Source organism: Sceloporus occidentalis, unplaced genomic scaffold (genome assembly GCF_023333645.1).
Source record: "Sceloporus occidentalis isolate IW3139 unplaced genomic scaffold, rSceOcc1.0.p SCAF_43, whole genome shotgun sequence".
In the NCBI taxonomy this organism is placed as follows: domain Eukaryota; kingdom Metazoa; phylum Chordata; class Lepidosauria; order Squamata; family Phrynosomatidae; genus Sceloporus; species Sceloporus occidentalis.
Window position 1 is genome coordinate 4,411,231 of NW_028317023.1, and position 66,588 is coordinate 4,477,818.

Here is a 66,588-nt window from a genome sequence, read left to right on the forward strand (position 1 = left end):
AGACAGAACAGCGGAACGTAATATGGGGCAGAATAATTCTTGTCTCTAAGGAGTAATTACTAAAAGAGGAGAGAAACAGATCTGTGCACTTTTAGGTAGTTTTTCCATACTAAACTCAACACGTCGGGAGCAATTCTGGTGCAAATATTAACAGGGTTATATAGATCCAATCACATTTGTTCTGCTGACTTAAAAATTTAATTCCAAAATAGCTGTATGAACACACATCTTAAGATTCTACGCCCAGCTGGAGAAAAGTAAGTAGCAAGGATACGCAAGCTCCGATGCTCTCACTAAAAACTAAGATTTCTAAATCATGCTCAACAGGCCCATATAAAAAATAAGAGAAAATGTCATTACAAACCAATCACATTGAAGGAAAAAAAATTTAAAAGTTTATATTGAAACACTGATGCAGCAGTAAAAAATAAAAAAAAAATTATTATTTAGGTTTGATTTTGTAGAACCTCTCCTTCATGGAGCAGCAAAACTAATTTTTTTCTGGAAAATCAGTGATAAAACAGTGCTTGCATGAATGAGTATCTAAAAACTGTTCTGAAGGCATGACCAATTGAGCCTTTAATTGCAAACTTTCACAAGCTCGTACACTTTCATTTTTTTTTTTAAAAAACAGGAGATAAGCACAATAGGAAAAGAAAATAAATAGAAAAAATAAATAAAAACCTAAACTGAACATACAAACCTAGCCTGCAGCTTTACAATTTTGTAATACATTTTTGACAGAAACGGATTTCATTGCTTTTTTTTTTCTGGAAAAATTTAATATTACGTTAGCATAAAACAATAGTGTTTCGCAAAATCACAATTGTTAAAAGAAAAAACCAAAATCTTCCCCAAAAAATTGCTATTGTAAAAAACAACAACAAATTTTGCACTTAGGTGCAGCGTTTCATGTGCTCTAAAACATATTCTGGGAAATGTAGACTGCATACTTGTAAGCCGTCCAGCTTGCAAGGCATTCTGGGATATTCGTCCTCTTTCCATTTGTTCTCCTCGGGATCAAATGTTAAGATTGAGTCACTGTAGTGACCATTATAACAAAGGCCACCAAGCACCATGATTTGTTTGTCCAAGACGGCCACTCCGTGACCACTCCTGCCGATCGGCATGGATGCCAGAATCGTCCACTGATCCAAGTCTGGATCGTAAACTTCCGTTGAAGGGCAGCCTTGGGATTCAAAAGATGCCCTTAAAATGACACACACTCCACCAAATACATACAGTTTTCCATTGTAGGAGATCATTTTATGAAAACATCTAGCATAGTTCATCTTGCATTTGTTCTCCCAGCAGTTTGTGAGCACCTGCGTTCTCCTGGTCCTCTGCTCCACAGTACCCTCTTTGCTTGGGTCAAAGACGCACACCTGCTTGGATGTAGACGATGAGGTAATCCCTCCAGTGATAAACAACTTATTGTTTAGAACAGTGCCCTCATGTCCATATTTATTGACAGGGTATGGATCCACAAATTCCCATTTGTTTTCTATTATATCATAACGTTCAGTGGAATAAAAAGTTTCATCTCGCGTCCTCCCAGCCACAGCATATATGTATCTCCCGATGACGCCTACAGCAAACTCTGAGCGTGGCACAGACATGTCTGATAATCGCATCCAGCTGTTTTGCCGGGGATCATATCTAAACACTTTGGAAGAGGCATGGAATTCTCCATCAGGCCCCAACTCCTCACCTCCAAGCAAAAAGACGAAATTGTTGACAATGGCAAGACAGTCAGGTCGGAGAGGTACCAGAGGACCCTCTAGTTCCCACCAAATGCGTGGCTTGTGCAATAGAAGGATCTTACTATTGACCATGCTGTGACCTATCATGCCCCTGAAAACAGCAGTCTGAGGTTTGGCCGAGCGAATACAGTTTGATTTCATCTCCATCAGAGGCTGCTCGCTGACATTATGGAAGTAGTTTAGGGCTTGCTCTACCTCATGTCGCAGTTGGCGTGAGTACCGATAAAATTCAGATGTCTTCACCTGTGAAAATAATGAAGAAACACAAATAGGTAAATCTGAATTATCTGACACAAAGAAACCAAAGTTCAGCGGAATAATGTACTAACATAAGGAAGTACCGTATTTGCTCGATTATAAGACGACCCTGATTATAAGACGACCCCCCAAAATCTGAATATTAACTTAGGAAAAAAAGAAAAAGCCTGAATATAAGACGACCCTAAAGGAAAAAAGTTTTACCAGTAAATGTTAATTCATGTAAACTATTTTTTTTAATAAAAGCTATGATTGAGAAAAATATTTTTTTTGTTTTTATTTCTTGTATTTTCCAGCCTGTCCCCCAGTTACGCACATCTGCCCCCAGGCTTGCCACACCAATATGGCACTGTGGCCCATGATATGCCTTTTAACCCTCTATATGCCACTGTGCCCCATGGTATGCCTTTTGACCCCCTATGTGCCACTCTGCCTCCAGAAATGCCTTATACCCCTATATGCCACTCTGCCTCCAGAAATGCCTTATACCCCTATATCCCATTCTGGCATTTAGGGGGTTAAAATGCATATTATGGGGCAGAGTGGCATATAGGGAGGTATAAGGCATTTCAGGAGGCAGAGTGGCATTAAGGGAGTTAAAAGGCATTGTATAGAGCACTCTGCCTCCAGAAATGCCTTATACCCCTATATGCCACTCTGGCATTTAGGGGGTTAAAATGCATATTATGGGGCAGAGTGGCATATAGGTGTATAAGGCATTTCAGGAGGCAGAGTGCTCTATTAAACACACACACACACACACACACACACACACACACACCCTATACCCCCATTTAACTAACACACACACACACTCTCCCCTCCCCTCTCAGCCCTCTCTTACCGGTGCTTCCAGCCGGGGCAGCGGGTTGACGTCGCCTTCTGCTGCAGCCGGAAGGAGGTGGAGTTGGCAGCGGGGGTTTGTATCCGTCCGTCGCGTATACTTTCCCCGGCTGTCAGAGATCAGAGTTCCCCGCACCGGTGCGGGGAACTCTGATCTCTGACAGTCGGGGAAGGTTTGCGCGACGGACGCAGACAACCCCCGCTGCTAGCCACACCTCCTTCCGGCTGCAGCGGACGTTGTCTACGCGGATCGCGTAGACGTCAACCCGCTGCCCCGGCAATACAGCAGGAAGCACCGGTAAGTGTGTGTATGATGGGGGGGGGGGTGAGACAGGAGGATCCAGGTCCCCTGCAGCGGTGCGGGGGATCTGGATCTTAGTCTCCTAATCAGACTCTATTTGAGGTCTGATTAGAAGACGACCCCGATTAGAAGACGAGGGGTATTTTTCAGAGCATTTGCTCTGAAAAAAACCTCGTCTTATAATCGAGCAAATACGGTATTAGAAAGAAAAAAGAAAAAAAAAAAGGCACAAATGTATCGAATGTGAAAGTTTTATATTCCAGACACAAAAAAAAACAATTAAACTGGTTTAATAATGATTTGATTTTTTATTTTTTTTTAGCTACACCTGGCTAGTTTCACCGAACCACAGGGGAAGAGTGTATAAAAGCAATATGTTTCCAATCCTGTATCAAGACCCGAGGTAAACTTCTGAAATATACACCAGCCATGCCTCATAGAGGCCTATTTGAACTGATTTACCCTGCCAGTTTACTCAACACAGCCTTTCCTGTTTGCCCAGAACTTCAGTGTTAATCTATACAAATGTAATTATAAATGAAGTTACCCAACAGTGACACAGTACCCCAAGTGCTCCAGAACTGGACATACATGGTTTGTTTAGAAGGCTAATCAAAAAGTAGATAGCTGTATGTAATGTAGATGTGAAGGCGTAATCAGATCGCTGATTACTGCAAGGTTTGATAAACCCCATAATGCTAGGTCATCATGGCATTTAGGAATTGCTTCCCGGTATCAAAGGATTAACCTATTAACACAACCAGCTCTAAAGAGAAAAAAGAAAGAAAAAAAAATAAATAAAAAGTCTCACACTCCCAAAAACTGACTTTCCCGCTGCCTGGAGACGGGCACGTTACGTAACCACGCAGTAGAAACACGTATCAAGCCCTTATTTAATGCGTGTATTAAAAACTTACCTTCCGAAAATGGACAACCAGAAAGCACAAAGGGTCAGCGTAAGCTGTGAAAAAACTGAATTCTTAAAAGTGTAGAGGCTTTAATGTAATGCAAAATGGGGATGAACAGTATATTAATTCTATAAGGTTGCCCAAAGAGGGTGTAGGGACTAGGAACTTGCCTAGATTTTATCTTTCTTCTAATTTAACACGTCTGCTTGGACACATTTTACTGACAGCGATTTAAAAGTTCAGTTGCATTGTTCATTTTCTTTTTTACCCACTTCGTTGGGTACCTCTTCATCTAGGTGAGGAGGGCAAGAACACTCCCCAGTCAACTGTTGCTAAATTGTGTTTTTCATTAGCACATAGATTTAGGAAAACATGGACCAACTATCTCACACATTATGTAATTTATCATACAGAAGCTGTATTCTGTAGAACTGAAGATGGATCTATCCTACCGCTCTCAAACAGCAGCCCAAGACGTACCAAAAACCCCCCCAAAAAACTAGACTTAAAAGAACAGCAGACGTGTATATATATATATATATATATAATCTAGAAAAATGTATAGCATAAGTTTCTGTAACTCAAATTGTTATGTTATGCACTACTCGTTATGTGCCGTTTACCCATTGTACAGTATATGACAGCGCTATATAACACAAATAAGGTGAAATTGTGGTACAAAGTAAAAAAGGTATTGCAATCACCATTTCAATCAGTGGAACTTGCTTAATCTTCACACTCCGTCTTGATCTAGTACCTTATTATAACCCCCTCTCTTACCATCGCTCCATAACTTTTATCATTTATCAAATAAAATAGAAAATATCACACAATATCAGTTATTAGCCACATTGCATCATTCAAATGCATTCTCTTTTTTATCTCATGATTATGTTTAAATGCTAAATGCTCCCTTAGACACTTACATCACTATAGATCGATGTTCATACAAATGACCCAATGCAGTGATATTACACAAAGTCATAATCCCACTCATACAGAGAATGCAAACAAGACCATATGGAGGTGCTTAAAACACATTTAAAAAAATAATGATCAGATGAATTAAATTCTTATTTATATTTCATTACCTTTTTGCAGCAGCAGTTGTAGTTTTAAATACTGTTGTGCAGTGCTGAGCACAGTGAGGGCAGTGTGTGTGTGTGGGGGGGGGGGCAGGCACAACCCATCGACAAGCATACCCTTACTCAGTATTCAGTCGCCGACCATGAGCCTCATATTATTTTACTGCGAGCCCGCGCTTGTATGCTGTAACTGTTACACCAGACTATAGTATGGTCAGCAAACGTCTCACATGACAGTCAAGGCTAGATTCCATTAGAAGAAACCAACTTGGGTCCGACAGATGACTGTCTCCATACCATTGCATAAAGCATAGATCAAATTATCCGCTAAGCACCCATACATTTGACAGTTTTATTAAATTACTTTGTCTTGGAGGAGATACCTGTGATTGAAATGCTAAATGCCATGAGTGCCACTCCTCTTGGAACGCTTAAAAGGACAGACAAAATATATTTTGATCTGATTCACAAAAACAAAACCCCCAAAAGAACCACATTTTATTAAATTTAAACAGGAGCATACATTAAAACGTGAGACTAAACGCAAAATCCAGATCCTTCACCCCACAGGTCGTTTTAGAACCTTCAGGCTAAACGATTTATTTCCACAACATAGCACACATGAATCCAACTTGTGGTTCTCTTTCTCATTAGGAGAAATAAAGAATTGTCTAAAGCAATCAGAAGTGTTGTCTTGGAGGGGGAGCATCATCATTAATTAACCATCAGTGTCCGAGCTTACCATAGACATCATAAGCCTTGATGTAAAACCCCACGCCAGTACATTCAAGAACTCAATAGAAGATGATCCTAGTTGGGTTGTTGGTCTCAGTAGAAGACCTCTGACCTTGGCTAGGACTGACATATTGGCTGTTTCCAAACGCACATATATATATTTCAAATGCATTGACAGCTTCTCTAAGTTGCTGAACTGGGAAAAGAATTGGGGGACACTGACAACTTGGAGGAGGACTCAAAGCAAGACACCCGAGCTACACAGACAATACCAGGCATGCCGAGCACACCTCGGGGTACACTCAAAATCCCCAAATCATAGCTACCTGGAATAGCAGCTAAAGATGTCGTAACATAGGAAGTTTTATTTTTGAAACTGTATTTTTAATGATACTGTGGTGTGTAGAATAGGCTCAGGCGCGACGGACTGCGAGACCCACAGAATAGATGCCTTGACAAAGCTTTAGCAGCCAATCTACATCAGTAAAATCGCATGAAAGTACGCAAAGGGACATTTCAAATAAGTCTCGGACCATCAACTTTTTGCATATACCGTAAAAAGCGCTACCTGTGTTAATCAACCTCTGTCCTCCATTCAAAGAGGAGCCCTGCATAAAAGAACTAAGAGGTTAGGTGACGGGGAACGTACTGAGTAAATCAAAGTTTCAGACGCATATTACAATGACCACTGAGGAGCTTAAGTAAATATTAATGGAAAACCACAAATATCACATTAGCTGAGAAAATCTCAATATTAAGAGATCAGACTGCTTTTAATAACAGCAACAAGAATATTTACAATAAGGCATGTGTTTATTTAGTCACAAATAGATGGTTCTTCTTAGCTCCTGAGTTCTATCCTACCAAGTCTAAGAATCTTACCTATTGAGGTAGTGATGCCCTAGCTAAATGTTGAGTCCTGTCTAGTGCTTTCAAACTCACCAACCTTCTCATAGACATTGGATGGAGTCATCAAACAAAACCTGACGTTCTGAATGATGGAATCAGTGTGCCTCCAGCGCCTCCTATCATGCCGCAGCCAGGCCTGAACAGCTTCGTATAGCTCTATCTCAGGGAATCGACTCAGGCGGTCACTGTCCAAGTAGCTCTTGAGCTTCTCAAAGCTAAGGTACGCTAGAAATTCAGGCCTGGCCATGAGTGGCACAAAATTCTCCAGCAAGAAGGCATCTAGCTTTTCTCTCACTCCTTCTACATCCACACTGAAATCATCCAGCAGTCTCATGATCTCCGCACAGTTTTCCAAACAAATTTTAGCCATGAGGAAGGAGCAGCAGAATTTGACTACCTCTGTGAGCTGTACGTACATGGCTGCTTGCAAAATCTCATGGACAGTTGCCATGCTCAGATCAATGTTCCCATAGTACATGAATTGCAGAACATGACTGAAGCCCGTTGCGGTCAATCCCTTCAGGTAGATCTTATCCTGATCACGTTCTCGCATGTCAGCTGTAAACATGATGCGGAAGTAGTCGCTCTGAGTAGCCAGCAGAGCCTTGTGTGCTTGGAACTGGTGATCCTCTATCACAAGGGTAACATCGACCAAGAGGCCCTCTTCGTACAGTGCCCTGAACCCAGCAGAGACACTGCTATCATGGGTTGAAGAAGAATACCCTTCCACGTCCCCAGCCATGAATTACCTAAGAGAAAAACAGGGGCAATTGTCTGTCAAGACGCAGATAACATGGTTCCATGTTTTATCCATAAACTGCATTAATATGAAACATGAACCCAGTTGATTTTCAGCTTCCATGTTCATACACACATACAATACATTGCACACATAGCAAAAGGCCTTGGTAGATATACACTGTATTTATATAGCATCGGCAGATTCCCCAGCCCTTATACAACAGGGAAAATATAAGGGACAGTAACGTTAAAATATACTGATGGAGAATTACAAGAGGGCCCTGATCTTGTGAGCTTACAATCTAATAACACCTTTAGTACAACAGGGCTTTTTAATCAGAGAGTCCTGTGTTTTAAATGACACATTATGTACAGTAACTGACACGTACCACAATTACTTTTTTCCCTTTGGTTACATCATATGAATATGTTTTGTGGACCCTTTAGGTCATCACGATAAAAAATTACAAGAAGCTTAACCAATAGCCCTAAAACGATATTTTTAATGCCAACTTGGATTATTTTAATTGGGGGAGATGCTCAGTTTAATAAGAGCCAAGGTTTCTATCACAGTGATGATTGGCATGGAGTGAGGTGGGTACACGGCCTGCAGGGATGTAGATATGAGTAATGGCTAAGAGGAGAGCGCACACTACCTACCTCGCAGCAAATGCACAGAGGCGGCACCAGCAGGTCCTGCAGACAGCCGTGGATGAAACATCCGGCCTTATCTAAACCGACTTCCCAGCTCTCTGTGTACAATCACCGTGACCAAGCCCGTATCTATTCTTCCCCTCCTCCTCCTTCACATCACAGCCCGATCCCGTTATCTATCCGCCCATTTAGCACAACAGCAACACACACACCTTACTACCTGCAGCGATTACTCTAACTACCGGCCACACCCCCATACGCTCCCCGATACGTCACGGCGCTGGTTGTTTTCATTGGTTGCAGACATTCACACAAACACCTGATTCGTTGTTTTCTTAAATCACACCCCACCTTTTCCGTTGCGGCCCAGCGTTTGCCACGCCTAAACGTAGGCTTCAATTCCCTTAAGTAAGATGTCCGACTCGGTTATTTTGTTTGGTCGCGTGCTCACATGGCTTAGAACTCTGCAATGATTGGTCGGTGGGGAAATACATTTCTTAGTTGTCAGAGGGCCTCATGGCTATGTGTATGCGGAATTGGGAGGTTTCGTTTTCTTCTCTTCCTAATTATGAGAATTTTATCATATGCAGTCATTAAATCAATAGAGAACAGATAGCAGTTATAATATTAAAATAATTATATATTAATAATTACTGATTACAGTAGTTATACCACAATTAACCCCTTAAGGCCCGGTGGGTTTTTATAACTTAAGGACCATTGTAATTTTTAACCGTATGTTTGTTGAACCATGATTCCCTTTTTGCATATTTGATGAACCCGTGCAAATTTTACATAATTTTGTTTAGGAGAAGTAGGGCCTCTATTAAAATTGAAAGGGACCATGCAGCTATCATATGATTTGAAGCACATACGATCGGCGTGGTCAAGGCTGCCAAATGCATGCCAAATGTGGCATTTTAGCCCCAAATGCATGCTAAATGCGGCACTTTAGCACAGACGCCTGATCAGCAGCTGCAGCCCGCAGACTAATTGGGAGATCATGATCTCCCTCTAGTCGGCTCAACATGAGGGAGCGCGAGGTCTGTCACTTCAGCTTTACTGCTCCCTAATACCGGTAATTACCCGGTAATAACAGCTGAGCTGGCAGTTATTTTTCATTCTTTAATATTAGCCCCTGCTGCCTATATATATATATAAATATTAGACCCTGCTGCCGATATATAGAAATATTACACCCTGCTTCCGATATATATTAATATTAGCCCTTGCTGCGGATATATACTTATATTATACCCTGCTGCCGATATATATTAATATTAGACCCTGCTGCCAGTATATATAAATATTAAACCCTGCTGCCAATATATAAATATTAGCCCCTGCTGCCAAAACATATATAAATATTTGCCCCTGCTGCCAATATATATATAAATATTTGCCCCTGCTGCTAATATATATATAAATATTAGACCCTGTTGCCAATATATTTTATGGTGAAAAAATTGGACCCTACCCAAGCATTTCCTTGGGCCACGCTCAAGGCTCCCTTGCCTGCAATCACTCCCTACTACACCAAAAAATATATATTTGCCACACTGACTGCAGATCAGGGGAAGACAGTGAGAGTCAGTTCTTCTGACTGCACCGTGACATTGAGAGGTCCTCTCCCCTGTAATCATCCCTGTCCCCTCATTCACTAAATCATACCGCCCTTTTACTTACACCCTGTAGTTCAGGTATAGATCAAATAAACAACACATGGAAACAGCACATGCAACTGAATAAGACAGAAAAAAACCCTTGTATTTGCAGGTATACATAAATAATGTATGGAAACATAGCATTGCAGGTATAAACCAACAGAACACACAAACCCAGCATTGCAGGTATAGATCAACTGGAAATCACATATAAACTTAGCACTGAAGGTATAGATCAAATAAACAACACATGGAAACAGAACTCCAGGTATTGATCAATTGAATAAGACATACAAATCCTATATTTGCAGGTAAACATAAATAATGTATGGAAACATAGCAGATACAGATCCACAGAATGACACAAAACCCAGCTTTGCAGGTATATATGAATTGGAATTCACATAGAAACTCTGCATTAAAGGTATAGATAAAACCCCCTAAATTACAGGCATAGATCACAGGTCGCACACCCCAAAGCAAACCCTGGCGTCCACATTGCACACATAGAACCCGACCAGCACCCAAATTACACACACATAGGATGTACTGGAATACTGTGTACAGCACTGGGCACCAGTGTACAAGAAAGATATAGTGGAGCTGGAGAGGGTTCAAAGACGGGCAACCAGAGTAATAAGGGCTACAGTAAACAGAAAGATTATCAGAATTAGGCTTATTTAGTTTGGAAAAAAGACGGTTTAGGGGGAACTTAATAACTATGTATAAATATATAAGGAGGCAGTACAGAGATCACTCCCAGGACCTATTTATACCCAGGGCTGTATCTATAACAAGGGGACATCCTCTACGGCTGGAGGAAAGAAGGTTTCTACACCAGCACAGACTGGGGTTCTTTACAGTAAGAGCGGTGAGATTATGGAACTCTTTGCCAAAGGAAGTGGTAATGGTAAACTCAATAAAAGAGTTCAAAAGGAGCCTGGACGTGTTTCTTGAAAGCAATAATATTATATAAAGTTATGGATATTAGATTAATAGGAACAGAACGTTGATCCAGGGATTTATTCTGATGTCCCCATCTTTGTCCCCTAAACACGCTACCTGTACCATCTTTGCTTTTTTGACAAATACAATAATACACCTATGATTCACACAAACACTTTTACAGTCACTCACTTTCATTCACACAATCGTTTATTCTTTCAGACAAATGATTTACACATATTCATTAATGCATCCACACATTAATCCATTCATTCTCTCTCTCTGACTCTTTATTTCAATATTCTTGCCACCCTTCTTTCTTCCTATATACCTTCTCCCCCTATCTACCCTGTCTCATTCCCTTCCCCCTCTCCCTCGCTATCTACCCCCTCTCCCCCCTATCTACCCACTCTCCCTCCCTATCTACCGTATCTACCCCCTCCCCTTTGAAGTTCACTTACCTTGTCCTTGTTGAAGTCCAGCGGTGGGATCGCGAGGCCTCTGCCTCCCTGTTCTGCCGCGGTGTGCACGGCTTCACTGTTGAGTGCCGGTATATGACGTCAGCATGAAATGCCGGCACCGCGACCAAGGCAGAGGCCTCGCGGAGAAGAGTGAGAGGCGCCGAACGGTTTCTGAAAACTTATTCCTCAGCGACCGTTCACCGCCTCTCTCCTCCGCGTCTATTAAAAAAAAAAAAAAAGACGGCGTTTCAATTGGTGGGGCACAGCATGCTGTAGGGGGGCCATGGGCCCCTCTGCCAACGCCACTGCAGTGTACATGTATATGTGTGTGTAAAGGCAGTGTACATGTGTGTGTGAGGGCGGTGTACGTGTATATGTATATGTGTGTGTAAGGGCAGTGTATGTGTAAATGTGTGTTTATGGGCAGGTGTGTGTAAAGATAGTGTGTTGGGCTCCTGGGAGGGAGGCTAACATTAGCCTTTTTTAATAAAAAATAAAAAAAATCTCTGCTGCTGTGGACTAATCTCCCAAGGATTCTCAGCCAGCATTATGGTGGACACCTGGCTGGCTGAGAATCATGGGAATTTTAGTTCACAGCTAGCATCTGCAGCTTTACTGTTGCTGCACTTCCCATGATGCTCAGCCAGCATCATGGAAGTAGTATGTCTGGCTGAGCATCATGGGAATTCAATTCAATGCGTCGGTTATTTTTTAACATGCACTGTAGAAGCATTAAAACGAAGGGTACAAAAAATAAAAAACAGCTCTGTCCTTAGAGGGTTAAAGTAGTAAGGAACATGTTTGTCTATATGTACATTGTATTACTGAGCATATATTTGTTCAGCGTTAGAAAATGGCAATGAATACAGGCTCATAGCAGAACTTTAAGTGGTAGAACAACTTATTCCTTCAGGCCCTGCTCCTTCCTCTTCATAATCTTAGTCACGATAGTAAGATTGTTTTTAACTCCCCTACTTCATCATTTTATTATTATTATTATACTTTATTTATAAAGTGCCGACAGATTCCGCAGCACTGTACAAAGAAGATAATGTTGGACAACGACAAGTACAATGCAGCAATTGACATACAGATACAAGAGGAATCATATGTTATGAAGGGCCAAGCGATTAGAGGCTGTGCTGCTGGCTCTGTGTAACAGATATTTAAATCAGTTTCCATTCCCATTAAATTTTGCTTTATGTAGGCCTAGCTGGAGAAACCTGCCGTTGTTGGCCCTTCATGATGAATAGTGAAGCGAGGGAGCTGAAACCACAGCTCTCCTGCAAAGAGTTGTGTGGGGGTATGTGTATTATATTATGTCATATTACATCATAAGTATCGGGTGAATGTGTTTGACAGAGCAGGACGTCACATTAGGATGACATCCTTTCTTAAAATTGTTGTGTCACTGGACTCACTTTTGCCCCCCCTCCTAGGGTAGGACTTTCTACTGGTCCATGTTGTGAGAAGCATAACCTGAACACACTCAAGAAACTCCCTCACAAGCGTGACTCGTACAATGAAGTCCTAAACAGGAGGACTACTAGGGCCTGCTATTAAGTTTGATTGACTGCCCCAAGACACTACAAAGGTTAATAGCCATCAGGGCCGGACTGGCCCACCGGGATACCGGGAAATTTCCCGGTGGGCCGGCAGATTCATAGGCCGGGCGGCTGCCCGAAATCTAATCTAAACGGCCGGCGCTACTTCAATTCTTTTTTTATTAAAGTATTAAAGCAGCGCCGGCCGGCGGCATCAGCACTCAGCGGCCGTGTGCGATGGCCGCCTACTGATGGGATCAGCGTGAGGGGTGAAAGCCCCGCCCCCTCACACTGACCTTTCACCCCTCATGTTGCTCCCATCACTATGCGGCCATCAGATTAATGGAAATTTAATCGAAACGGCCGATGCGTGCTGACACCGCCGGCCGGAGCTACTGTAATACTTTTTTTATTTTACTTTATATGGCAAGCCGATCCGGCATATTCAATAAAAAAAAAAATAATTAAAGTAGCTCTGGCCGGCGGTGTCAGCACGCATCGGCCGTTTCGATTAAATTTCCATTAATCTGATGGCCGCATAGTGATGGGAGGAGCGTGAGGGGTGAAAGCGCCGCCCCCTCACGCTCAGACTGCTGGAGCACCGGATGTCCTGTCACTGACATCCTGTCAACATAGAAAACGGCGGCCTGCAGCTACCAGAGGACGGAGGCCAGGATGAAAAAGCCCCAAAGTGGAAGAAGTAGAAGGTAAATAAACAATTTTTTTTTTTTTAACAAACTGTATAATATTTTTATATATAAAAGCCTTATGCCCTCCATATGCCACTCTGCCTCCCTGATATGCCTTATATGCCACTCTCCTTCCAGAAATGCCTTATACCCCTATATGCCACTCTGTTCCATGATATGCCTTTTAACCCCCTAAATGCCAGAGTGGCATATAGGGGTACAAGGCATTTCTGGAGACAAAGTGGCATATAGGAGGTTAAAATGCATATCATGGGGCAGAGTGGCATATAGGAGGGTATAAGGCTTTTCTGGAGTGCCCCATGGTATGCCTTTTAACCCCCTATATGCCACTCTGCCTCTATAAATGCCTTTTAACCCCCTATATGCCACTCTGCCTCTATAAATGCCTTTTAACCCCCTATATGGCAGAGTGGCATATAGGGGGTATAAGGCATTTCTGGAGGCAGAGGGCCATATAGGGAGTTAAAAGGGGCAGAGTGGCAAGCCTGGGGCAGATGTCTGGCACTCCACCAGAATTGATCTGTGTTTGTTTTCTGGATGTACCCTGCAATACGAAAAGACATCAGATTCTACTAACTTAATCAGGTTCTATTAACTTAAGTAATTGAAAGCTCCTTGACATGGGGCTTCGTGCAAAAGATAATAAAAAGGGGGTAGAAGGGGCTGTTGGCAAATACAAGGAAATAAAAACAAAAACAAAAAATGTCTCAATCTAAAAATGTTTGCAGTAGTAAATGTTTTGATTCCATTATGTGTAATATATTTCATTTATTAGGGCCTTTTAACAGTTTTGCTTTCTGGTATTTTAATACAAATAATATGATAAAAAGAATGTTTTATAGTTATTTGTACGGCAAATAGTGTGACTCGGGTATGTATAAGGGGTGCGTGTGGGTATAAGAGCTCAATCGCGAGATAAACTGTATGGGGCTGCTCTCCAAATGTTTCCAGGGCTGCTTTTCAGTACCAGTCCGGCCCTGATAGCCATCATATAAGTTTTGATGGGAACAGTGGCTATGTAAATACGTTTATGGCTATTTAATATGATAGAAATTATATTGACAGTGGCGGCATGCCGCAATAAATCATACATATGAATGCTTTCACAGGTTCACCAGGGAACAGATTATTAGTTGAAAGGGTTAAGTTGTCATATTTGCCTCTCCCTGCCAGCGGCTCCTCCCCTCCCACCAGTAGCTGGTTCCTCTCCCCTCACTCTCCTGATAGTTACAGAGGCCGCTAGCTGCGTGTCCCCCGAGCTGCTGCAGATGATGGAGGCCCAGACCCGCTTTCTGTCCTCGGCTCTTTGCCTTCTCTTACTCCAGGCTGCCTTCATTCCATCCCGGGCTTCTGAGGAGAAGGAGCAGTCTCAGTCCCGGCCTAGCCGATCAAACCAAGACGGGGAATGTCACTTTTACGCGGGAGGACAGGTTTACCCCGGGGAAGCGACCCGTGTGCCGGTGTCCGACCATTCTCTGCACCTCAGCAAGGCTAAAAGTGGGTGACCCTACCATATAGCAGCCGTTTGCCATCATTCTCTATTATCCATAGACGTTCGGCTTCTACAGCGCCGAGCTCATCGCACTGCAACCCTTATCACGCACAGCCAGCCTGTACTGGGCTGAGGGTGCTGGGAGGTGAACTCCTCTGATCACAGCTTTAGGAAAGAACCAGGAGTTGGCTATCGGTGTCCTCTGTGCCTTCTCATTTTATCCTGCGTGGTCAAGCTGCTGGGATTCTAGTGTTTCTGGCTGCAACTCCCATCACATCTATCCAGCCGTTGATGGGAGTCGTAGTTCATGTAATTTGGAGTAGCAGAGTTTCCCTTCTTTCTGCCTTCCCACCGTTGCTGGGTTATGCTGTGCTGTCCTTAGCTCATTGGTGCAGTTGATAAGGTTCAACTTCATGTACAAAAGCATTGGAACATCTGCCACAGACTCTGTCAGACTGTACTTATACTATGTGTGTGTGTATATATATATATATATATATATAATTTAACCCCACTCAAATGTAATATATTAGGTATTTTTTCTGCATTTCAGGTCTTTTCTCCAAACTTTTAGCCTTCCTTTGGTCTTCAATGTATAAAAGGCTGTTGACAGAGAAACGGTATTTTCATTAACCCCTTTTAGTATAATTTCCTGGATCAGAGGGTGAAACTGCATGATTTTAGGCACCCAAATTCCCAAAGAGCTATTCACAGGCAAATTGTAGCTCAACCGCCATGCGATCCTGCTGGTTTCTGAATTTCCCACATGTGGGGTTTTGCCCCATGACAGTCGACTTATTTATTTTCCCCTGATCGGGTCTTGTCTTAGATTCAGGGTGGCTTTACACCAATCCCATGCATGTTTAATTTCCCATCGCTGTATTACATCATGTGTCATGTGATCTATTTTATAGCTTTACGCATATCACAGGATAATCTGACGATTACTTGGAGTAGCAATCATGCTCTGACTTTGCGATCTCCAAGACACATTAACATCCCAAGAAGTTGGACAGCGTAGTGACCCTGAATTGCTTTATAAAGTTTGCTGCACCCAATTAAGAGTTTCCCACTTAGCCACGTGTCTTATGATAAGATGTATATTGCCACCGCTTTATAGCGATGGAGAAGAATCCAGCCCCAGATACCGCCCTTCTTTCTGATTGCCCCATCTGTATTATTTTCTTCTGTCTAATTATAAAGCTGTTGCTTTACATGAACGATGTGGTTCATTTCGAAATGACCGCTTTCTTAACGCAGAGCTGCGGTGCACCAGAAAGCAATTACCGCTTTGGCCTTAGATGCGGTTCCTCATGCGGTGTTGTGTTCTGATTTTTTTTTTCTCTCTCAATCAGAAATACCTTATCAGACCTTTCACCTGAAATTAAAGCTTAATGGTTGGAGCGTTAATATGATTAAATGTTAACGAGGCTCTGTGGTCATTGTTATGCTTGGTGCACATACCCAATCATTGTATTTTTTGGGTGCCAATTAAACGACTTGATGCAGTGATTTGAAGGCATAGAAAATGCAGGGTGCTGGGCGGGAGGTCAGATGCCTGCTGGCGAATGTATGGATTTTTAGCTGAATCAGCTGTTTGTGGCTGCCCAGGGCCACGGTGGGGCCGTTAGGTGGAAAATCAAACCAACCTTTGCTTTATGAAGGGCTGATCCCAGTGAGCTTCTGAGCCAAGTATAGCTTGGGTGTCCCTGTATAAAGCATATTGAAACTAGTGGGATTTCTTGCTACTCGCCTCACTGATTGAATTATCCATTATTCAGGGGCCAACTCTGTACATATTGCAGAGTAATCTGTCAGGGGTTGTCCCTTACAGTGCATAGTGAATTTAGGGAGTTGTAGCTCCAGCTTTAGTCCATCTGCATTACGGATACACCTTTGGCAAACCTGGGAATGTGTATCCACCACGGCACTTCTGTGACTGCCAATACATCTGGGTGTATTTCGCGTATTTTAATTATATTCTCTTACCTGTGCAAATACACGGCAAAGGGACTTAACTGATAAACGGGCAGAATGCTTCAAGTGAACTTCCTTTGCAAGGGTTAATGTGGGGAGATGTCTCCAAAAGTGCTTCAGTGATTTAACAATGCCTTATACAGGGCCAGGTCAGCCCCTCTTGCAGGAGATTCTTGCGGTGGTTGGCCCTTCATAAAGAATAATGAAGTTGGCACGTTGAACTCCTCCACAAGCCTCTTATTTGCAGAGCTTAGCATCTGTGTGCACGTAACGTTCAACGTAGCCGTAGCGAAACTATATAGGGTTTGATGCATTTAAAAAAAAAAAAAAAAGCAAAAAAACCAACTTTTTTCTACCCTTAACACTTCTGACCAATATATTCTTAATTGGTGAATGCCTGATCATGACACAAAATTGTTGCTCCGTAACCATTTTCACTTTTTTCCTTCCTTAGTTTCCAAACCAGCTCCATATTGGGAAGGAACAGCAGTGATCAATGGAGAGTTCAAAGAACTGAAACTTACGGATTACAAAGGAAAATACTTAGTTTTCTTCTTCTATCCTCTTGACTTGTAAGTAGAGTTTGAGCTGCGTTTTCTAGCCGAAAATGTTACAGGTTAAAATATATTTGCTATCCAAGTATGGAAGTCCATGCTTTGTTAGATAATAGTAATAATAAAAATGAATTGTGGCCACAAGTGTATAGATCAATGGATACTATCAGTCTTCATGTGTAAACGGAGAAACCTCAGTACTATTTACTGACCTAATATCATTTTTAAACAAATAAAAAAAAAAATAAAAAAAAATAAAGAAATCCCCCACTTCCACACAAGAACTGTGATTAACCCCTTGATGACAATTGCCGGTCCGGGCACGTCACGGAAAAACAAGTCGTTTACGGCAAATGACGTGCCAGGACCGTCATTTGTTAAAACGGGTGAAAAAAATCGGTCCGTGAGATTTTTTTTCACCCAAACGGCGTTGCTGTAATGCCTCGACCTCGAGGCATTCACGATCGGCACCAGGGGCCATGTCTGGCCCCTCCCCGGGGCGTCAACATCCGCCATACATTGTATGGTGGCGGACGCCCGTTTTAAAAGCGTTTAGGAGGCGATCAGCGATCACTTAAATGGTGTCGCTGGAATGCCTCGATCAGGAGGCATTCAGCGACACCAAATACTTACCTCTGGATGGACTGTGACCGCTACTGGTGATCTTCACCATCAGCAATATGGTGGCGGCGGCCCGGGAAAAAAAATAATAAAGATGAAAAAGTTCGCTAGACGGTCTCCAGGTACTGCATTCAACCATGCAAGTCAATTGAGCCCAGCTTTCTAATCACAGTGTGATTAGTAAAAATAAAATTAATAATAATTAGAAAAAATAGTAAAAAAACCAGTAAATAATTTCCCACTGATGTCACTATCAGGGGAACCTTCAAGTTGAAATTTTTTTTTAATAAATATATTTTTGTGAGCAAGTCCTAAAATTAGCACATTAGCTTAAAACAATTCTCCTGAACCTGAAGTAAAATGTGTGTGAAAAAACAAATGCAAAAAAAATTACTACCATAAAGTTTGACAAAGGCTGATGGTAGAATTAGTGCTTAGAAAGGGTTAAAATACTAGCATTTGGAATACCCTGGGCTGTCTAGTTTTCAAAAATACATGACTTGATGGGGTAAATTGCATTGGCCGGCTTCAAAGATACCCGAAATGGCACATGGGGGAGGAATTACCAGATTTGGAAAAAATGGCTTTGAAATAGCAAAACGCTACCTGTACTTATTGCCCCATAATGTGTAGAAAAAAGCAAAAAAACATAAAAACATTGGGTATTTCTAAATTCAGGACAAATAGTAGAATCTATTTAGCAGGTTTTTTCATTACGTTTTATAGATGAGTAAAAGATTTTTCAACTAAAAGTTAGAAACAGTAATTCTTTTTCTAAATTTTTCACCATATTTTATACTTTTGTTAATAGTAAATAATATGATACAATCAAAACAATGTCATCTAAAGAAAGCCCTTCTTGTCCTGAAAAAAACAATATCTAATGTGTGTGGGTTCAGTAAACGGGAAAGAAGAAAATTACAGCTAAACACAAGCAGCGCAGAAATGTTAAAACGGCCATTGTCACGAAGGGTACAAAAAGTAAAATCAGCCTTTGTCACGAAGGGGTTAAACTTGTCTGCTTAAAAACACAGGCTGCTTTGGCCTTTAAAGAGAGACCCTAGCCATGATTTAGACTTTATTGTTCCCCTTTTTAGTTTTTTTTTTTCTTGGAAATATATGGAGGAATTTATCAAGAAACCCCCATGAATTTTTTCTTTTCCCATCCCCAGCTCTATGGCTTGCAGGAGGTGCGTCTGGCTGAACTTGGCTCCTGCTTGCCAGCGCGCATGTCTGGAATACTCTGTCGGCCAGTGCTGGCTTGTGCAGGAGTTTCCGGGAGGTCTAATGAGACTCGACAAACGCATGCTTAAACCTATATAAATGGCAGGGTAATACAGGCGATTTCTAACCCATTTGCTACAATCCTTATGTAACAATGCCCGGGTGATGCGTCATTACTAATAGCAACGGCTCCTTTCTATATAAAATGTGCATTCTAAACTTTTTTTATTTGTAAAAGAAAGAAAGAAAAGCATTGATGTTAATATCCAATTCCATTTTTTCATTAAGATACCTACATGAGCGTTTTCCTAACTTGAACTACAACATGAAATATTTATAGTGCATTGAGAGTTCTAGATTACTTTTGTTCTCTACTACTAATTTTTTTTTTCTTTTTTTATTCCCAGCACATTTGTGTGCCCAACTGAAATAATTGCCTTTGGAGACCGAATCGAAGAATTTAGAGCGATAAACACAGAAGTTGTTGCCTGCTCTGTGGACTCGCAGTTTACACACTTGGCATGGTTTGTACATTTTTCTTCTATAACATTGTAGGAGCACATCGGAAATATCTAAAACATGACCTTATTGTTTACAAGGCATTGTGATGAAGACCTGTTTGCCTCTGAAACAGGCACAGCAATAACATGGACGCTTTATTATTATGTGTGTACATATACATTTCATTAATGGAATATTTTCCTAATTCTTAATGATTCTGTGACATTTTATTTTCTCTCACAGGATCAATACCCCACGTAAGCAAGGTGGGCTTGGTCCAATGAAGATTCCCTTGCTTTCCGATTTGACACACCAGATTTCAAAGGATTACGGTGTTTATTTGGAGGACCAAGGTCACACTCTCAGGTGACACAATGCCTAAACTTTCTCACAAAAGATATGACTTTGTGTGTGTGTGTGTATGTGTATATATATATATATATATATATATGTGTGTGTGTGTATAGGTCGCACCCCCCCCCCACTTTAAGTCTTTAAAGTGGGGGTGCGGCCTATATTCGGGGTCTAGTGCCCAACGCCCGGGACATGCAGTTCCGGGCGCCGGGCAGGCAGCGGGGATAGGATACAGATCCCCCGCAACGGTGCAGGGGACCCGTATCCTACTCTCCGATACGCTCAGACAGCCTCCCCTGCCGGCCCTTTCCACGGGGGGGGGGGTGCAGGCACGGGAGATTGTCTAAGCGCATCGCGCAGCGGCGATGAGCGTGAACGACCTCCGCTGCCGGCACATCTGCACGATGTGATTTAACAATCTCCCTTGCCGGGAATTCCCACGGGGGGAGTCCCGGCAAGGGATATTTGAAAGCACATCTTGCAGACGTGCCGGCAGCGGAGGTTGTTTATGCTCGCATCACCGCTGCCGGTGAACGTCTGCGCAAACAATCTTCCTTGCCGGTACTTCCCACGGCGGAAGTACCGGCACCGGAAGTTGAATACGCGTTATGCGTAGGTGTCCCCCGCTGGCCCCGCAAGACCCCGTGGAGTCTGCACCGGTAAGTCTGGTGGGGGGGGGACATCTTGGGGACAGAGTGGTAGCATATCTCGGAGGGGGGGTAGAGTGGCAGCATATCTCGGAGGGGGGATAGAGTGGCAGCATATCTCGGGGGGGGGTTTAGAAACTTTTTTTTCTTTAAAAAAGCACCTAACTTTTAGGGTGCGGCCTATATTCGGGTGTGGCCTATATCCGAGCCATTACAGTGTGTGTATATATATATATATATAGATATATATAATGTGTGTGTATGTATGACCAAAGGGCAGCAAAGATTGTTGCTATCTGTGATTCATAATTACGGTACGGAACATGCAATTACGGTGGGTCATGGTAAATACACAGGATTTATACACTAAAGATGGGGTTCTGGATACAGAATGAAGGGCAAACCACAGTAAACTTTTCCTGCAAGAAGAAGTTGGATGGTCCTGTATGGTTACGCTTGCTCAGTCACTTCAACTCAATTTTAGTGAATTTCTGCCAGCATTTAATATTGAGTTTATGTCTATTTTCAATGTAAAGTGAATACGACGCTTTACCCAAATGCTCTATAGCAAGTCTATTAAACTGTATACACATTAAAGTAATATGTATAATAATGGCAGCTTATGTGTAAACCTGGGGCCTGTCATCTCAACATTTTTTTGTTTTTACTCAGGACCACCATGATTATTCTTTCCCATGTAGTTCACTGAATCAGATTGTGCAGGCACAATCTGAAGGCAGTTTCAGCTTCCCTGGTTTAAACTAAATATCTCAAACAGATTGTCAAACAAAAAGCATATGCTATATAGGTAGTGTTACTACATGAATTTGGTTATGTATTGAGATTGAGCGCCCTTCATTATTCTATATTATGTAATGTGTATTTATTTAAGACTACTGAACGCTTGATTTCAATCGCCTCCACAGAGGTGTAACTATGTCATAGAGACTGCCCTAGTTCTTGACGATTTACAAATGTCATTGTCTACAGAGGACTCTTCATTATTGATGACAAGGGAGTTCTTCGTCAAATTACAATGAATGACCTTCCTGTTGGGCGATCGGTAGATGAGACTCTTCGTCTTGTTCAAGCGTTCCAGTACACAGATAAACATGGGGAAGGTAACGAAGCTTTTTTTCATTACACAATCTGGTCTAGTAAACTCTGTTGCTCGTTACCTTTTTTGTGATTAGAAAAGCTCTATTTCACAAAGAACTTTATAGGCGGGACACTAAGCAGTGGAAAAATATGTGTGTGTCTGTATGACTGACACTAGTTCGTAGCAAAAGCTGTTATAGTGGAGGATACCCTACTTCTCTGCATCTCCTCCGTGTACCAAAGTTTTATGCTACTGCTCTAAAAGCAGTGTTATCTATGATCTTGCAATAAATTATATATAATACAAGATGTTAGCGTTTTTAAATCTTACATTTTTTTTTCTTTCTTTCTTAGTTTGTCCTGCTGGATGGAAACCTGGAAGTGAAACTGTGAGTAATTCTGTAAATAACAAACATAATAACATAAAATATGGTTGAGTATGGTAAGTTGTTACTGCTTACCTTGTGGGTTCAATGTGTTATGCTCTGGGACCCAGATGTGATGCTGTGTTAGAGTATACACTCACGTGGGGTAGCGTCGGCTTGAGTAGTAGAAAGAGGTGGCAAATTTCAAGCTCATTGCAGTTAGTAGTTACTAGTTCACCCTCTGGTTGTAAGTGTCTTTAACCCCTTCAGGTCCGGGACGTACCTGGTACGTCTTCCTCAAAAACCGCCCCCCACATCGCCACAATCGTGGTGATCGCGGGGGCTCTGCTGCTGCTGTCTGCCCAGGAGTCTGGGCAGACCAGCACAGCCTCTCTAAGCCCGCCCCCAAGCCTACGATCACTCCCACGGAGTGATTCTGTAGGCTGAAACAGGGAAGGGGGTGGTGTGTTGAATGGGTCCCCACACAAGTGTGGGGACCTGACCCAACACCCCCCTGCTGCCTGATCGCTCCATGAGAGCATCAGTGCAGCGTTAACCCCTTCAATGCCGCAATCGTGGCATTGAAGGGGTTAATTCCCGGTTTTTATGGGGCTCTGCTGCTGGTGGTCTGCCTGGAAGCACATGGGGGAAAAAGGGAGAAACCACGTACTCACCGTTGGGTCTTTTCACAGGATAAGTTCCTCTGGTACTACGAGACTGCCAAGGTTGTCCTCTGGACGGGAAGAAAGGAGTAGTCTTGGGTTCGCCAGTTGTAGCTCTACCGGTGAAGGAGCCTCGACTTTGGCGGAAAGATCCGTGATATTCGCGGCCGGACAGACGGCCCCTAACTCTGCCGGCCCCTCCAAAAACCTTGGGAGCGAAGACGCGCTTCATAGAACTCTGAGCTTTATCTAAAGCAGTAAACGTCTTGACAAAGGACCCTAAGTTCTTAAGAGTCGCCAAATAATAGGCCTTTGGCTGAGGGGTCCGGGTTCGCTATCGGCCATATTAACCAATTTCGGTTCAATTTTTAGGATGGCTTTCCTCCGTTCGATAGCCATTTCCCAACATGCATACTGAACCCACCCCAAGGCGGTATCAAAATCAAAGGGTTGAGTGCCACCTTTGGCGGCCTCCAACATTTCATACAATTTAGTCACCGGACCTAGGGAATCTAACACTCTGTCCTGGCAGTTCTTTAGGGAAAACTCCAAGCCCTTTCTGGGCTTCCAGCCGGTTTTACCTAGAAACTGAACAATTTGAGGATCTACCTCGGGGGTTTTGCAAACCCCATCAGGAACAATCGGCCGAGGACACTCAGCTCTCAACTTGTTCCTAGTCTCCTTGGATAAAGGAGTTCGAATACGTGATGCCAGGTATTTGGCGATATGCGTAGGGGGTTCCCACTCCACGGACTGAGGGTGGCGGAGATCGTCTGGGTCGAAGAGCGGAAGCCCTTGAGGATCTAAGATAGGGCTACTAGAGGCCACACAATGGGCACCTGGAGCCGGATTCTCTGAAATAAGAGGATGAGGGACCCAAGGGTTGCATGGGAACATCAGGCTCGTCCAAGACTGCGTCCTCAATAGGATCCCTGTAGGAATCCATCGAACATGCATCCTCCCCGTCACTGGCCTCTGACTCAGAGGACTCAACTAGGGCACGTGCCCTTTTCCAAGTTCTGACCGATTTAGCCCAGCCAAGGGCACTATTGCGCGGTGCATATGCGCCATCTGTGACAGTGTGGGAGCTGTCCATCATAACAGGGGGAACCCCACCATCATGGAATGAGGACAAATGTTTGGTCTTGGCAGAAGCTTTACGCCCTGCCGGACGAGACCCAGAGGGTCCCGCATCACCGACTGTAGTTGGTTGGTCAGGACTGCGAGCGTGGGCAAAGGCTTTAGCAATTGATTGTGAGATGGAGGAGGACATAGCCCCATAGCCCGCATGAAAGCTTGATCAATAGATCTGGACATGGTAGTGTCCATCATAAGTTGGAACTCCTCTGAGGAGACCCAATGTTCATCCCTAACTAGGTGAGCATTGGGGTCAGCAGTAGGAACATCAGCCCCAGAAAGGGCAGAATCTCTAGTATTCTGCATAATAAGCAGAAAAGAACACGAAACAATACTGCAAAAACTCACTATAAAAGTACCAAGGGTTAAATAACCCTAAAATACCAAGAACAAGAAAGAACAGGGCAGGCACACAAGGTAAGGGAGCTGAACCTACGAAAAATATGGCCACCGCACTGAAACAGGAACCAGACGCTATACAGGGCAAGAAAACGCGCCAAACCCACAACAAAGATGGCCGCCGAGAGCACAATAAACTGCCATAGAAGATCCCAAAGGACCCCAACAGGCAGAAGTGAAGCCACCTAAACGGTCCGCGAAGGACCCCAGACAGATACAAATAGCTCTCACTGAGGTGACCGCTGCAACGCTACCACGCATGCGCGGATGCCACAGCGGATCACCGAAAAACGAGCGCGGCAACGCAAAAAGTCGGCAGAAACAAAAGGAAAGGCCAGAAGCAAAGAAAACCCAAAGAGAAGAGGGTGAACACGGTAGGAGAAAACTCCTAGCCCCCTGAAGACAGGAGAGGGAAGGCTGTCAGTGGAAAAAATCTAAACAAATACCATACAAATTACAATATGAATACAGCAATATAAATAAAATATGTATTTCTGAAATCGGTGAATAAATGTTGAATTAAATGCATTAAATAGAGAGCAAAATTGAGATACTTAGCTGTCTGAGGGAGCAGCAAAAAAAGAGGAGGATTATGGGAAGGGACGTTATTTGATATGCTACCTCCTTATTGGTTGTTGTTTTTTGTTTTTTTCCTTAACTCTTTGCTGCTGAGGGAAATAAAGGAAGAGAATAGCATAATACGAAGCCTCCGTGTCTTAATAAAATCAGTATCTGTGACAACTATTGCAGTTATTAGACTACCATGCCAAATTTGAAAAAAATTACATTTCAAAAACGTGATGCATGCCTTGCAATATTTGCCCTATACTGGTCAAAATAGATGAAAATCCTGGCTATGTTGGGTGGTTTCCAAATCAGGACAACTTAATGAATATATTTGGGATAATTTTTTCCCATTGGTTCAATGTGTGTACAATTTGTATGTATACAAAACTATAAATGTTTTTTTCCCCCACTTTTTCCAGTTTATTTCAAACAAAACAATGTACTACCCAGCTTAATATGGTTTCAAATGAAAGCCCTATTTGTGCTGAAAAAAACAATATATGATCATAGCGACACCTTAGTATCAAAATCCCGGTCCTGAAGGGGTTAAATAAGGGTTTTTGTTGCCATTGAAAGCGATCACTCAGGCCTTGTTATTGTAGTTTAGATGGAAGTCTACTTTTGATAATGTATCTTTCATGTATATGGAAAGCATAGCTGGTGCTTTGGAATGATATAACTCCTATCTCTAATGAGTCTAATTTAACCAAATCTATTTGGTTAAATTAGATCAGCCCTGAGGAAGCCATGAAAGCCTGGTGGCCGAGAGAGGATTTGTAAGTAAAATGTGGCTTATCATAACATTAACGAATCACTGGAAATTATTCTGACTGTCACTCTGGTGTTTGTCTTATTTGCTAGTTTGTCCTAGTAAGTGCTTTTGGTGGTGGCAGGTTTGTTTGTGCATATAGCTGTAGAATGTAGTTTGCTGTTTTTCTTGCTTTATTAGGTACAGGGGAAAAATGTGTGTGTATATATTAGGGATTCACCGATATATCTGTGCCCGAAAAAAAGCCTTATCGGCAAGAAAAAAAAAATAATAATAAAAAAAAAATACAGCCAAACGTAATCGTGTGCAGGGGCCCTGTGCGAGCAGCGTCTCTTGTACCGGCCAGGGGAAGCATGAACCCAGAAGGCACGCAAAGTCACCCAGATGTTACGTCAGATGACTCTGCTCGGTTCCTGCTTCCCCTTGGGGGGGCGCAAGAGAAGTTGTTCGCACAGAGAGGGAAGCAGCGGAGGCTGTGATCTGCAGACCCCATACTGCTGGCAGCATAGAGACACAAGGGGGCAGCTAGCCAGGTTTCAGCATGTACTGGTTGCCTGGGCATGATAGGAGTGTGATTGCTGTTGATTATATATATATATATATATATATATATATATATATATATATATATATATATATAATTATATACACACACATATGCTGGCACCTGGGCATGACAGGAGTGCGATTGCTGTTAATTATATATATATTTTTTGTAAAATTTTTGGTGTGTTACTTTTAATAAAAGTGTGGTTTTTAAATATAAAGGGGGGGGGCATTTCCTTTTTAGGCCAAGTGAATCCTGATTTTTCAGTTTCGGTCCAGAATTCTCATTTCGGTGCATCCCTACACTACATATGTGTTTATTCTCATAAGTGAGAACATTCAGAGTTTGTCTGCCAATTTACTTAATTTAAAAAATAGAGCTTGATTACACAGCTCTTAGAAGTATCAAATCAGAGCATAACCTTGCATCGGGACACGGTTCTGAAAACACGCTAGAAGGTTGTAAGAAAATTCAAGAAAGCTAAGGTTGTGCATAAAGCTACCCTAGAGTATTTAAAGGGGCAAACATGAGGGGGCAATTGGTCCTTCTTTGCGGTTACTGCAGTCAGACCTGCTCTGAGTTGAGTAACACATGTTGCCTCCAGCCAGCTCCATGTGTGGCTTGTGCAAAAGTTTCAGGGGGTCTGAGACTCCATAAGATTCCTTTCATGGCAGTGATTGGCTGCTTCAGGCAGAACAAACAGAATAAACATTCTGCTGGAGCAAGGGACAGGACATATTTTATGTCTTGTCTTTGAAAAAGCAACAAAAAGTACTCTAATGTGTTATTTTTTAATTGGTCTGCAACTGGCTGGTAGCATAAGAATTAAACTTGTTGTTAAAATGGCTTTTCCCCCCTTTTTTTCTTTTAGATAATTCCTGACCCAGCTGGAAAACTGAAGTATTTTGATAAGCAACACTGACATTTGTATTGATTTACTCTGCATGGATCAGTACAAGTTTAACCTGGTTGTTATTAAAATTCTATGAATTTTGTTACTAAATTGTGTGTTTTTTTTGGTTTTTTTTTTTTTCTTTCTGCCATACAGGGTTGTAACTTTCATCACATACCCGTTTCCATTAATGGAGATGATAAAAACCAACATTTTTGTATACATCTGCTGGACATAGTTCTCAGTCTTTATATATGCATTATTTAAATTACAGGGGTGAGGAGGCCTAGTATGTATATAGCGAGCTAGGTTTCTTAAAGAAATTTGACGTTTCCAACACGCCTTCCTTACCCGAGTGAGACAGGCTTGTTATTTGCTAACACAAATAATCCTCAAAAAGAAAACTATTAAAGGGACATAAGAACGTTAATGCATATAAAAGCTTAGAGGTCCCTTTAGATTTTTTGTTGCTCCCCTTACAAATACATGGCAGGATTCCGCAGTTTCCCTGCAGGAGATGTGTTCACCTGAATCTCATTATCACCCCCCCCCCCTCTATGTGGTTGCAATAGGAGTGCTTTCTGCCACTGTCTGGATGCTTTGGGTGGTGCCAGTGGTGGTTGAAACCATCCGACCACAGAGGAGACAGGCAGTTGCAGCTTTTTAAGGTAAGACCGTCCTATTTTTTATGTATGCATGTTTTTTTTTTTTCTTTAAACAATACATATAAATGTACGTTTTAATATGCATTTGTTAGGCTGTCCAGGACATTTAACCCCTTCAGTCCCCTATGGACTAGTACGTCCATAAAATGCATCTCAAGAAACCCCTATGGAGGTACCAGTACGTCCTGACCCTCTTGCAGCGGCAGGGGAGTTGTTTGAGAGCCTGGACTTCCCCCTATCAGCAGAAGCTGCTGCCCGATCTCCTGTAACAGCTGCTGGCGGGAACGCCGGAAAACGTAGTTTTAAATGCGCGATCGGGCATCCCCTGCAGGGTCTGTCTAGACCCTGCTGGGATAGCTGATCGCTCTGATGAGGCACTGATCAGACACTGTGATCTCTATGCAAGAGATCAGTTTGATTGGTGCAGGGGGATCGCAGGGATCTCACATGCTGAAACACAAATCAATTTTTTTATTTTTTTTTAAAGCAATAAAGATCACAAATATAATAAAAAAAAAAAAGTGACCTAAGTGATGTCATTGTGACATCACTGGTGTTAATAACATGTTCAAGAGGTCCCCAAGATAAAAACAAGAAAAAAAACCCTTACATCCTATTGCCCTAACACAACATCTAAAAGGTATAACCCTCCTGCCCCCATTCACAAACCCGTTAAGCCGTAAGTATAAAAATTACTACCCCATAGGGTACTATATGTAAGGGATGAATATGGCCCTCAAAAAAGGATGTGGGGTATTTCTGTTATCAGGAGATGCAGCTAAACACATTTTGGCTGGGTTTCTCTGCCGTAACACATATCCTGTGCAAAAAAATCTAAGCAACACAGAAGTGTTGGTGGGGGAAAAAAAGCGCAGGAAATAACTTCTGTGGCCACCTTTGACAGTGATTGGTGGCTAAATAGCTGCATGAAGAATGCCCAAATATCCCTGATATGATAGTCTGGGTTGTCTGCTTTACAGAAACATATAATTTTGGGGATATTTTTTGTTTATTTAAAATTAGAGTTCAACAAACCAAAGATGTATGGGGCGCAAGTATATATGTAGGGAAGAAAAAATAACAATATAGTGTAGATGGTATGTGCAAAATAAATAAAAAGTGATGTGTTGCACTTACAAAAGCAAAAGGTGATTCTGACCCATCAGCATGGAGTAAGATAAATTCTTGAATTCTCTTTGTATAAAATCTAAAGACAAACTAAAATAGTGCAATATCTTCAAGTAAAATACAAATTTTCCAGAAAAATGCACTCACAATTTTTCATGCACAAAAGTGCATATGCAGGCGTTTTGTATAAAAATCCACCAAAGGTAGAATACACTGAAGTCCAATTTTGATCCTTCTCGATGCGTTTCGCCCCTTGGGCTTCTTCAGGAGATCAAACGGTAAATCAATCGGTATTCTTAATCCATGCTGATGGGTCAGAATCACCTTTTGCTTTTGTGAGTGCAACACATCACTTTTTATTTATTTTGCACATACCATCTACACTATATTGTTATTTTTTCTTCCCTACATATATACCTGCGCCCCATACATCTTTGGTTTGTTGATATTTTTACACTTTGAGGAAGAGTGTCGTTTTGGGCAGCTGCGGTCTATTTGGGAAGTATTATTTTACTTATTGTATTTTCCTTTTCACGTCATCACGGTAGCACGTATTTTTTAGGTTCAGTCACAGTGGTATATATTAAAATTAGAGTTGCAATCCCATCATACCTTATGTAAAAATTCTACGACTTTGTAAAGAATAATGTACTCCTTATAGTATGTTCCCTATAAGTGCTGGGACAGTATGAAAATTCTATATGTATTTCTGAAATCGGTACCAAAAACCCCTGGGACTGAAGGGGTTAAAGATGCCTTTTAAAAAGTAAAATGAATCAAGCACATTATAAATATAATCCATAAAATGCAATTTTTCAGTACCATAGTGCCTTGAAAGTGTGAGGCAAAGAGGTTGATTCATTTAATAGTTAATTGTGACTGTATTCAAAAAGGGGGGGGGGGGTCAATAGCCTGACCTTGGGTGGGGCACTCGCACAAATGCACACCCAGACACTTCACTAACACACATCCACACATGTACCGATGTTTGTGCACATACTAACATGCTTTCACTAACATACCCAAAGACGTGTTCAAACATACCCACCCCGACACACTATAAGATACCCAGACAGACTCACATATATAACCACCCATCTGTAAACTAATATACCCAGCCACTAACATATATATATACTGAGACACTAATATACATACCCAGGCGTGTGAAAAAGAAAGGTATACCCTCTTCTATGGTTTTGCTTACCAGGACATAAGTCATCTGTTCCACAGCAGGTGTAAAATTAGTTAAATACCTCAGATGAACACATGATCTATTGGTCTTATTTATTCAACAAAAATAAAGCCAAAATGGAGAAGGATCTGTTGCATGACCCCATTGCGACAGCCTCACATTTGACTGTAGAATACTTTCCTCCTTGGCTGTGTCTCAACCCGCACGAATGCTGCAGACCAACAAACTGCTACAACTTTGGTTTTTTATAGAGATGGTCACACTTGCTAATGGTTGATTAATCAAGTGCATTCGATTAGCAGCACCTGTCTGCTACTTAACATCTTAATTCCTATGGAAGGTGTAAGGGTGTACGTGGACTCGATCTCCAAAACGATACTGACATTACGGACAGCATTTGGAATTTGGAAGAGGGCTATCGAAAGGCCATGGTGAACGGTTTGCTGGATGAAAATTATCAGGAAAACTACGGGAACCGAATGTGTAAAGCTTGGGGGAAAGAAGAGAGAGGAAGTTTATTTCAAAGGAAGATAAATGTTAGAATAAAAGGCCATAAATTAGGTTTAGATGTAATGTAAAAACGTTTTGCTTAATTGAGAGGGTGGTAGAAAGAATGGAGCAGTATCCTATCAGAAGTGGAAAAGGCTGGAGCAGTTAGGGAATCTAAACAAGATAAAGGACTAAAGGCTGAGTCTTAGATCATGAAAACGACCAGACTAGATTGGCCCAAATGGTTCTTATCTGCCGTCCGGTTCTATGTTTCTATGAGCCAGACTATGCATACGGCCACGGATGGATAAGGTTTATATGACCAATGATTTAAAATAGAATGCTCACTACACTGTCACTAATACCTTTCTTAATACAGTCTACCATCAAGCTTTCCAGCTTCTTTTATTAGGATGTTTGCTTTTATGGAGATGAACCATTGTTTTCCACGTTTTTTGAATTTTACAAAGTTTAGGAATATCATAACATAAGTTATGGTGGGTAAAAGGTGATGGAAACCCTTCCACTAAAATTTAAGGGGTAGTAGAAGTATTATTAAACACTCATCTACAGACACCAGACAAGCCAGAAGGCTTGCTTTTCCCTCAGAAATCTCATGGTGCTTTCACAACCACAAGGGATTCTGGGTAGGCACATACAAATAAGGTTAACAATTATCACCTTTGCCTCTATATCCACTTTATACATGGATCCCTAGATCCTTTCTGTAGATGAGTGTTTAATAATACTTCTACAAAGTTTAGGTAAATTTTAATAATTTCCAACTACCACCGCTAGAGGTCAGTATGCCCTAAGTGGTTCCCTATAGAATAACACGATACTATGAGGTTTGCATACCAAGATGTTTCTGTTCCTTTACGCAATGAAAGGTAAGGCTCAAAAGGTGCGATTTTGGACACCATTCCTGATCTTGTCTTTAAAAGGCACTTTTGTTTTGTCCCTACATGGTTCTTTTAAACTATGGATTAAAGGGACCCTGCCATTTTGCCAATATTTGGGGCAGCTCTGTATTATCATAGCTGGCTGCCTTAAGGGTACATTCATATACCCTTAAAGAAGTTTACATTAGAGCTGGATAACTGGCTGCTATACATTATGTAGGACCAACCCCAGTGAGCTTCTAGTGTAAGAAGTGTTATGCTGGCCCTAAATAATGCGTAGTTAATGTGGGAAGATTTCTCAACCAATTTAATGAATGGTTTTAATGAAATCCCAAATGTGTGAATATGCTACCTTATGTAGACAGATCATTTTTTTTTAATAGCTGACTCTTCATGAAATTACATTGATCTGGCACAAAAATGAAGTAAATGAAAAGCAAGGGGGTAACTAGAAACCACAGTGCCCTGGTGTGAAAATTGCCCCCGGGGCCCCAAACTTGAACAGCTGGTCTGTGCTATCATTACCCCTTGCTCCCCCCATCCAACATACGCTCTGGCACACATATGTAAATACTTACACAAATTACACACTCTCATACTTACTAACACACACGTACACATTCATTCTAACTCTCCATCTCACCCCATATTACACATACCTGCTGACACACACAATTACACATTCATGCTCACACACCCACCCGCCCAGCTACACATCCATGCTCACATACATACTTATACGCAGTGGTGGAACTACTGGGGTCGTGACTGCGACCGGGCCCTGGAGTTCTGCCAGTCAGGGGGGCCCAGGGGGTGGCAAGCGGTTGTTTTCAGCAACCGCTCGGCGCCCTTCTGTCTCCTCTGCTCCCTGCTGCTGCCTGCCTCAGCTCTGCCCCGACTGCAGTGGTGGGAGCATGAGGCGTCTGTCTCAGATGCCGGCGCTCAGCAGTGAAGCTGTGCATACCGCGGCAGACCAGCGAGATAGGAGCCTCGTGCTGCCACCACAGGACTGCACGGTAAGTGACATACCAAGGGGGGGGGGTAGGGAGAGGGTAGATAGTCAGAAGGGAGGGAGATGGGCTAGATGGGCCTGAGAAGGAGGAGAGAGGGGGTAGATAGTGTGAGAAGGGGGGAGAGGGGGTAGATTGTTGTGTAAAAATCATGTTTTTTTGGGGGGGGCCCTTAACAGATTAACCGGGGCCCTGAGGCTTCTAGTTATGCCCCTGCTTATACGCAAACACATATACATAATACATTCCACCCCCGCTTACCTCTCACATCACCAGCAGCTTCCTTTCCAGCTCCTCGCACACAGTCTTGCTTTCAACGTGGGGCACGTGATGTAACAATATCTTCCTGTCTCTCTGTTTCGGTTTAAAATAGTTGAGAAACTATTTTGAACCAGTACGAGGAGACAGGAACAAGGGGTGCGACCCCTGTAGTTACTCCACTGAAGGAAAGTAATCTGCATATAGGTGATGCCCATACCCATGGCCGGAGTCTCCTGATGAAGCTCCAATTCTCTGTGTTACCATGCTCCCTTTCTGGGTTATGGGAGCCATCCCTACCCCCTGTCCTATTCCCCTTCTAACCCAAATACATGGGGCTTGCCTTGCTCATGTATGTGTCTAGCCCCCACCCTCGCTTTGGAACACTTACTTTTCTAGAACTATTTATTTGCATTCAGTCATGTTTGTAGACCTATAGATATTTTTTTCCTCTGAATACCGCAGAGCCTTTTACCCAACACATATTTCATAAGCATTATAATCAAAAACTGATTTAAACCATAGTGCCAGCAAACACATTCTTATGTTTTGGCAAGGATTATGAAATTGACCACACTGGGAAAAGAAGTGTTAAATGATGTAATTGATCAATCAAAGTGGTTCATTTGGAATATTAAGTGTCACTTCCCATTAGGTAAACCAGATGAAACAATGGCCTGTAAGATAATCGAGAAATGCAGTTAGTGTTTCCATGGCAACACCAACTATGCACCAGATTTTCCCATTCTCAAAATCTCTGCATCAGAATCAGGCTTTCTGTTGAATTCCTTAGGGACACACAACAAAGCTGAATTTCATGATAGCCTCACCGAATCGAGAATGTGTTCCATGGAATATATATATATATATATATATATATATATATATATAAAATTTAACCCTATAGTGGGCCATGTCTGTATGATGATGTCCTAATGTTTAGAAAAGCTCCTGTATGGAAAGTAGTTGTATGTGCAGAATCCCCCATATGCATTTGCCTCTATACAAGCCCCCCCAACTGCTTTCCATACAGGAGCTTTTCTAAATATTAGGACATCCTCATACAGACATGGTTCACTATAGGGTTAAGGTATATATATATATATTCCATGTACAGCTATCATATACATTAGATGACTGGATCATGGGGAAATAAAAAAAAGCCCCACAAGATGTTCCACGTTATGTATTTTCTCCCGTGGTTATTTTCTCATGCTTCTGTTGCTTAAAAGTAGAGCTGTCGCCATTTTTTTCCCCAAACAGTACTGGCCACATTATTGCCTATCCATGGCTCCCAACATTTCATATGGCCAGAATGAAACAAGTTTGTTTTGAGGTGTGGCTAGGGATCAGGATTTTACTTTGCCTTTTATGTGACATGTTGATGCAATAATAGCTATATATCTGCATGTTATTTTAAAGAAGGAAAAAAGTCGTTTATTTACACAATTTAAAGAGACAACAATATACTGTACTTTAATATGCCTTCATTACCTTTAGACAAAGCTGAAGCGCCAGAGCTGCAGAGCTCTGCCCTCTCCGTGGTCCAGGTTTTGTGCCAGTTTTGCCTGCTTGAAGCCAATCGCTGGCAGGAAACCACCAGGCGTGCATGGTGTGTCTTCTTAGACCCCTGGTCTGGAGGTCACGAGTGCTGGATCTGGCTGAGGTTGATTATAGGGTGTGTGAGTGTGTGTGGAGTGGAAAAATATGTGTTTGGCCAAACATATAGCCTGCAAGCCAAGGAGCTGTGTGACTGGGAAAAGGGCAAATGCATAGCAATTACTTCCTAAATCCTTCCATGTATTTGCAAGGAGACTAAAATAATTTAAAAGATATACACATCTATCATATGCATTAAATCCCATATTATGGTTGGACTTCCTTTAATATATAAATGTATTTTTTGAGGTTGTATATACATAATATAATTATATATATACATAATTCAGGATTGTGTATACACTCATATTGAGCAAACAATCTGAGCCGCTAGAAAAGGGAAACATCTGAGGAGGATGGAGAGACAGAGGGATTTGGGTCCATTAATCACCAGGTAAAGGATGGATGTCAGAAAACCTTAAAGTCATGCAAAAGTCATACTTAATTTATTGCTGTATATTACAGTAAATATCAGATTGCTGTAAATGGTAATTAAGCTTTACAATGACATCAAGAGTGGCTGTCTGAGCTCCAGATGGCAGCAAATCTCCACTATATTTGCTGAGCGCTTGCTGGACAACATACTGTGTGTGTTTTGGAGCAAAAGAGAAGACTAAAATAAAAAGCACCTGTTTTGTCACATATATATATACTGCAACAGACTAATTAATACATACTACCATTTTAATTAAGAGGAAAGATTGGCAACTACTGTATTATTATATACTTAGAGACGATCTGTGTTTTTCTTTCTAAAACCTGCAAAAATTAACATCAGTGGTCAGTGGATTCTCCTTACGGAGTTAACTTTTCTTGTGTTTTGCGGTGATATTAGTCACATGCAGTTTTTTGACAATTGTAGGCAATCCCCCTAAAGGCCTTTTGCTCGGGATCCATATAAAAATATAAACTTCCCTTCAATTGGTAGAAATGTATGTTTGGGTTTGTTGCTGCTCATACAGAAGAGATTTTCCAGGGACTCTTAGTTTCGAGGTGGAGCACTGTGACATAAGACACTTGTCAGCATTTAGCTTAGGGTATGCTATTAAAACAATATATATGTGTGTGTGGGGGGTGATTAGCACATTCTATGATTTTATATAATATTAAAATCTATTTTTGCCCGGCAAATTGCTAAAAACCAAGCTTTTAATTTTCTTTGGATGATCAACAAGAATAAGAAAACAGAATTTTTAGAGAATCTGAAAATGATGTTCTTCCCACTACAAAAGACATGGTTAGATGAGATGTGACAAGAACATGGCCATGTTGGAGGATAACTCACACACCTATATCTCTTGTAAGACCATACTTGGCCATTTGCAGTCACTCTGAAAATGGGTTGAACCACTGGAATTGTGAAGTAAAAGGCTACATGGTCTGATCACCTGCATAGGGCAATTACCTCTGATGGAGGCTTTTTATGTCCATAATGTAGAGGCTGATTCTGTGTGGGTGCCAAGACAATATTGTCCCCCAAAAAAGCCACTTTTTTACTCGTCAACATATCTTTTATGAAGGTCAGTAATACTGTGTTCTGCAATAAAGGAAACTGGCTACTATGGAGACCTTGACCCATTAAGAAAGAGGAGTTTAGATTCAAATGGAGAGGCAATAAAGCTCTTTAAGTATATAAGAGGGTTAATTGTCCTCCTCAACGTAGAAGAATCTCCATCTCCTGTGAGTTCCTTAGGGTTGAAGAGAAGGCTGAGATTTATGAGGCATCATAGTTGAGCGTGAAATTCATTTACCTATTAATATATGTTGCATATAGATACAAGAATAAGCGTCAAAGATCTGGAAGGTGACAATTGCTCTTTAAGCTCCGTGATTAAAGATTTGAAGAAAAAAAATAGGACTGTAGCTTGAATAGACACCACAGTTATTTTTGGAATGAAATCGTTTTTTTGGCTTATGACAATCAAATGGTATGTAGGCCTAGGCCTGGTGCAATACTAGGAGGGGGCTTGCTTAACCCTTATGCCAAATAAACATTTTGTATAACTATCTGTCCCTCTCTCTTCTTGCATTGTAGCTATTGTCTATGCAAACTTTTCTTCTTTAGATATTGTACTATTCTCGACAGTAAATTTCATTTGAACTAAAACCTAGCTTTTAGAAAGCAATGTTCACCAGCATGAGGTCAGCATAGGCAAAACGGGGCTACAGGTTTTAATACATCAACCTCAAGTTCAATATGCAATTGAGCTACATACATTATATTAAAAGAGCTTCTTAAATGCTATGCCAAAAGTATGACACAAGCATTCGGACTAGATTGGCCAATGTATTATCTGCCATAAGAATGATATGTTTTCCTACATGTTTAAAGGTTATCCAGAAACGCAACTTTTACTATGTTCTTTAAAGGCCTTACGGGTTGTCATATTGCGTGCTCCTTAACCCGTCTTTTCGATTACCCTTTATTTTAGAATTTAATTAATGTGACATTTTCTCAAGAATGTGCATGTGGATAGAAATTGAAGTGATTGAAGCAAATATTGTCTATTATCCTTATATTTTTATAGGTATACAATATTTATTATTCCATTAGATTTAATATATTAAGATATTATCATTATACCATATAGCTTGTATATTATCATCATATTTGTTAAAAAAAACAAACTCAAAGTTGATATCCACATAAAAGCAAGTAGCTTGTAAGACCTAACCACATACCATCTCAATGCCATTCTATTGGCAGAAAAAAAGTTTGTGCCTTTCTCAGACCAAGCCTTTGTGAATTATGGAAAAGAATTCCATCTTTTAGATAACGTATAATACCAAGAATCTGAACACACACCCTTAAATATATTCTTACACTGGATTCAGTTCAGTATGCTGATGTAGTTTTTACTTTTAGCATGTTAAATGAATAAGTTTTATATATATTTGTTACGGTTTTAGATGTTGGATTAGGTGAGAATTCAGGTGCAAGGGCAGATTTATGCACAAAACCCTACACAGGGCAATAGCTCTCCCCCAGGTTGAGTCCCTAGCTTTGACTGGCCACATACAAACCGGGTCTTCAGCAAGGAATCCACAATAAAGGTTGGGTCAGCAACCAAGAATCCCCACGACAAGCAAGCCTGTTGAGTAACAGGGAATGCACAATATATATAAACTCAGGTTACAATGAAAACAGGCTATAATGCTCCAACACTAAATGCAGGGAGCAGCAGGTTTATTTAGCCAGCCATGTAGTCAGAAATTGGAAACAGGGCACAGGTGAAATGACAGGTGTGTCTAGAGAGCAGGGGATTGAGTGGGTAAAGGCTACTTTGTACATCTGTAACATAAATGCTCCAGAGGCTACAGATGTAAGAGCAACATTGCAGATAACAGGTACACCTCAGGTTCAAGCCCTGTGATTATGACAATATTGATCATTGTATTGTATATGCTGTGCATATTGTGAGAGTGTGTGTTAGTGTAAATATGTGTGTAGCGCGAGTGTGTGTTAGTGAGAGTGTATGTGAAAATACTTGTGCCAGAGCATATGTTAGTTACTGCAGGGGGGTCAAGTGGTTGACTTAGCTTTACCTATACCCTTTGAATTAAATCGAATGTTATCAGCTCTTCCAAGGTTTTGTTATCTTCTATTCCAAATCTGCTCCTAGTTATCATTTTATTCCCTTCAATGGTATTTAAAAAACAAACAAAAAAAAATGTATGAATCTATTATTTTAAAAAAATCCAGTTTTCAGATGCATTATATTCATCATACCCTAAATATTTGTAAATGTCTTAGCATGCATACCACAAATGGTTAAGCAATTTCCTTTGTTAATTTGTAATGTGCCTTCTTATGTTTACCAGCCCTAAGTGAAAAATGTGTGGTCCTAGCATAATAATAAAAAAAAAAAAAAAAGATTTAGTAATACATCACATATCATATTCATGCATTGCAAAACTTATCTTATAGGGAATATTGTAAGTAACCTACATCAGGCATATGTATGTTTCATTGGAAACATTCTCCAGGAGGTAATGTGTAACAAGTCATGATAATAAGTTGCATGCATCACTCTTCTGTTATGAAATATTAGAGTTAATGAGATATAAGCGACAAGCTTTAATTAATTCTTATTTTCATACAACGCTATTAAGGTTAATTGAGGGCAGTAATTTAACATTTCAGAAGTCTGTGTTAAGCTTGCCATTACAAAGACCATAATAGGATTTACTGGCATATATTTTCTGTTTTTATATCTCTTTAACTAATGAACAGAAAAAGAAATCTTAATAAATTATAAAATAATTCAATTGAGCATTTGTTTCCCCAAAAAACACCATACAAGCAGACTATCCAAATATCATAGGGCAAAGCTTCGAAATTAGTCCTGGGACTGTTGCTTAGACATACACCAACAAAAGGACTATGTTAAAACCAATTCCCTACAAACATGAGCTATTTCTGGGGGCACTCAAATACATAAAAACAATAGTGTAGGTACTCAGCATTCCCCATATAAACAACTACAAGCTCAACTTTGCGTTATTTGAAGTCACTCAGTGTTACCAACATAACCACTGTTTTCCCATGTTAAAAGCCCTCTATCTCACTGTGCTAGATTACTTCCTTCCAATTCCAGTGGATCAAAATGAGCTCATATAAAAATCTTAGCCAGATGAGGAGACCAAAAGGTGAGATCATTACCCTCCTTTTTATTCTTGTAGAAAAGTCTAGTTATAACCATGTACTTTGTCATTTGTATCAGCCAAAATCTGTGTCTCAGGAGAAACTGCTCATCCCTGCATGCCTTTCAAGCAGAAGGTCTTAGGCTTGAGTCGGTGGAACAATTCCCCTTTAGAGGTTTTGATGTAAAGTAAAGAAGGGTTACTTTACAGAGGGGGTGGTAGATAAATGGAGCAGTCTCCTATCAGAAGCAGTAGAGGCTAATACAGTGAGGAAATGTAAACATACGTGGGATACACATAAAGCTATCCTGAATCTACGACAAGACCAAGGACTGATTTAGATCTGACTCTCTACATCAGTAAAAATATACAGACTAGATGTGTTCTAGTTGGCCGTCAAAAAAAACATTGGAATATCTTACTGCACATCAAAACCTCTCTGATGTCCACATCCATTCCATTACCCTGAGGTCACCCGTTGGTCTTTTATTGAGAAGTCAAATACACCTATGTGGCTACCTGCAAAAGTAAAAGGCATGTATCAATGTATACATTTTAAAGTATGTCGATACATCTGCCCTACCAAAACATTTCAGGTGTAATTTTTTAAATAAAGGCTATGAATTGCTCTGCCTACGTAAGTAGAAGAGTCCTGGAACACATAACGTCAGTGATTAATAAAACTGATACACCAAGGAACTGCTTTACCAATGTGATGTGGCCCTGTTTAGTAAAGTCCAACCTTTAAAAAAAAATCACACAAATCTATAATTCCCAATACTGGAACGATACATCAAGTTACACATCAATAATGGTGAAATTGTATAAAGACCTTATGGCTTCAGGGTTTACTGTGACTTATATCAGCAAACATGAAATAAAAAAAAAGCCACACAGGGTACTTCAAGGAAATTATGACAGATTAAAAAATATATAGCCTTGTAAGCAATCATCTAATAACGAAAAGGCAATTCTACTAATTTGCCCTAATTGGAAATTTTAGTTTCTACTTTCTTATCTCAAGTTTAAGCATATATTAGTCCTAATGTATTCAATCTTTCATTAAGTGTTAGGACAGTGTAGGTCATAAGTTTAACCCCTTCGTGACAAAGGCTGATTTTACTTTTTGTACCCTTCGTGACAATGGCTGTTTTATCGTTTCTGCGGTGTTTGTGTTTAGCTGTAATTTTCTCTTAACCCATTTACTAAACCCACACAAGTTATATATTGTTTTTTTCAGGACAAGAAGGGCTTTCTTCAGACACCAAATTTTTTCATATGATGTAATTTCCTATAATAAAAATAATAAAATATGACGAAAAATTGAAAAAAAACACATTTTCTCACTTTTATTTGAAAAATCTTTTATTCATCATAAAAAACTACTGAAAAAACCTGCTAAATAGATTCTACTATTTGTCCCGAGTTTAGAAATACCCAATGTTTTTATGTTTTTTTGCTTTCTTCTACACGTTATGGGGCAATAAGTACAAGTAGCGTTTTGCTAATTCAAAACCATTTTTCTCTGAATCTGGTAATTCTGTCTCTATGTGGTATTTGGGGCATCTTTGAAGCCAGCAAATTAAATTTACCCCACCAAACCATATATTTTTGAAAACTAGACACCCCAGGGTATTTTAGATGCTGATAGTTTAACCCTTTCCATGCACTAATCCTACCACCAACCCTTGTCAAAGTTTGGGATAGTAATTGTTTTTGGTGTTTTTTTCACATACTTTGTACTTCAGGTGTGAAATTACAGCTCCTGGTATATGTTGCTGTCACACAACACCCAGATATGTGTCCAGCAACATCTCCTGAGTACATTGATACCCCACATGCATGGGTTTGTCAGATTGTTTGGGGGCAAAAGGGCCACATTTGGAACATGAGCAATTCAAATTCAGTAGGAATTTTACATCTGGGTAAAGAAAAATGCTTGTACCCAACTATCAGTAGGGACAGGTTACAAGAAAGCCTGGCCTATCTCCAAGAAGGGATTTGATCTAGCACCTTAAGTGGTCCCTCATGCCACGGAATGGACACAGGGGTCACTTGACAGTGCAAATAAAAACGCTTAAAAATGGTGGAGCAAATAAAAGCTAAAAAACAGTAAATGTAACAAAAAATTAAAAAAAAATACAAAAATGGAGCAGGAACAAAAAAAAAATAAAAAATGGGAAACTGTGTGATACAGCTTGAAGCAGTCACCGACACAGAGTGCAGGTTTTCCAGGGCAATCTGGACAGTAAAATGTGGTGTCCTTTCTTTGCCCCCTGCTGTAGCATACCCTGCATCTCTTTTGGGGATTCTGCTTCTTTGCTGTAGGGGGGATTTTAAAAATAAAATGGGTAGCCCCAATTCTGTTGGTTCCCATCACTACTTCGGGACCAGGTGCATCACGGTACAAGATACCTGAAATTACTTCGAGCTGAAACTGCAAAAAAGACAGCTTCAGCCCAGTGTCTGCTTTTTTGTGCAGCAAAAAAGCGTTATAGGTTGCAATTTGCATTAGATAAATTGCAACCTTCTTGTACCAGGCCTTTGTCTTCCTCATAATGAGGTAGGGCTGTAGGAGTTGATCTGACAGATCAACTCCACCCATGTGCTTGTTATAGGCCCTGATGCACACTGGCTTTGTAGTGACCCCAGCTCTGCCACGGACAGAAACCTCCACGGTTCTCTCATCGTGGATGGTGCTCAGCATGCACACCTCTTTTCTGTCCTTGAACTTCAATGCCAAAAGCTCCTCTTGGCGTAGAGCTGAGGTCTCCCCCTTTCCTAGCCGGGTTCGTACCAGGCGTTGTGGGAAACCCAAGCGGTTCTTTTTTATAGAACCGCAAGCTACCGTATCGAAACAATACAGCAGCTTGAACAAAGGGACGCTTGTATAGAAGTTATCTACATACAAGTGGTAGCCTTTGTTCATAAGGGGGAATATTAGGTCCCAAACAATCTTGGCACTGGTGCCCAGATGATCTGGGCAACCTGGAGGGTCAAGGTAGCTATCCTTGCCCTCGTATACCCGGAAGGCATGAGTATATCCTGTCTCGCTCTCGCAGAGCTTATACACCTTCACTCCATACCTGGAGCGCTTGGAAGGAATATACTGCTTGAATCCCAACCTTCCTTTATATTTCATTAGGGATTCATCCACGCAGATATTTTTTCCAGGTGTATAAACCTCTGGAAACCTGGCAGCGAGATGGGTAATCAGGGGGCGGATTTTGTACAGCCTATCAAACTGGGGGTCCTCCTTAGGGGGGCACAGGCTGTTGTCGCTAAAATGCATGAAACGAAGAATCATTTCATACCTTTGCCTAGTTATAGTTTGGGCAAAAATGGGGGTACTAAAGATGGGGCTGGTGCTCCAGTAGGAGCGGATGGAGGGCTTTTTTATAATGCCCATTAACATTGTGAGTGCCCAGAATTTAAGAAATTCTGGCACGTCAATGGGAGTCCATGGCTGTTTTGCCCAAAAAGAATTAGGGCTAGCAGCACGGTGCTGCTGGGCATAAATGTTTGTTTGTGTGACAATGTCTCCCAAGACATCGTCTCCCAAAAAAACCTGCACAAATTGCAGTGGAGTGAATCCTGTAACATCAATATTGATGCCAGGAATTCCAGAAAAAGGAGGGATAGCTGGCTTGTACCTATTAGGCGCTACCCATGCCTCTGGTGCACTGCCACGACTACGTGTGGTAGGCGTCCTAACAGCCACAGATACATCACTAGATGTATCTGTGAACTGACCAACGTCAAAATCTGACGCTGTATCAGTGGCCTCAGAATCTGTGGCCAAAAAGGCATACGCCTCCTCAGCCGTATACCGCTGCATGGTAAGAATTGCAGCAAAAATAGTGGGGAAGGAAAGGGTTAATGGCTATAATAAAAAATAAAAAAAAAACCTAAAAAAAGTAAAAAAAACTAAAAAAAGTAAAAAAACATGTAAAAAAAAAAAACCCAAAAACAATTGCCACTATGCAAGATCACTGTTTATGCAGTGATCAATGGCAATGAAGGGGTTAATATTATATGGGTGGCTCTTATAAGAGCCTTTGGATCAATATATATATATTTTTATTAGGGAATACCTGAAATACCAGAACACACTGATCTGTCTCTCTCCCTCACTAGAAGCAAGTGAAGGAGGGGGGCAGATCCAATACTGATCAAAGGCAATGTTTAGAAAACATTGCCTTTGATTTATCAAATCATGATCACTCTTATGAGTGATCTGACCACTAGGGGTGTTATTCACTGGATGTCCATGACATCCAGCAACACCCCCCCGATGATGTCAGCAGGCTCCGCCCCCCGGCTTGATGGGCGCCGCCATCTTGAAACACCGCGTGTGTTTCGAAGACACCGGCACCGGGAAGGTAAGTTGAGCATTTAGGAAGCGATCGCGAGTCGCTTCCTTTGCTAAACAGGTGTTGCAAAGATGCCTCGATACTGGGGCATCTTAGCAACACCAGCTAAGCAAAGGAAGCGACTCGCGATCGCTTCCTAAACCCGTTTTTCGGCGGCGGGCGCCGCCATGTTTGAAAGACGTGCAGTCTTTCAAACATGTTTTTTTTTTGCTCCTAGGAGCGATCGGGGGGGGCGGGAATGTTTTTTTTGGTGTTGCTCAATGCCTCGATGTCGAGGCATTAGAGCAACACCGTTTGAGTGAAAAAATCGATCACGGATCGATTTTTTCACCCGTTTAAAGACGTGCCGGTCCTGGCACGTCAATTGTCATAATCGTCACGATTTTCAGTGACGTGCCCGGACCGGCAATTGTCACGAAGGGGTTAATAGAAATATACAGAACTTGGAGACCCACTAAGTATAGACTATGCGTAGTAATACGAAGAAGATAATTAATGACTAAAATAGTATATAAATCAATTAAACATCATGCATAGATATGAATGCTTTAATGTAAGAAATTTAAATAGATACCGGACCGTAAATTGTTACAGAACATTATAATACTGAATGTCTGGAAAGGCAAAATTTAAGTTGTTGCAAAGACCATCTGTTCGTTAAGAGGAACATGCAAACAGTCGTACAACACAAAATGCCCCCTCCTTCTGTCATGGATCTATAGATCTGTGTTTTGGAACATGTCACCGTGCACTCACTTACGTGTGGTCGCATTATCAACACAAGCTGTCAGTGTAATACACAAATAACCCAGTGAAGACAAATCATGTTGGCTGGTAATAAATAATTGCAAAGATAATTAGTAACAGATGCCATCATCAAAGATCCCACTTCTGCATCAGGAAGCTTTGCGGGAGGCTTTAAGATCTGGGGTCCTCCTTCAAGCCAAGGGCATATGTTATAACCTTGCATACAACTTGTGATTTGGCAGACTCCTTCTCTACATTTTCATTTCATTTGCTTCGACTTTTTCATAGTAGGGCAGGATTGTTCCTTTTGAATGAGGAAGCCAAACTTTATGCCTAGAATACATTTTTTAAGCTAAATAAAGTAAAAAGACTTGTTGATAGCCCCACCGAGAGCTCCAATTAATTACCACTGATGTTCATGTTGCACTTACAAAACTAATTGTGGCTTATTGTAAATTGTTGGAAGATGAGGGCTCTTCATCTATAAAATTCAACCCTGGGTATTGGCATGTCAAATAATCATTTAACACATAAAAACAGAACATCCTAGGAACATACATTTCGACAGAAACATACTGGGTAATGCAGGGGAGGCGTTTATAGAGGCAGTCTCCCATAGACGATACAAGTTTATGCACATTTATTCTGACATATTGCATTTCTTCTGCTTAGGCATGCACAACTGAAAGTATTATTTTCATGCTTCCTCATTCCTCCCTTCGGTTGTTAGGTAGAAGCAACTTTATAATAACCTTGGTCTGCCGCTCCAAAGTGGGGAAAAATCAGGGAGCGGTGGGGTCAGGTTCAGACAAAGGGGATAAAAAAAGCTGAATATGAAGGCAAGAGAGAGAAAGAGAAAAAAAAGTGCATGTGTATGTGCATATGTATATGAGTATAGGAGCAGACTATCTATTCCCTCTCCCAGAAAGGAGGCCGAGTTAGGTAGGTCTCCCTCGCAACCCATCCTTGTCGTTGGAAGACAGCAGGCAGGGAAAGCATACACTTTGTTGAAGTTCCAGCCAATAAAATCATGTGGTTCTATGCTGCTCCATCTGGTCGTTAGGACTTTGTGAGAGCTCCTCAACAGAGAGGATCTCTTAAACCATTTTCTAGCCAGTCCTTTAACAACCAGGGGACTTCCAACAAGAGGGAACCAGGAGTTTGGCAGCATTTAGTGACTAATTTTTTGCAAGGCGAGACTGGTTTGTTAGTATGATGCAACAGGATGCAACAGAGAGAGGCACTCGCCTCGGGCGCAGCTGTGAGGAGGCGCACAGCTGCCTGATCAGCAGCTGCAGGACCGGTTGGGGAGATCACAATCTCCCTCCAACCAGCCCAACATTAGGGAGAGCGAGAGCTGTCACTTCAGACTGCGGCTTCTGTGCTCCCTAATCACTACGCACTGGCAAATGATGCCGAGCACCGGCATATGACGTCACCCCCACGCTCTGCATCAATAGCCGGCACATAGTGATGAGGGAGCACGGAAGCTGCGGTCTGAAGTGACAGACCTCACATTTCCAAAATTGAATGTTAGGTGGAGGATGGAAGATAAGAAAGGAAAGATATTGGGAGAAAGGGGTGTAAAGACAGTGTATGTGTATATATATGTGTGTGTTTGTAAGCTTGTGTGTGTGTATGGGCAGGTGTATGTGTATGGGCAGGTGTGTGTAAGAGCAGTGTAGGTATTTGTGTGTATATGTGCATATGTGTGTGTAAGGGCAGGGGTGAGTAATGGCAGTTTATGTGCATATGTGTGTAAAGGCAGGTGTGTGTATATGTGCGTATAGGGAGGTGTATGTAAAGGCAGTGTATGTGTATATGTGTGTTAATGGGCAGGTGTGTGTGAGGGCAGTGTATGTGTATATGTGTGTTAATGGGCAGGTGTGTGTAGGGGCAGTGTATGTGTATATGCATGTTAATGGGCAGGTACGTGTGAGGGCAGTGTATGTGTATATGTGTGTTTATGGGCAGGTGTGTGTAAAGGCAGGGCTGTGAAAGGGGAGTGTATGTGTATATGTGTGTTAATGGGCAGGTGTGTGTGTGTGTAAAGGCAGTGTGTGTTGGCAGTCATGTGTAAGGGTAGTGTATGTGTATATGTGTGTTTATGGACAGTTGTGTGTAAGGGCAGTGTATGTGTATATGTGTGTTTATGGGCATGTGTGGGCAGTCGTGTGTAAGGGCAGTGTATGTGTATATGTGTGTTTATAGGCAGGTGTGTGTGTAAAGGCAGCATGTGTGGGCAGTCGTGTGTAAGGACAGTGTAAATAAAATAGCCTCTGTAAAAATAGCTGGGGGGCACAATTTTCCATTCTTGCCTTGGGTGCAAAAGTAGCTAGCTACGGCTCTGGCTTGCTGGGCTACATCGTGGCGGGTTATCTGTCAATTTCCCAATGGCGTCTCTTATTCCTTCTCAATATGGCCTGATTAGCCTGCAGCTCCCTCATATATAAAGTAAGCTTCCCTGTTTTTCTCACCTTCGCCAGCATTGGACCGAGCGCTCCGAACTGATCCTATGTAGTAGCGCAGGAGTTTTATACCAAAAAGTAAGGAGTTTATATGCATTTTCTTGTATAGGCGTACATGTGGTGTATTGGGTCAATTACACTCCCTGAGCTACTTCCCATTTGGTAACAAACTTTAAAGGGGTTGCATATGCAAGTACTATAAGCATGCTATAGATTGTGGCGATACCCATGGCTGGCAACAAGTCCAGTTGGCAGAGGTTTTCGGAGCAGGCGAGGTCTCTTGTATTGGAGTTTTTTCATCCTTTATGCGGCACGGAGCCTCCACTTGTGATTCGCTCTTCAATCACCTTTAAAATAGACCCAGGAAGTGGAGTCAAAAGGGGTAGAAATATAAAGCTCCACCCCCTTGCAATGTGAATTTTTTCAGCTCCATCAACTTCGCTTTTATATGGACTGTGTGACAGAGCAAAATGGACATTACAGTAAGTAATACTGTTGTGTAACTAATACTATAATATCACACTATAATGTAGTGTTATTCACCATGAGCAAACTGTACCAAAAATATAGAATAACAATTTAAATGTAACATTTGTAGAAGCATATTGTGCTCACAAAATTTTGGCTCTGGGAAAATTTTTGCACAAGAGAAATTTTCTGCGCACACCACCTAAGAAAAATTGGAGGGAAAATTGCGTGGGACCATACATCAGGGAATCTATCCGCATTATCAATGGGGCATTATCACTCCATGTGATATGTGTTGTAGCTAACCTCTTTATTCACATGGGAATAAAAAGAGTACTTCCTGGCGTCCATGTGCAGGGCTTTCCAGGTCTCTGCCAGAAATACATTTGTTAAGTTATCTTTTCATATTATTGAGCGTTCCTGCAGGCACTCTAGTAGATCAAGAGTAGGTATTCAGCTTTCAGTTGATCGAGGCATTAAACCCCCCCCCCCCCGATTAGAGTTTTCATGTGATCGTGTGGTCTGGTGTTAGGGAGGTATACGCCTGCAAATGTATATTTCGCTTTCCAGCTAAAGAAGACAGTGGGGTATGGAATAGTTTGTCACTTTAGGTACCTTCCCCACTTGGAAGTGTGTCTCTTGGATAAACATCACAACTGCTCTATTTGCCCAGAAATCTCATAGGTGCCTCTCTGTTTTCCCTGAGGAGTTCAATCCCTTGGTGTTAATTGCCATAAGGGAGAGTGGTTTCCTACGTGGTCATTTTATGTGTTATGAGTGTGGGAGTGAGAAAGGAAAGAAGAAGAAAAAATGGACTAAAAAGGGAGGTGAAAAAACTGATTTGACAAAATAATCATATTCAAGATTCTGGAGAATAGAATCTACATCTCTACCAGGATGTTTTTTTTGTCATTTGAGCTGGGGAGATTCCCCCCCCCAAAAAATCACTTTGGAAAAGCCACAAAGGTAGTTTGTCTGTGTGATATGTTTTAGTCCTGCCAAGAGTGATTGGACACGGTAATGTGCACAATGTATCTCTCCTGCATAGGATGATAAATAGTACTGCCAAATGTCTATGCAGATGCTGAGACAAGGAATAGTAAACATCAGGGGCCTTCGTTGATATTTTATTGTGGTTTTCAGTGTGATTTCCACAAAGTACATAACAACTGCACAACAATAGTCAGAAAGATGACATTAGAAAACTCAAAGGTATTTGACTGTCTCAGAAAAATTACGATTCAAGTACACAAGTTATACAAATAGGGTTATTTTATTACTAGTAATAAAGAGCTAATTATGGGGATGAGATGTAGTGTAGGAAGTTATAGGAACTGTAGTAATTTGTGGTGAATCAGTTTGGGAGATTATGATCTTGGAAAGAAGTGGGTAGTTGCTGTATCAGAAGGATGAAACAGAGGTAACAGCACAAGTTTTCAGTGGAGAAAACTGAATGTCTTTGGTGTTGCATGGGCTGATGGAAATGTGGACTAGAAGTGTAAATACATAGGACATGTGGGGGCACCGGATTTGAATGGGATACAAGTCTGGATAGTGAAATAATCACTTTGAGTCCCTCAAAAGCTGACATGCCACCTTGTCATTCCCACATGGAAATATTTTTCCTATACGATTGTACAATTTTATGCAATAATAGTAACTGTTGTTAGTATTCTTTAGTCCTCATGTGAATACATTGCAGAGTTCACATACCGACCTTCACTATGTGAACAGTGATCTAACTACTAAGCAATCTATATCTTTGGACTGGCAAGTTTCTAGAGGTTCAGCCAATAACTACACATTTTCATCTGGCTCTTTTACTATGCTGTAATTCTCTATTAGATTATGGACTATAATATCCATTGCATTCTGTGTTCTATTCCAAAAATTGCTAAATTATTGTTAGTTCACCATTTCTACTTTAAGTAGTATGGAGAAGAATAAGTCTAAGAAAAATATTTATAATAAAGAGACATGTATAGGCAAGGGAAGACTGCAACTTCAAGACCAGAGGAGTGCCAAAACGTTTGACTCGGTAATACTGAGGCCCAGCAACTCTTACCAATCAACAAAAAATTATGCCATCAGAACTGAATGCAAAGGACATAGAGTCAGCGTAAAAATTAGTAAGTTTAGAAAAGCTGTTAAAATACCTGGATATATATTATTAGAGGTCCTCCTCTATGGCCTTGGTTATTCAAATTATTGTATCCCCCTGCCAGCCCGATACTGTTTTAGCTCATGTATTGTAGAATTCTTCACAAAATGTATAACTAAGCCTAAGTTTCTATTTTTTTCATATGTATATAGTCTGCATCATTTTCTTCTGTCTTTTGAATTATAGTTTTCCACGAACATAAAAATGTCTGTGGAGCTGTAGAATCTCAAAGAGCCTTCTGTTTGTCAGAACTGTGCTATATGTGAATTATCTGGAAGCCCTTCATCCCATCTGTGCTTCTCACGGGCACTTGTTTTATGCAAGCAAAATAGCATTCCGAACACCCTACATTAATTTTTATTTAATGCTAACTGCTGGAAAAATGCCAAGTACCAAAGATAAGATGCAGCTGCTGTGAATTGTGAGCGCACTTTAAAGGTGCAGTAGGGGCTATAAAAATAATTTGATCGGTGTTGTTGCATACTAAAATCGCCTACTGTTAAAATAAATGAAATGGCTTAGGAGGTAACTCAGTTGGTTTAATCATGTGCATACCTTGAAATTCCCTGAGTAGGCTCCTCAGAGCTCTCGTCTGGGGAAGTGGCATCTAGAAGGGGCAAAGTTAGTCACACATAGCCATGAAAAGGAAGTGTGTGGGGAGTAGGTAGGAGAAAGAAGAAGAATCTGTCCCAGAGGCCTGGGGGGGGGGGCAGGGCTTCACCAGGTGACTCCAGTTCAAACCTGGGGGTTCCCAGGTATGTTCATATGTGGCATCACTACAATCTTAGTGGCTATACCTTTCAGCAGTGATTTCACATGAGACCCCCTGGCATTCTCACATGTGCTAGAGCTGGCTGCTGTATACATACTGGAAGTTGCCAACATAAAAAAAAAAATCCAGGAACACTTTACAGCAGAGCTATCAATTACTTACTTGAAGATTTTCCACACCCATTGCCCTAAAGCTCCGCCCACTCTTCTCAACCCACATAATTAGCATAATTTAGCTCCGACTAGTTATTATGGTGCAGATAATCACCCACCAACACTAGCATACATCCCTGATGTGCAGTAGATACATTTGCAGCACCGCATCTCAAAAGACAGTATCAATATTTTAAATTTAAAATACTAAATAGTGCCCCTGGGTTAATTATGTGTTAGAGTAAATCATTCTAGTCCCTTTAGATCCAAAACAGTAATAATATGGATAGAATGTCAAAATATACAGAAATACTGCCCTTACAAATGCCTGCCCATACACATAGTCATGCGCATTCATGCTTGCACTTACCCACAAACATTCTACCATACACTTGCCCTTGCAGCCACAGACATACTGGCCCTGAGACACACTTGCCCTAACATACACACACACTTTCTCATTACCACTTCCCTTTTTCATTGAATCTCATATTCTTTATCTATCCCTATCTCTCTTATTATCTCAACATCTCTTTTCTTTCTCACTATCTCTTCCCTTTCTCAAAGTCTCTCTCCTTTATCTCTCCCCATTCTCACTATAATCTACCCCCCCTCCCTCTCCTTTTGTCCTTCTTGAGAGCGCAAGGTCTGTTTCTTCAAACCTCTGCTTCAGTGCTCCCTTGTGGTGCTCGTGGGTTCAGTGCTGAGCGTAGGGATATGGCCTCATATCCTGGTGCTTGGCATAAATCCCTGGCACACAGTTATAGAAGCAGAGGTCTAAAGGGACAAACCTCGTTCTCTCTTTATTTTTGGGTTGGTTAGAAGGGGATCTGTGATCTCCACAACTGGCCCTGCTCCTCAGCATGTGAGTCCTTTGGTTAGGTCACCCCAGACTGCTGCCTGGCCACCTGGTATTAAAACCCACCTTAGGGAGGCCCTGCCGTCAACCACAACTGACGATTTCCCTGAACATTTGGCAACTATGGTACTGGTGTCAAAGATAGCTGTTTGAGCATATGCATCTCATGCAAGGAACTATGGGAGAATTAGACCGATATTGTAAAGGTGTAGGAAACCATTATCTAACACTAACAAACCCACTTTAGTAAATAAACCACACTAACCTGTCTGTACAGACACTAGTGACTCTGACAAGGTCTGTGGAAGTTGTTATATGTTAGCATTTACAAATATGAATAATTAATATATTAATTATAAAACTTATAAAAATATATCCTATTCTATATCCCCCAAAAACGTTTTATTATTTCTGAAAATATAAAGATATGCTTGTGAGAGTAAATGGGTAACACATCATATTACAGTTCTCTAGAATTCCTTTACAAAAGATATTCACAGAATCTGGAAGCCATACTTTTCTGGGAGCTTCATGAAATAGGTTTCCATGGCCGAGCATCTGTACACAAGCCAAAGACCACTATGCAGAATGCCAAGCCTCAGCTGGAGCGGTGCAAAGCACACAACCACTTGACTCTGGAGCAGCATAAATGTGTTCTTTGGAGCGATGAATCACAGATCACTATCTGGAAGTCTGATGAACGAATCTGGTTTTGGTTGATGCCAGGAGAGCGCTATCAACCACAATGCACAGTGCCTACTTGTCATGATCCCGGCCGGAGTACGGTCCGGGGGGATTCCCCGCGTCGCGCTCCCGTGCGGAGTGCTTCGCCCGAGTACCCGCGGCATCACAGCCCTGTCCGGGACGCGTCGCCCGGGTGCTCGTGGCGTCGCGCTCCGGTGCGGAGTGCATCTCCCGAGTACCCCCGAGTGGCGGGTACTCGGTACTTACCCCTCCCGGGACGATCCAGCCACACAGCGTCCTCATACGCGGCGGTTCACAAGAATGAACCGCCGCACAGTGATAGACACCTACGGTGTCATAAGACACGCCCCCCTGCCGAACTCTTACCCCTCTGGAGGAGAAGCAACGTCCATTGGACGTCATCAGGGTTGGGGGCGGGATCTAGAAGGGCGGCAGGTTTAAAACCAGAGCACTGATGCCGGTTCAGTGCTCAGTTGTTTTTACAACTAGCTGTAGTACTTACCTGGCGTATATCTGTTTCTTCATGTTGATTCCTGTTACTGACCTTGGCTTGATTCCTGACCACCTTAACCTCTCAGCTCCTGACCCGGATTGTTTGACCATTCTCTGCCTGCTGCCTGTTACCGACCTTGGCTTGATTCCTGACTACGTTAACCTCTCAGCTCCTGACCCGGATTGTTTGACCATTCTCTGCCTGCTGCCTGTTACCGACCTTGGCTTGATTCCTGACTACGTTAACCTCTCAGTTCCTGACCCGACTTGCTTGACCATTCTCTGCCTGCTACCTGGTACCGACCTCGGCTTGATTCCTGACCACGTTACCTTCTCTGCTCCTGACCTGGATTATCTGACCATTAAGAGACTGATCCATTTGTATCCTGCATCCTGGTTTCCACACCTATGCAAACGTAACACTACTGTAAAGTTTGGTGGAGGGATAATGCTTTCATCCATTCTCAGAGCTTGGGCTAAGCCCGAACAAATATGTTCCAGTGAAGGGTAATCTTAATGCTATAACATATAAAGACATCTTAGACAATTGTATGCTTCCAACTTTGTGGCACCAGTATGACTATGACCATGCACAAAACAAGCCCCAGACCATTAAAGACATAGTTTGAAGAGTTTGATGCATAGAAACTTAAGTGGGACACAGACCCCTGATCTTAACTCCATTGAATACCTTTGGAATTGGAACACCAATTGCAAGCCAGGTTTTCTCGTCCAACATTAGTGCCTGACCTCACAAATGTTCTTTTGCCTGGATGGGCACAAATTTCCGCAGAAACTTTAATTTTAATATCTGTTATGTACATGTAGGTAAAAAAATACTTCCCAATCATCATACCTGGAACTCTCTTGGTTTCGCCCTCAAAGACTCCGGGAGAAGCGGCTTCTCTAGGTCAACACCCGAATCCTCCAGGTTGCGGGGTCCTGACATGCTCCACACACTGCCCATTTCTCCTTGCCCACGGACGTCAATGGGCAGTACTGGCCGCGTCCTGCACGGGTAACCGGAGCCCAAAAGTGGCAGTGCTTTTTGTGTATGCATGTGTTTGTGTGTAGGGGGCAGCTGCAGGGGTTATGCTTCTACCTCAGGTAAGGGCTTTATTTCCCCCATTGAAAATAAATGCCTATTAAAGCACTCATATCAGGGGCGTACCTAGAGTATTTGGCACCTGGGGCGGATCCTGTATGTGGCACCCCCCCACACACACACTTTAAAACTGCATAGCTGCTATCATTATATACTGGGACAGACATTGAAGGTGGTACAGCATAACACCTATCACTATATACTGAGGCAGACATTGACGGGGGTACAGCATTACACCTATCACTATATACTGAGGCAGACATTGACGGGGGTACAGCATAACACCTATCACTATATACTGAGGCAGACAATGACAGTGGTACAGCATATAACCTATCACTATATACTGAGGCAGACATTGACAATAGTGCAGCATAACCCCTATCACTATATACTAAGCCAAACATTGATGTGGTATAGGCCTACCACTTCAGTGTCTGGCTTAGTAGCAGTGGCGTCGCTACAGGGGGGCAAGGGGGGGCAATTGCCCCCCCTAGGTTAATCCTTGCCCCCCCTGTTGCCCCCCTGCCGAATTTGGAAAAAAGTCGCAATGCGGAGGAGAGAGAGGGGCGCCTAGCAACCACTCGGCGCCCCCCATTCTCCTCCACGAGGCCTCTACCTCCGTCGCAGTGCCGGGATTTCATCCTGAGCGTCATATTTCGGCGCTCAGCAGTGAAGCAGCGGCCACCGCAGCAGAGAACGAAGGTAGAAGCCTCGTGCTCCCGTCGCTGGACCTAAAGGTGAGAGAACTACAAAGGGGGAGGGTAGATAGTGAGTAGGGAGAGGGGTTAGAAAGTGATAAGGGAGGGAGAGGGGGTTAGAAAGTAATAAGGCAGGGGCGTCCAACATGCGGCCCGCGAGACCTCGAGGTACGGCCCGCGTAAGATCGCCAGCCAGTGCAACCGATCTTACGCGGGCCGCACCTCGAGCATGTACTGGCTGACTTGACATGATAGGAGTGTGATTGCTAACAGCAATCAAAGTCCCATCATGCCTAGGTTCCAGCACTCACACATCCGACCAGTAAATGCTGTAACCTAGGCATGATGGGACTGTGATTGCTGTTAGCAATCACACTCCTATCATGCCAAGTCAGCCAGTACATGCTGAAACCTAGCTAGCTGCCCCCCTTGTGTATTGATGCTGCCAGCAGTATGGGGTCTACACATCACTTACAGCCACCCTGTACCAGCATGTACTGGCTGACTTGGCATGATAGGAGTGTGATTGCTAACAGCAAGCACAGTCCCATCATGCCTAGGTACCAGCATTTACTGTTGCCTGGGTATGATAGGAGTGTGATTGCAGTGTGAACGCCAGGGCTGGCTTTGGGGTATGCAACCTGTGATCTATGCGTGTAATTTAGGGGTTTTTAAATATACCTTTTAATTACGTGTTTTTTTGTGAATTCCAATTGATCTCTACCTGCAAAGCTGGGTTTGTGTGTTATTCTGTAGATCCATATCTGCTATGCTATGTTTCCATACATTATTTATGTATACCTGCAAATACAGGGTTAATATGTCTTATTCAGTTGATTAATACCTGCAATGCTGTTTCCATGTATTTATTTGATCTATACCTGCAATGCTACGTTTCATATACTATTGTATACCTGCAAATACAGGATTTGTATGTCTGATTCTGTTTATTTGAGATCACAAGTGAATTTCAGTTGATCTATACATGCAAAGCTTGGTTTGTGTGTTAATGTGTTGATCTATACCTGCTATTGGCAACTGGGGCTAATGTTAATATATATGGGCAGCAGGGGCATCAATACACAAGGGGCAAAAACACTAAGGGGGGTATAAACGACAATGCAGTGTGAAAAATCCATCCTGATGTAGACGTCTGTGACGTAGATTGTGTCCTGCTGTTTGTGTGTTTTTGGTTATCAGTGTAGCAGAGCCTGTCCTTGGTGTGTGTATATAGGTGTTGGTGTGGCAGAGCCTGTCCTGGTGTGTGTGTTCGGTTGTCAGTGTGTCAGAGCCTGTCCTGGTGTGTGTGTGTGTGTTTGGATGTGGGTGTGGCAGAGCCTGTCCTGATGTGTGTGGGTGTCTGTGTGGCAGAGCCTGTCCTGGTGTGTGTGTGTGTGTTTGGTTGTTGGTGTGGCAGAGCCTGTCCTGGTGTGTATCTGGGTGTCGGTGTGACAGAGCCTGTCCTGGTGTGTGTGTCTGGGTGTCGGTGTGACAGAGCCTGTCCTGTTGTGTGTGTGTCTGGGTGTCGGTGTGACAAAGCCTGTCCTGGTGTGTGTGTCTGGGTGTTGGTGTCACAGAGCCTGTCCTGGTGTGTGTGTCTGGGTGTCGGTGTGACAGAGCCTGTCCTGGTGTGTGTGTTCAGTTGTCAGTATGGCAGAGCCTGTCCTGGTGTGTGTGTCTGGGTGTCGGTGTGACAGAGCCTGTCCTGTTGTGTGTGTGTGTCTGTGTGGCAGAGCCTGTCCTGGTGTGTGTGTGTGTTTGGTTGTCGGTATGGCAGAGCCTGTCCTGGTGTGTGTGTGTGTGTGTGTTTGGTTGTCGGTGTGGCAGAGCCTGCCCTGGTGTGTGTGTCTGGGTGTCGGTGTGACAGAGCCTGTGTTGGTGTGTGTGTTTGGTCATCTGTTTCCTGGCACTTAACTTACAGTAGGAATTATTTAATTTATATTTCTCCAGAGATAAAACGCCCTCCTGAAATTGTAGTGACTTCAGAGGACAAAACGTTACAAGGCCCTGAAATCATTTAGTGGAAAAGTTATTTATTGTGTTATAATATTTATTTCAAGGATTAGTCGCACTCAGTTGTGGCTTCAGGCTTCCCATGTTGAATGATCAAGTATTATTTTAGCCCAATAACAAAAAGTATAATTCCATAGCTTTTGGATAGCTTTTGGAAATTATTAATGCCCCCCCAGTTTGACTGTGGTATCTTGTGTGCCCCCCTATATATTGTTTCTAGAGTCGCCACTGCTTAGTAGGGATGCACCAAAATGAAAATTCTGGACCGAAACCAAAAATTCAGCATTTACTTGGCCAAAACCGAAAATGACCCCCCCACGCCATAAAAAAAATCTCACACTTTTATTAAAAGTAAGTAACACACAATAAAAAAAAAAAAAATAGCAATATATATATATATATATATATATATATATGATTGTCAACAGCTATCATGCCCATGCATACCCAGGTTCTAGCATGTACTGATTGCCTGGGCATGATAGGAGTGTGACTGCTGTTAGCATTCATATATATATATTAATATTGTTATTATTATTGTTCACATGTGAACTCAGCACTGGAGGCATAGAATCAGACGTACAAATCCCGTATTTGCAGATATACAATAATAATGTACGGAAACAGCATTGCAGGTATAGATCAACTAGAAATCACATAAAAACTCAGCAATAAAAGGTATAGATAAAACCCCCTAAATTACAGGCATATATATCAGATTGCATACCCCAAAGCGGGCGTCCACATTGCCCACATAGAACCTGACCAGCACCCAAATTACACACACATAGGACGTGCCATCTTTGCCCCCAAACAGCCCAGCATGAGTCAGCATTGTTCCCAAACAGCGGAGTGTACGCCATCTTTGTCCCATAAACACGCTACCTGTGCCATCTTTGTCCCATAAACACCCTGCCTGTGCCATTTTTGTCCCATACACACCCTGCTTATACCATCTTTGCCTTTTTGACAAATCAACTATACACCTATGATTAACACAAACACTTTTACAGTCACTCACTAATTCACTTTCATTCACACAATTCATTCCCACAATCATTTATTCTTTCACACAAATTATTTACACATATTCATCGATGCATTCTCACAAATTCATTAATTCTCTCACTGATTCACACAATTCATCCACACATTAATCCATTCATTTTCTCTCTCTCATTCTGACTCTTTATTTCAATATTCTTGCTACCCTCCATTCTCCCTATCTACCCCTTCTCACTCCCTTCTCCCTATCTACCCCCTACCCCCCCGTCTCACTCCCTTCTCCCTATCTACCCTCTCCCCCCTTTGAAGTTCACTTACCTTTCAGGAGTCCTGCGGTGGGGGTGCAAGGCTTCTGTCTCCCAGCTCTGCCACTGTATGGAACAGTATAGAGTGATGGGAGTTATGATGTACTTTAGAGAATAAATATATAATGAAAAAGACATTGGAAATGGTACAGCATAACACCCATCACTCTCACACATCTACCAATCCACATTTACCAATCCACAGATTCCACACATACCAATCCACACATACCAATCCACAGATTCCACACTTACCAATCCACAGATTCCACATTTACCAATCCACAGATTCCACACATACCAAGCCACACATACCAATCCACACATACCAATCCAGATTCCACACATACCAATCCACACATACCAATCCACAGATTCCACACATACCAATCCACAGATTCCACACATACCAATCCACATTTACCAATCCACACATACCAATCCACAGATTCCACACATACCAATCCACTCTCACTGTCACTCTCAATGAATTATTTCCTACCTTTCCTCTTTTCTTCTTACAGCAGTCAGCTACTTTTCTTCCTCTTCGCTCCGCTTCTTCTGTCTTCTTCCGGGTTCAGAGGGCACGGACAGCAGTGGGCGCGGCTTCAGTGTTGTGCGCCGGGATCTAACAACAAACCCCGGCGCACAGCAGCGGTTCAAGGGAACCGGCTTAAAATCACTCAAGGGAGCCGGAGGTCTGTTAAAGACCTCCGATACCGCTCCCTTGCGAGCCTGCTCCTCCAGCGGCGGACATTACTGTCCGTCTCTGGAGGGGTGCCGGCCTGAAGTTGGCAGCCCCCTGATGAGCGGCACCCGGTGCGGACCGCCCCCCCCCGCTAGGTACGCTACTAACTCATATAGTACTTTAATGTGCATTTCTCTTTAACAGGACTGTTAAGGACATTGAACTGTCCATTTTAAACCCCAAAGTTCTTTTGAGTTGGTCCAAAGCAAAGCAACGTCCATTTCACTAAAACATCCACAGTGCACTGATATAAATATGAAAATTACAAGGATGGTGGAAAGGAAGAGAAGCTCGACAAAAAAATGTCATGCTTTGTGTCTGCTCCTGGGATTAAACAAACAAACAAATCTTATTTTAGGAACACTTGAGAAATTGTTAGGTTACACAACAGTCATTTTTAAAGTTAACCTGTTTCTTAAAATGTACGTGGTTTAACCCTTTCATTATGTAAAGTTGAACACTAGCTTTGGAACTCTCTGAATTATTGTTTATAAAGAATATGTAAACATTATAATTTACCAAAAAAGCCATCATAGTGTGTATGTATAAAACAACTAAAGATGCACCTAATAGATGTAGCCCCATCTGTTTTTCCTTACAGTTTTTCTGCAGCTCTGCTGCAGCTGTGTTGCTTAGCAACCACCAGCACATCCATTAACTGTTCTCCCATCACCTCCTGCTGCTAGGACATGTGAGCTGCTGCAGCAATCAGGGCTAGCAAGTTGTGAGGTCACAGAGGCAACTATGGGGGGGGGGGCCCATGTAGGTGTGGCTCTGTAATTTGGCCCTAGGAATTTGCAGCTGTCCTCAGGAATGTTACTAGGAAACACAGGGCCCCGGTGTGAAAAATGCCCCATGGCCTACCAACTTCACAAGCAACATGTCCCACAGTGCCACATACCTTTGCCTCCAGCTTGTCAGTGCACCAAACAGCTTATCTGTGCCTTCTTTGCCCCTTATGGTAATATCAAAATGCCTGAATGGAGTCATTCAAAGAACAGACATATTAAATAACAAGTATTATTTCAATACACTATGACTTAGGAGTAATCATAACAGCACAAATCCATCTATAACCCTGAAATCGGTGACTGTAATGACTTCCTCACCACAGGTGACAGACAGTAGTTGAACAATTAAAACAAAGCTCTTTAGTTTAATGATGCACCATTTAGATGTAATATGCGACTAAGACGATCTAACACTACAGGAGCTGAATTGGAAGAAGACAAATGGCGCAATTTCCTTTCACTGTAAAGCTGATTCAGTTAAACTAACAGCAACACATTTATTTTCAGAACTTTTTATTTGCTTAGAACCAATACACAGTAGCGTACCTAGCGGGGGGGGGGGGGGCGGTCGGCACCGGGTGCCGCTCATCAGGGGGGTGCCAACTTGCCGGCACCCGGCACCCCTCCAGAGACGGACAGTAATGTCCGCCGCTGGAGCAGCAGGCTCGCAAGGGAGCGGTATCGGAGGTCTTTAACAGACCTCCGGCTCCCTTGAGTGATTTTAAACCGGTTCCCTTGAACCGGCTTAAAATCACTCAAGGGAGCCGGAGGTCTGTTAAAGACCTCCGATACTGCTCCCTTGCGAGCCGCGCGGCAACTGCTGCTGTGCGCCGGGGTTTGTTGTTAGATCCCGGCGCACAACACTGAAGCTGCGCCCACCGCTGTCCGTGCCCTCTGACCCGGAAGAAGACAGAAGAAGCGGAGCGAAGAGGAAGAAAAGTAGCTGACTGCTGTAAGAAGAAAAGAGGAAAGGTAGGAAATAATTCATTGAGAGTGACAGTGAGAGTGGATTGGTATGTGTGGAATCTGTGGATTGGTATGTGTGGAATCTGTGGATTGGTATGTGTATATTGGTATGTGTGGAATCTGTGGATTGGTATGTGTGGATTGGTATGTGTGGAATCTGTAGATTGGTATGTGTGGCTTGGTATGTGTGGAATCTGTGGATTGGTAAGTGTGGAATCTGTGGATTGTTATGTGTGGATTGGTATGTGTGGAATCTGTGGATTGGTAAGTGTGGATTGGTAGATGTGTGAGAGTGATGGGTGGTATGCTGTACCATTTCCAATGTCTTTTTCATTATATAATTATTCTCTAAAGTACATCATAACTCCCATCACTCTATACTGTTCCATACAGTGGCAGAGCTGGGAGACAGAGGCCTTGCACCCCCACCGCAGGACTCCTGAAAGGTGTGAAAGTGAACTTCAAAGGGGGGAAAGGGTAGATAGGAGGGGGTAGATAGGGAGAAGGGAGTGAGACGGGGGGATAGGGGGTAGATAGGGAGAAGGGAGTGAGACGGGGGGATAGGGGGTAGATAGGGAGAAGGGAGTGAGAAGGGGTAGATAGGGAGAATGGAGGGTAGCAAGAATATTGAAATAAAGAGTCAGAATGAGAGAGAGAAAATGAATGGATTAATGTGTGGATGAATTGTGTGAATCAGTGAGAGAATTAATGAATTTGTGAGAATGCATCGATGAATATGTGTAAATATTTTGTGTGAAAGAATAAATGATTGTGTGAATGAATTGTGTGAATGAAAGTGAATTAGTGAGTGACTGTAAAAGTGTTTGTGTTAATCATAGGTGTATAGTTGATTTGTCAAAAAGGCAAAGATGGTATAAGCAGGGTGTTTATGGGACAAAAATGGCACAGGCAGGGTGTTTATGGGACAAAGATGGCACAGGTAGCGTGTTTATGGGACAAAGATGGCGTACACTCCGCTGTTTGGGAACAATGCTGACTCATGCTGGGCTGTTTGGGGGCAAAGATGGCACGTCCTATGTGTGTGTGTAATTTGGGTGCTGGTCAGGTTCTATGTGGGCAATGTGGACGCTCGCTTTGGGGTGTGCAATCTGATATATATGCCTGTAATTTAGGGGGTTTTATCTATACCTTTTATTGCTGAGTTTTTATGTGATTTCTAGTTGATCTATACCTGCAATGCTGTTTCCGTACATTATTATTGTATATCTGCAAATACGGGATTTGTACGTCTGATTCTATGCCTCCAGTGCTGAGTTCACATGTGAACAATAATAATAACAATATTAATATATATATATGAATGCTAACAGCAGTCACACTCCTATCATGCCCAGGCAATCAGTACATGCTAGAACCTGGGTATGCATGGGCATGATAGCTGTTGACAATCATATATATATATATATATATATATATATATATTGCTATTTTTTTTTTTTTTATTGTGTGTTACTTACTTTTAATAAAAGTGTGAGATTTTTTTTATGGCGTGGGGGGGTCATTTTCGGTTTTGGCCAAGTAAATGCTGAATTTTTGGTTTCGGTCCAGAATTTTCATTTTGGTGCATCCCTACTAAGCAGTGGCGACTCTAGAAACAATATATAGGGGGGCACACAAGATACCACAGTCAAACTGGGGGGGCATTAATAATTTCCAAAAGTAATGTGCTATGGAATTATACTTTTTGTTATTGGGCTAAAATAATACTTGATCATTCAACATGGGAAGCCTGAAGCCACAACTGAGTGCGACTAATCCTTGAAATAAATATTATAACACAATAAATAACTTTTCCACTAAATGATTTCAGGGCCTTGTAATATTTTGTCCTCTGAAGTCACTACAATTTCAGGAGGGCGTTTTATCTCTGGAGAAATATAAATTAAATAATTCCTACTGTAAGTTAAGTGCCAGGAAACAGATGACCAAACACACACACCAACACAGGCTCTGTCACACCAACACCCAGACACACACACCAGGACAGGCTCTGCCACACCGACAACCAAACACACACACACACACACCAGGACAGGCTCTGCCATACCGACAACCAAACACACACACACACCAGGACAGGCTCTGCCACACAGACACACACACAACAGGACAGGCTCTGTCACACCGACACCCAGACACACACACCAGGACAGGCTCTGCCATACTGACAACTGAACACACACACCAGGACAGGCTCTGTCACACCGACACCCAGACACACACACCAGGACAGGCTCTGTGACACCAACACCCAGACACACACACCAGGACAGGCTTTGTCACACCGACACCCAGACACACACACAACAGGACAGGCTCTGTCACACCGACACCCAGACACACACACCAGGACAGGCTCTGTCACACCGACACCCAGATACACACCAGGACATTTCTGTACATTATTATTGTATATCTGCAAATACGGGATTTGTACGTCTGATTCTATGCCTCCAGTGCTGAGTTCACATGTGAACAATAATAATAACAATATTAATATATATATATGAATGCTAACAGCAGTCACACTCCTATCATGCCCAGGCAACCAGTACATGCTAGAACCTGGGTATGCATGGGCATGATAGCTGTTGACAATCATATATATATATATATATATATATATATATATTGCTATTTAATTTTTTTGTCCAATTTTGGTGTGTTACTTACTTTTAATAAAAGTGTGAGATTTTTTTATGGCGTGGGGGGGTCATTTTCGGTTTTGGCCAAGTAAATGCAGAATTTTTGGTTTCGGTCCAGAATTTTCATTTTGGTGCATCCCTACTAAGCCAGACACTGAAGTGGTAGGCCTATACCACATCAATGTTTGGCTTAGTATATAGTGATAGGGGTTATGCTGCACTATTGTCAATGTCTGTTTCAGTGTATAGTGATAGGGATTACACTGTTCCACTGTCAATGTCTGCCTCAGTATATAGTGATAGATTATATGCTGTACCACTGTCATTGTCTGCCTCAGTATATAGTGATAGGTGTTATGCTCTACCCTGTGAATGTCTGCCTCAGTATATAGTGATAGGTGTAATGCTGTACCCCCGTCAATGTCTGCCTCAGTATATAGTGATAGGTGTTATGCTGTATCACCTTCAATGTCTGTCCCAGTATATAACGATAGCAGCTATGCAGTTTTAAAGTGTGTGTGTGTGTGGGGGGGTGCCACATACAGGATCCGCCCCAGGTGCCAAATACTCTAGGTATGCCCCTGCCAATACATTTAAACAATATAAATGACGCTGTGGAAGTTGAAGAATTTTGCTGATTCTGGATGTCAGTACAATGATCTTTACCTCATTGCTTATTCTGCTGATAGCAGATAAGATAACACTACAATCACCTGTCTACCTCATTTCTTAGTTTACTTATGTCTTGTTTGTGTCTCGGAAGAATGTGTACATATGGTATGTTTTCGTATGTTTTCTTTGCTCTAAGTGCCTTGTTGCGGAAGAATCAGAGTCCGCCACGACAAAGGACAAGTTGTCCCTTTCTTGACCTTCTGTAAGTAAAGATTGCACATGTCTGGGGGGGGGCTATTTTTTCTTCACCTCTTTAAACCGTGTGTGTCAGCAAATCAAAGTAAATATACCAACAGATGGCTAGACAATATGCTAATAACTGTTTGCGCTTCTTTGCCTATATATTGTTAGAAAATTAAGGAGGGGTAGAGAAGTCTGCGAACTGGACTCTCCCCTGTGCGCACTTGAATAAAGAAGCTCTTGCTTACTCAACTCATTGAACTGGTGTCGTCAGATTTCTTGCCGACATTCACAACGCTTTACCACTAAAACAATAAATAAATAAAAAATAAAAAATTAAATTAAAAAAGTGGTTCTTATTTTGCTTCCTGGCTGAAATGGTCTTGAATGATTCAGATATTTGAAGTGCAACAGCCTTATCAGGACAAGTAAACCTCTACAGATTTATAATTCAATAAATAAAAAAAATATCTTCCCAACATCTGCTCCAAATCGGGGTGTTTCTGTAATTAGTTTTCACGCTCCTTTGTCCAACCATCTGTGCTAGTTTGATAACAGTAACTCAACTTGACATTATCTATACAGTGCACAATTTTATATACTTCAATAAATCCTCTCTCTCCTCTGTCTTTGCCCATGTGCTTAATAGATTATAGGTTTTTATGGCTAATCCTCATAGTTTAAAGTTTAATTCCTAAAGACAACTTTTTTAACCTTTTTAAAATCTAGCACTGTTGAGATATAATCTGAAAGTGCTCTCACAGTGCTATAGCCTATGTGATACAATTGTATGGTTAAGATAAGTATAAATAAAGTTTATGTTGTTATCTCCTCCTTCCTCCTGAACAGGAAGTGAAGCAGTTAATATGTTTAATAAAGACACAGAAGCAAGGAGTACCTGTGTGTTTGCCTCCATCTTTATATATATAAATTTCTTATATACCCGGTTATCCTATCCTAATAATTCAAATGGCAACAAGCACCTATTGACATAAACACCTTCATCGGTAACAAGCCCTTTCACCGTTTCAAGGTTGTTGTTTCCAAACCCCCTAATAGATTACCAATTGTAATTATAATTTGCTCTTAATGCTCTTAATGGTGATACGTTGTTATAAGTCGCTAACATGCAGCATTAGAAACTTCATGCTCAGTACTGTTGAATGCCCAGGCCCTTCCCACAAAGAATGTAAAATTCTGCTTCATTCAAATTTGTCAGGGAAAACTTAATTGTCATGTGACAACAGAAGCAGGAACTGATTGGTTGTTACCATTAAAACAAAAAAAGCACCTAAATGTTTTTGTTCGGCATTGTTTATATATAATTTAACCTTTAGTGGAAAGCATAAACTTATGCATCTGCTGAAGTTTATATGGTAAGATGCTGTTGAACTGAATTAATGTTTTGACTTTTAAGCTTTTACTAAAATTAAATTTTTCCCCCAAAGCTGTCTAATCATTTGCAATATTAGCGATCCCAGTGAGCTGATTCCCTGTACTGTTCAGAGCTACAGTATGAAAAGTAACAAATCTATGGTACTTTTTTGTTACCCCTTGTATTCTGACAGCGGGCAGATTAGTAGACTTTCCAGTAACCCACTGAGTACTGATTGTGCACAAGTAAGCTCGCACCCACCTCTGTTAATGTAAATTTTCCATGTTTTGTTACCAACTCACTTTCTCATAATCACAGGTGGTGACTTGTTAGGTAAATCAGGAAAAAGAATAAAAAGTATGCTTACATACATACACTGTACAAAGGAATGGCTTGCCTTGTTCATTTAGATGGATACCTGAGAATACTTTAAATTAACAAAATTAAAATAAAGTAAAGTACATGTAACAGTTAAAGTCTGGAGCTACTATGCTTAGACCTAACACTTTACTCATGACAAGTTCGGATAATCTTAGTACTTCGCTTCTGCCAGAAATTTCAAACTAGGAGGAAGCCTTGGTTCTTCACCAAGAGAAGCCCCCTTTCCCCAGAGTTTAAGCCCATTGGCACTTGGAGACTAAAGCAAAGTATCAAAGGTGCACACAAGGAGATCCTATTGTCAGGGGCATACCTAGTATTTGGCACCCAGGGCAGATCCTGTATGTGACACCCCCCACACAAACAAATTAATGATGGCAAGAATATTTCACACATTTTTAAACTGTATGTCAACTAAAAAAAATAGAAATCTGAAAAAATAAATTACTATACTTTAAACAATTAAATAACATTTACTGAACAGATATGGAACAGCATAACTCCCAGAATGATACACTGAGCCAGACATTGACATGGTAGGCCTCTGGCCCTAACACAGCCTGCATATGCCACTGCTGCACCTTTAGTAGCCTGCCTGTGCCAACTCTGCCCCTGAAGCAGCCTGCCTGTGCCAACTCTTCCCATGAAACAGCCTACCTGTGCCAACTCTGCCCCTTTAGCAACATGCCTGTGCCACCTCTGCCCCCTAAACACTTTGCCTGTCCGATTTCTGTCCCTAAACACTCATTCATGCACCTATTCATTCCCCCTTACCTTTCTTCCGTGGGCCGGCCGAGCATCACTGGGGCCATGTAGCTCTCTCTGCAGCTTGACAGGGCCGCCTAACGCTGGACCGCACCTTACCGCTGTGGCGCCCACGCACTGTGTGATGAAACTCTTTTCCCGCTCAAGTCAGTAAGCTGCACTCCTGCGTTAGGCAGCCGTCGGCCCACTGGGCACCCCCCTGCTGAGTGTCACCTGGGGTGGACCACCCCCGCCCCCCTTTAGGTACACTACTTCTTAATGTAAAGCAGGCTCAGAACACAGAGGTGTAGTGAATCAAGCATTTATTTATACTAACTGTGGTATTAGAATTGGTTTAGAGTCAGCACATCAAAAAGACCCTGAAGTATATCTATCTTGCGTAGAGGATAGGAGAACAAACTCCTGCAGGTGAACCTCCGTTCTAGCCGGTATGAACATTACACA

The 66,588-nt window shown here is 42.0% G+C and overlaps 2 protein-coding genes and 1 non-coding gene across 3 annotated transcripts; 1 reads left to right on the plus strand and 2 right to left on the minus strand.

The window, feature by feature from the left end:
• Positions 1 to 896: 896 nt before the first annotated feature.
• Positions 897 to 7,544, minus strand: LOC149289738 (kelch-like protein 15). Its single transcript, XM_089490340.1, has 2 exons — positions 6,840 to 7,544; positions 897 to 2,006 (listed from the first exon to the last, which is right to left on the minus strand). Exons 1-2 carry the CDS (start codon positions 7,542 to 7,544, stop codon positions 897 to 899), a joined length of 1,815 nt encoding a protein of 604 aa, XP_089346466.1.
• Positions 7,545 to 14,792: 7,248 nt separating this feature from the next.
• On the plus strand, positions 14,793 to 27,357 carry LOC149289739 (peroxiredoxin-4-like). The gene is made up of 7 exons (XM_089490254.1): positions 14,793 to 15,018; positions 17,445 to 17,562; positions 19,797 to 19,913; positions 20,134 to 20,256; positions 21,882 to 22,012; positions 22,344 to 22,378; positions 27,307 to 27,357. Exons 1-7 carry the CDS (start codon positions 14,793 to 14,795, stop codon positions 27,355 to 27,357), a joined length of 801 nt encoding a protein of 266 aa, XP_089346380.1.
• A 13,857-nt stretch (positions 27,358 to 41,214) lies between these two features.
• On the minus strand, positions 41,215 to 41,344 carry LOC149289740 (small nucleolar RNA SNORA35). Its single transcript, XR_016277319.1, has one exon. It is a non-coding gene; the product is annotated as a small nucleolar RNA SNORA35 (small nucleolar RNA).
• Positions 41,345 to 66,588: the final 25,244 nt, after the last annotated feature.

What these genes read in the sequence shown, in the direction of transcription:
- LOC149289738 (XM_089490340.1), bottom strand. Translation starts at nt 7,544, where the DNA reads ATGGCTGGGGACGTGGAAGGGTATTCTTCTTCAACCCATGATAGCAGT. An exon ending in CATCCAATGTCTATGAGAAG is followed by an intron (nt 2,007 to 6,839) that starts GTTGGTGAGTTT and finishes TTATTTTCACAG; the next exon opens with GTGAAGACATCTGAATTTTA.
- LOC149289739 (XM_089490254.1), top strand. Translation starts at nt 14,793, where the DNA reads ATGGAGGCCCAGACCCGCTTTCTGTCCTCGGCTCTTTGCCTTCTCTTA. An exon ending in GACCAAGGTCACACTCTCAG is followed by an intron (nt 20,257 to 21,881) that starts GTGACACAATGC and finishes CATTGTCTACAG; the next exon opens with AGGACTCTTCATTATTGATG. An exon ending in CACAGATAAACATGGGGAAG is followed by an intron (nt 22,013 to 22,343) that starts GTAACGAAGCTT and finishes TTTCTTTCTTAG; the next exon opens with TTTGTCCTGCTGGATGGAAA.